The sequence below is a fragment of the Rhinoraja longicauda genome, chromosome 43, assembly GCF_053455715.1.
Source record: "Rhinoraja longicauda isolate Sanriku21f chromosome 43, sRhiLon1.1, whole genome shotgun sequence".
NCBI lineage: Eukaryota > Metazoa > Chordata > Chondrichthyes > Rajiformes > Arhynchobatidae > Rhinoraja > Rhinoraja longicauda.
In genome coordinates, this window is record NC_135995.1 from 706,874 (window position 1) to 778,962 (window position 72,089).

General features: G+C 47.1%; 1 long non-coding RNA gene across 1 annotated transcript; it reads right to left on the reverse strand.

The window, feature by feature from the left end:
* Positions 1 to 21,083: 21,083 nt before the first annotated feature.
* Positions 21,084 to 34,701, reverse strand: LOC144612249 (uncharacterized). Its single transcript, XR_013549645.1, has 3 exons — positions 34,567 to 34,701; positions 31,353 to 31,441; positions 21,084 to 21,195 (listed from the first exon to the last, which is right to left on the reverse strand). It is a non-coding gene; the product is annotated as an uncharacterized LOC144612249 (long non-coding RNA).
* Positions 34,702 to 72,089: the final 37,388 nt, after the last annotated feature.

Consider the following 72,089-nt stretch of genomic DNA (forward strand, 5'->3'; position numbering starts at 1 on the left):
CATTACATTATGGGGCAGGTTTGAGGAGACAGGTGGCCTACTCTCACTTCTACCCTTTTACACCACAATAACAAAAGGGACAGAGTGCTTTGGGAGGTGATTCTAGGGAAGAGGGTCTAATCTGCCATGTCTGGATGATCTAAATTCAAAGAGATAAAGGAAGAGGTGAGATCTTAATGACGAGTAGGCAAGACAAAACACACACCCATCTTCCAGTCCCAGCTCCCTCTTACCTCAGCCTTCCGTGTGTCTGTTGCTGTAATGTTCCCTGTGGCCTTTCACCAGACCTTGCCTCTGTCTCTGACATGTAGAGCCCATTGTTCTCGCTCTATCCGCTTCCTGAAACAGACACGACATCAGTCAGGGACGCGACAAATCTGGTTGCTGGAACTTTAATGAATGTTGGAATACAAAGAGGCGTGCAGCACCACAAGTCGCCTTTAATTTTTCCACTCTCACATTAAACCTACAGACCCTAGTTTCAGAACTTCACCCAATCTGTGCTCAAGTGATTTTATAAACCTGCAGAAGATCATCCCGTTAGTTTCTTCGCTCCATGGAGTGAGTAGAGTAATGATTAAATTTTGAAGTGGGTCTTTTTGACCGGAGGGCTGGACTCAGCCTATCCAGCCTCTCCTTCTCACTCAAACCCTCCAATCCAGATAATCAACCAATCTATGTTGCATCTTTTGCGGTTTACTAACACCCTTCCTGTAGCAGGGTGATCAGAACTGTACATATCACAGCAGGTGTGGTCTCCCCATGTCTTGTACATTGAGACAGGATGCTGCAGAGCGGACTAGAGACAGATGACCTCTGGTGCTGTCTGCACCCCCTTTACCTCCCTGGCCAGGCTCAGTCTCCCAGCTACAACCCCCTCCATGTCTCCCTCCTAATCTCCCCCTCCCCAGTTCCAATCCCAATGCCCCTCTGTGTCTGCCTCACGTGTCCTAAACCCTCACCATCCCCTCTGCCCCCCCCCCCCCCTCGATCCTGTGCCCATCCCCCTGCCCCCTCCCCACCCGCTCCACTCCCATAACCCTTGCTATCTCCTCTCCATCCTCCTTGTTACCCCTGCGCAACCATCCTCCCCTCCAGCCCCATGCCCTCCCTCCCTCCCACCCTGCCTACACCCCTCACTGCCCGTCCTTCTCCCACCCCACTCTCCCCCCACCGCTACGCCCTTCTCTCCTTCTCAGACCCCACCCTGCGCCACTCGGCCCCACCTGTCGTCTCTCCCCGCTCCATCCTCCGTCCCCTCGGGCGCTCCCTCGCTCTCCGACCGTTAAACCGCCATCCTCGCGGAGTTCGCGGTCGCCATGACGGCTTGACGTGGGGCGGGGCTTGCGATCCACCTGACGGCGTGACGTAGAGCGGGGCGGGGCTCGCGATCCACCTGACGGCGTGACGTCGTTTAGACACACGGTCTCCCTAACGACGTGACGTAAACAGAGGTCGCGGTCCACCTGACCCTGGTTGATTCTGATTCTGGTTGATTACTGCGCAAACACCTCATAAGTGGTGATCTCGCGCAGGTGCGAGTGAGTAGAGTAATGATTAAATTTTGAAGTGGGTCTTTTTGACCGGAGGGCTGGACTCACGGTCTCACTGACGACGTGACCTAAACAGTCGTCGCGGTCCACCTGACGGCGTGACGTGGGGCGGGGCTCACGGTCTCACTGACGACGTGACGTAAACAGGGGTCGCGGTCCACCTGACGGCGTGACGTGGGGCTGGACTCAGGACCACCTGAGGGCGAGACGTCTTGGGAATCTTATAGAAACGTACAAAATTCTTAAGGGGTTGGACAGGCTAGATGCAGGAAGATTGTTCCCCATGTTGGGGAAGTCCAGAACAAGGGGGATAAGGATAAGGGGGAAGTCTTTTAGGACCGAGAGGAGAAAGTTTTTTTTCACACAGAGAGTGGTGAATCTGTGGAATTCTCTGCCACAGAGGTAGTTGAGGCCAGTTCATTGGCTATATTTAAGAGGGAGTTAGATGTGGCCCTTGTGGCTAAAGCGATCAGGGGGTATGAAGAGAAGGCAGGTACGGGATACTGAGTTGGATGATCAGCCATGATCATATTGAATGGCGGTGCAGGCTCGAAGGGCCGAATGGCCTGCTCCTGCACCTATGTTCTATGTTTCTATGAATCCCTCGGGCTACCTGACGCGTGACATAGAGGGGAAATCCAATGGCTACCTGACACGTGACGTAGAGGGAATCCCGCCAGGAGCCTGGCCTCCGCCCCTTAGAGAGATCGGGGGAGTGAGGAGCGGTGGGGGGGGGGCAGCTCCACCAGCCGAGTGTCCACATGGTCCTCATGTGCAACAGTGTGTGACCGCCAGCTGTGTGTCCACTGGATCCCAGTGTCCCCAGTCATGGATATGTACTGCCAAAGTGCCATCACCTGTGTGTCCACAGGGTCCTCATGTTCACCTACTCTTTACAACGGTGAACTGAAGACCGTTGGGCGGGTGGCTGCTGGGTGCAAGTCCGACCCTGTGTCTGGATCTATGAACACAGGAGCTTTGTAGATGCTACAGGATTCCACAACCTCGCCTGTGAGTGGACGGTGGTCTTACTGTGTCAGTGGGTGCCCGGACATAGAAGCTGAGTTTTGTTCGCCCGCCCGTCTCCCTGAAATCTCAGCCGCTCACCAGCCGCACGTTCCTGCGGAAGTCTGAAGAAGGGTCTCGATCCGAAACATCACCTATTCCATCTCCCCGGAGATGCGGCCTGTCCCGTTGAGTTACTCCAACAGTAGTGGTTCCGAAAGGGGACAACATAGTGAGATTGTGTGGAGACTACAATGTGGCCATCAACCAGGCAGTAGATGATGAACAGTATCCAATACCAACCTCACAAGATTTATACGCTGAACTTGCTGGTTCCAAGGTATTCTCTAAGCTAGATCTGTCACATGCATATGCTCAGCTAAATGTTGATCGTAAGAGCCAGCTGTACCTCAAGATAAACACACACGTGGGGCTGTATTCCCACACAAAACCACCCTTTGGTGTGAAGTCAGCACCAAAAATCTTCCAAGCTACAATGGACAAAATTCCGCAAGGGACATGACATTGTTTGAGCAATCAAGATGACTTGCTGATTGCAACTGTTACTGAGGAGGAGAATCTGGAGATACTCAGTGAAGTGTTGAAAAAGCTTGGTGATCACAATATAAAGTTGAAAAGAAGCAAATGTGCATTCTTACAGACCGAAGTAGTGTATCTTGGTTTGAAAGCGGATCAACATGGACTACAACCAGTGAAGGAAAAGATTGAAGCTGCAGCAAATGCACCAACACCACAGAATATATCTCAACTCCGCTCCTTCCTGGGTATAGTACAGTATTACTCATGCTTCTTACCCGAGTGAGCAACAAAGCTAGCTCCTCTTCACAAGTTGTTGAACAAGGATAAAAAATGGCAATGGTCCAAAGAGCAACAAAATGCTTATGATGCATGTAAGAAGAACTTGACCAGTGATGCATTACCTCTTTACTCCGAAACAAATCGTGAGTTAAAGTTAGCTTGTGATGCACCTAGTTGTGGGGTAGGAGCTGTAATTTCCCATGAAATAGAACAGGGACAAGAAAATCCAAGAGCATTTGCAGCACGCACACTTATTCTTGGTCCTCGGTCAGCAATACCTGCAATGGCAGCCTCGAGGATGCAGCGATGGGCAGTTCTCCTGTCACAGTATGACTACAGCTCAAAAGAAAATGCTATCGCTGATGCATTGTCGCGTTTGCCTCATGAGGAATCAGATGTGGGCACTGAAGGTGCTATCCACATCACAGAAGCTGTGGACTATGACTTTCCAGTCACAGCAGCTGAAATTGCTGCTGAAACTCAAAAGGACACAGTGCTAAAACAAGTCTATGAACAAACTTTATGTTAACTTTTATGTAGATGTGTGTCTTGTTGCTTTTAGTTTAATACAGCTGTATGGTAATTCGAATTTCACTGTACCTTGACTGGTACATGTGACAATAAACTGACCTTGAACCTTGAACTTTGTGTGGGTGGTCAGAAAAAAATCCATGTACTAATGAACTAAAACCTGATCACAATAGACGACATGAACTGTCATGTGAGCAAGGGTGTATTAAATCAGGTCACAGAGTAGTAGTACCTAATTCTTTAAGACAAAGATTACTTATAGAACTCCATAGTGAACACACACGTATTGTGGGAATGAAGTCCTCAGCCAGAGGTTGCATGTATTGGCCAGGATTGGACAATGACATAGAAGCAATGGCAAGCAAATGTAGTACCCATCAGTTGTGTAGAAGTAGGCCTGCCCAAATCCATTTGTAAATATGATCTTGGCCTACTAGACTCTTTCAGAGGGTTCATGTGGATTTCTGTGAACACGGGAATAATAATTTTCTTGTTTTGGTAGATTGCCACTCAAAGTGGATTGAGGTGGTACATATGGGTACAAACGCAACAACAGAAAGAACAATGGATGCATTGCAGTCTATCTTTGTGTGTCATGGATTACCTGAAGAGCTTGTCTCTGACCATGGCCCCCAATTTCATGCTGCACTGTTCCAAACTTTCATGGAGCTAAATGTTATCAACTTATCATCCGGCATCTAACGGCGCAGCCGTCAGGATAGAAACATCAAAGGAGCTCTCAAGAAACATGTTCTTGAAGTGGATTCAAAATTCAGTATGTCACAGCGGCTAGCTAGTTTCTTACTGAAATATCGTAGCACGCCACAATCTACCACAGGGTATATGCCAGCTGAACTTATGAAAAGAAGGCTCAGAACTAGACTGTTCAGTTCTACCTTGGACTCAAATAATCTGATCAGAAACGTCATTATGGTGGAAGTAAAAAAAATGTAGGCTCAATACCCTTGATCAGGTTTGTGTTCTCAGCCCCCCTTACAAAGCAAACAAATGGGAGGTGGGAACAGTAGTTGAAGTGTGTGGTACTCGGAGGGACTTGGTAAAATTTGGAGGACGTGTTAGAAGTGTGCACATAAACCACACGATCCCAACAAGGGATGAACCGGTACAAGAGCAAAGCATCGACGAAGTAGATCTGTCAGACTTTGATATTATTCCGTTCAGAAGTAAAATCAGCATCTCCAAAGAAAATAGAGACAAAGATAAACGATCCTGAACTTGACTCTCTTTTAGAACCACAACCTTACACTCCCCCTAAACTACTCAGGCGATCAGAAAGAGTGTGTCAAGTCGTCAGATCAAATTTCTAAAATTATTCTTCTTTGTCTAATTTACAAGTTAGTTTACTTTCTAAAGGGAGAGCAGTGCAGTGCATATAATGGTAACTGTAACTTTAAGAACTGAATACTAGAATGGTATGGTTGAGCAGATAAGGAAGCATGTTTTTCTTTCAGCTGCACTGATTTTTTTAAATGCTCTAAAGCTTCCACTGCCAGTCAAATCCTGCATTTTTAAATGAATCAGTTTCCAGTTCAGCAAAACCGTAGAAAAGTTTGCTTTAAGAAGAATTGGATGTTTTGACACACTAGAGGAAATAACATGTGTACAAATTCTCAATAGTTGGGGGTTTTGATTTACAGAAAATATATATATTTTATTGCTTATGCATTGTCAAACTACCGTTATGAAGAACATATCAAACAAAATAGATTTACTAGGTCTTGGAAAAAATAGACACTAATTGCTGGAGTAAGTGAGTCAGCAAATCTGGGAACATTGGGAGGTGACGTTTCTGGTTGGGACCCTTCTTCAGACTGATTTTAGTGCGTGGTGGAAGCTGGAAAAGAGCTGACATCGGTACTAAGATGATCCCTCACCCCCGACAGCACGCCTGGCTCGCCCGCTGCAGAACCGGTTGAGGGAAACCGCGGAGCCCGGCCCCTGCTTGGCCCCAACCACGGCGGTGGGCGTGAACCCTGAACAAAGGGTCATGAAGAAAGAACCAGTGGTGTGGAAGAACTTAATTTAAAGGGAAATTAAAGGAAAATGAAAAGCAACAGACTTCGCAGGTTTGCTTCAAGAGACTTTATTGCATAATATCATGGAGAGATGGTGGCAGTAAACTGCTCACCAGTTCTCTGACTTCACAGCAGAATTAGCCGACAGTTATACTGAGCAGTAAGCAACTTTTGTTTTTTGTTAGATACAACTTTACGAAAATATACTATCTACTACATGGGTACCAATTATTTCATTCGTCATAACATACTTTATGTTTATGTTAATCTTATTCAACAACAGATGGTTAATACAAGTCAAACACAATAAAAGGGCATCTTGGCATTATTCTTTAGGCGGACCGCGCCACCCTCCCCTATCCGAGCCAATCATAAGCCCCCTATTTACAGTAACATTTCTATGCTACTAGCGGTGGGGGGCGCGGGTAATCTACTGTAACACACTGCTGAGAGAAACAAGCTTCCTTATCTCCGTCTACTATTTCATGTTTACATTTACCATCCACCATTCAACATATTCTTAGACACGTCTAATTTTACTTTGCCGAAACCCACGAACCTCATCTGCACCTGGTCAACGAGAGTTGCCAATTGTCACATCCAAGCACCCTTTCGTTTCTTTGTTCAATTCCAATCAAAATTAAGTAAGAAAGGATATTAATATTTTCTTCCACAGTTCCTTCCTTGTTGATCTTTATGATCAACACTTATATTATTATAAGAAAGGATTTTAATATTTTCTCTCATTAATCAGTTGCAAAAATGGAGGCATACGTGTCCGAATATAATTTTGGTTGGAACCCGTCCTTGAGCTTGCAAAAGGATTCCTTCTTCTGCAGGCGAAGGGATATGGGCGCAAACCCAACATTCTAATCAGATAAGGAAGCCTGTTTTCTTTCAGCTGCGAGTTCACTGTGTTCTGTGTAAAAGTTGTTAGTTGAATTTCATACTCCAACTTCTACCTTCATCCTGTTTCTCATAACTAGATGCCTCTCTTCGCTCTCATGTCCTCTACGACCCCATATAATGTTACTATATTCATAAGTATTTAATACTCTAAAGACAGTTAATAAAGAATATGTCTACATTTCGACATTTTTTTTTATCACTGCAAAATTTTACGGTTCTTGCGTTTCCTTCTCCTGGAGGGTTCTGTCTGAGTGATGCAGTTTACATCTGGTGGCATGTATCCAATCAGGTTTTTCTTTTACTTTTACTGCTGTTCATGTTGTTAGCAGCACCACATATTGTCCTTTCCATCTAGGAGAGAAAGAATCTTTGTTTATTGCTCGTACATAAATCTGATCTCCGGATTTAAACGGCTGCTTTTCTCTTAGATTTTATCAATCGTATCACACATGGCTTGAGCATTTCTTATCGAAATTAGTGCTACCTGCTCAGGAGTCATCGGTGGTCGTGTTTCTGTTGTCATAGGTCGCCCCATCAAAATCTCGTGAGGTGTTAGGCCCGTGTTTCCATTTTTCTGATTTCTCAGGACGCACATCACAATGGGCCATGGCGTCTGGCCACAACAATCTATTTTAGACAATAGACAATAGGTGCAGGAGTAGGCCATTCGGCCCGTCGAGCCAGCACCGCCATTCAATGTGATCATGGCTAATCATTCTCAATCAGTACCCCGTCCCTGCCTTCTCCCCATACCCCCCCCCCCCCCACTCCGCTATCCTTAAGAGCTCTATCCAGCTCGCTCTTGAATGCATTCAGAGAATTGGCCTCCACAGCCTTCTGAGGCAGAGAATTTCACAGATTTACAACTCTCTGACTGAAAAAGTGTTTCCTCATCTCCGTTCTAAATGGCCTACACCTTATTCTTAAACTGTGGCCCCTGGTTCTGGACTCCCCCGACATTGGGAATGTGTTTCCTGCCTCTAAAGTGTCCAACCCCTTAATAATCTTATATGTTTCGATAAGATCCCCTCTCATCCTTCTAAATTCCAGTGTATGCAAGCCCAGTCTTTCAACATATGACAGTCCCGCCATTCCGGGAATTAACCCAGTAAACCTACGCTGCACCCCCTCAATAGCAAGAATATCCTTTCTCAAATTTTGCTGGCATACTTTGCTAAAGTAACTTTTATCTCTCAATTTACTCTTTCTACCATCCATGAGGACTGTGGTTGATATGGTATGTGCAATTTCTATTGGAACCCAAGAGCCTTCGACAAGTTCTGAACTAATTTACTTGTGAAATTAGTTCCTCTGTCACTGTTTATACTCATGGGTATCCCGGATCTTGGTATTATTTATTTCATTAAAATATTGACTACCGATTTGCATCATCCCTCCATGTGGGGGGTGCTTCCATCCATCTGGAGAACATATCAACTATGACCAGAATGTACTTAAAACCCTTTGCTGCAGGTGTATGTACAAAATCAATTTACAAATTCTCAAAAGGCATTTCAGGTTGTGGTAGGTGTTATAATTTTGCAGGCGTCTTCCCTCTATTATTTTGTTGACACACCAGGCATGTTCTTGCAACTTTATCAATTATGACTGTTATCCAAGGTACATACCATTGTTGGGACAATGCGTATGCCATCCCCCCTTTTTCCATGTGAGCCCGTCCATGGGCTAGGCGAGACAGGGGGAAAAATATGCTCCTGGGGCAAACTACATGACCATCAGAGTGGACCCAGACAATGGGGTCTTGATAACACCCTGCTTTGCTCCAGGAATTCTTTTCCTGGAATGATACTAGGCTCTGGGCATCCTGTAACTGGGTTACATCAATGCTAACCGGAAGCATCCTTTGTGTTGCAGACGTGTGTTGCAGACCAACTGGGATATTTTTGAGGATCAGGACTTGGAGGAGTACACATCAACTGTACTTTGCTACATCAAAAACTGCGTTGACAATGTCACCGTCGACAAACGCATCCGGTTGTACCCCAATCAAAAACCCTGGATGACAAAGGATGTCAGGTCTCTCCTCAAGGACCGTAACACCGCCTTCAGGTCTAGTGACAGAGCTCTATACAGTGCTGCTAGAACCAACCTGAAGAGAGGCATCAAGGATGCCAAAGCGTCCTACAAGAGGAAGATTGAGGACCACTTTTCCAACAATGACCCACGGCGGGTATGGCAAGGCATCCAGCACATCACCAATTACAAGACCAGCAACCGCACGACTGCCGACGGCGACGCCTCGTTGGCTGAGGAACTTAACTGTTTCTTTGCTCGTTTCGAGGTGAAAGCTACAGTGGCAGACATTACACCCTCTCCAGCACCTGAGAGCAACACCTTCACTGTGCAGGAGTATGACGTTAAGCGAGTGCTCAGAGCAGTGAATCCCAGGAAAGCTGCAGGCCCCGATGGTGTGACGGGCAGAGTGCTGAGGGAATGTGCAGACCAATTATCTGAGGTCTTCACAAAAATCTTCAACCTGTCCCTTTTAAAATCCACCATCCCTCCCTGCCTGAAGTCCGCCATAATCTTCCCACTGCCGAAAAAGCCTGTCATCAGCGGTCTTAACGACTACCGTCCGGTAGCACTCACACCGGTCATCACAAAGTGCTTCGAGAGACTGGTCCTGCAGCACATCAAAGCCAGCCTCCCACCCACCTTCGACCCATACCAGTTTGCCTACAGAGCAAATAGGTCTACAGGGGATGCCATCGACACTGCTCTTCACACTGCACTGACCCACCTTGAACACCAGGGGAGCTATGTGAGGATGCTCTTTCTCGACTCCAGCTCTGCCTTTAACACGGTCATCCCGAGCAGACTGGTCACCAAACTTTCCGACCTTGGATTTTCCCTAACCATCTGCAAATGGATCAAGGACTTCCTGACCAACCGCCCCCAGACAGTCAAAATAGGCCCTCACCTCTCCTCCACCATTACACTGAGCACCGGCTCACCACAGGGCTGTGTGTTGAGCCCCATCCTTTACTCCCTCTACACTCACGACTGCGCCCCCACCCATCCCACCAACACCATCATCAAGTTCGCGGATGACACGACTGTGGTTGGACTTATCTCAGAAGGAGATGAGACAGCCTATAGGGATGAAATCCAAAGGCTGGCAGCATGGTGTTCAGTGAACAATCTGGTCCTGAACTCCTCCAAAACAAAGGAACTTATAATTGACTTTAGAAAAACCAGTGGAGATTACGACCCACTCTACATCAATGGGGTCTGCGTGGAAAGGGTACCAGCTTTCAGGTTCCTGGGTACGCACATCGCAGAGGATCTCACCTGGTCTACCAACACCATCACCACAGTAAAGAAGGCACAGCAGAGACTCCACTTCCTGAGGATCCTCAGGAAAACCAACCTGCAGGAGAAGCTCATGTTGTCCTTCTATCGCTGCTCCATCGAGAGTGTGCTGGCATACTGTATAACCACATGGTATGCCAGCTGCTCAGAAAAGGACAGGAAGGCCCTTCAGAGGGTCATCACGACGGCCCAGAAAATCATCGGCTGCTCACTGCCCTCCCTGGAGCACCTGTTCAGCCTGCGCTGCCTCAGTAGAGCAGGCAAAATAATAAAAGATCCATCCCACCCCGGCCACCGTCTGTTTGTTCATCTGCCCTCTGGTCGACGTTTCAGGTCAATCAAATCCCGAACAAACAGACTTAAGAACAGTTTTTACCCCAGGGCCATTCGAGAACTGAACACTACCTGTGCACTAGGCAACACCGTTAAAAAATCTTGTACTTAATTTAATTGTATTTATGTATTTATTTGTTTTGGCATTTATTGCATATATGTTTGTACGCACCGTCAGGATTGGCTGTTTTTTAATTTCGTTGTACTCGTTGCAATGACAATAAATGAATATTATTATTATTATTATTATTAATTTTAGCCGCTTATAATTGCGGGGTTTGCCTGAGGGCAATCTGGCTACATAATCAGCTGACCTGTTTCCCTTTGATGCATCATCATCCGATTATGTATGAGCCTCGCATTTAATAAATGCAATCTGCCATGGCAATTGAATAGAATCCCATAAATTTAAGACCAGTTTATCATGCTTAATAGTCTTTCTTGTTAATGTAATGAATCCTCTATTTTTCCATAACTGCCCAAAGTTTTGTACAACCCCAAACGCATAGCGAGAATCGGTGTAGATATCAGCACTTTTATCTTTTGCCAATATGCAGGCACGAGTCAGGGCATACAGCTCAGGTGCCTGAGCAGACGTTCCGGATGGTAAAGCATATGCCTCCAACACTTGGTGTGGTGTGACCACCGCATATCCGGCTAATAATCTGTCATCGCTAGGTTGGTGTGAAGAGCCATCAGTAAATAGGACCAGGTCAGGATTATCAATTGGACGACTCTGTAAGTCCAGCCGGTGAGTGGCAGTGGCTTCTGCAAGCAATAGATAATCACGCTCACATCCTTCTTCTGTCAGTGGTACAAAGGTAGCTGGGTTTATAGCAGGTGATCGCTGATAAGTACAGTTCAGATGTGGATAACTTCATATCCAGTTCTTCCAGAGGCTGTGAAATGCTGTTTGGCTGCGGAGTTCAATAATAATATCATGGTATGAGGAACAGTCACTACACACGGGTGACCAGGAACGATGGGGATTAAGTTTTCTATCATAGCCGTTGCCACTACAGCTCTCGAGCAGGCTGGCATGACATTTACTACAGCTCTTAAAGCCACGGAATAATACGCTAACGGTCTTTTTCCCCCTCCATGTTCTTGAATCAGAACCCCAGTGGCAAACCAATTTGACTCATTTACATAAAGTTGAAAGGGCTTTTTATAATTTGGCAATCCCAGGCCCGGAGCAGTAACCATAGCGTTCTTTAGATTTCTAGACACCTGGTCTCTTTCTGCAGTCCATATTACTCTGGAGAGCTCAGTCTGCAAGGTGGCTGAACATAATGCTGCATCTAGTTCCCTGTAGTCCTGGATCCATTGTCTGCAGTAACCCACCATGCCAAAGAAGGGGAGAATGTCCTTCTTTGTCTTTGGGACCGGGACGTTCTCTATTGCCTTTATTCTTTCTTTTCCAAATCTCCTTCTGCCTTCCTGCAGCTGGAATCCCAGATACTGTACTCTAGGCTGGCAGAACTGTAATTTTTCCAGGGATAATTTATGCCCTCTTTCTGCTAAATGTTGCAGCAATTTAATCTTTACAATCAGGACCTGTCACAGAGGCTACCAAAAGGTAATTGACATACTGGATCAAAGTAGACCTTTCTGATAATTGACATTCCTCAAGATCATTTTTCACTGCCTCTGCATATACGGCCGGGGTTTCAGTATACCCCTGGGGTAGCCTAGTCCAGGTGTATTGTTGATCTTTGTAGGTAAAAGCAAACAGGAACTGGATGTCTTTATGCAGGAGTATGGCGAAAAAGGCCAAACATAGGTCAATTGCTGTAAAGGTGTCGGTTTCCGCCGGTATAGATGACAGAATAATATTGGTCAGGTACTAAAGGAGCAATAGGATTCACCATTCTGTTAATAGCTCTCAGATCTTGGTTGGCAGAATGGATGTATTACACAGACTTTGCTTTCTCACTAATACTCCTTGTTGTAATAAAGATATGATGACGATAGATGCAGGAAAAATGTTCCCAATGTTAGGCAAGTCCAGAACCAGGGGCCGCAGTCTTAGAATAAAGGGGAGGCCATTTAAAACTGAGGTGAGAAAACACTTTTTCGACCAGAGAGTTGTGAATTTGTGGAATTCTCTGCCACAGCAGGCAATGGAAGCCAAATCACTGGATGGATTTAAGAGAGAGTGAGATAGAGCTCTAGGGGCTAGTGGAATCAAGGGATATGGGGAGAAGGCAGGCACGGGTTAGTGATTGTGGACGATCAGCCATGATCACAATGCATGGCGGTGCTGGCTCAAAGGGCCGAATGTCCTCCTGTTGCACCTATTTTCTATGTTTCTATGATAGCGATCCCTTCAGCCTCCGGGGTCAGTCGATACTGTTTTAAACATGGCAAGGCAGCACCCTTTTTTAAAGTCACTTTATGTTCAGGGGCTGAACGTTCTCGCCCCACATGATTCTTATGCTTTGCCCATAGTTCAGAGGGTACTTGGACCAGAGCCATTGGGAACCTTGACGGATCCTCAGTAGGCGACTGTTGCTTTTCAAAAATAATGTCCCATTCCTTTCTGACCCGTGTGATCTTTCCTTCTGTGTCATTAAAGAAGTGAATCTGGACCTCTCCTTTTGCCATTGGTAACTTTAAAACATGAATTGACTGTCCTTCAGCCTTTTTAACATTGCTCCCATTTCCTTCGCTGTTGCTGGAGGTCTAGTAGCTATGGTCAAGTGTGACTCAGAGGTGTCTCTCATCTTAAATCGATCCCTTTGGTTTTGAGAGAGGGGGACCATTATTCCTAATCCCGGGATCCCAAAAAAACAAATAAGGGGTCACTGTTAATTGTTCGAATTTATTCAGCCAGGGTGAGACTTTTTCCTGGTATCCGAGATTAGGGAGGCACGTATATAATGCCATGCAATGTGGTCGCTTATGCTCTTGGCTGGTTTCAACAAGATTCTGTAAATACTGGCCTTTTGAATCCTGCACGCTTTGCAGAGCACAATGGATTTGATTAACCAATTGACTGTATGATTGCTACTCAATTGCCAACAATATAGGATGGGCATCTTTTACCCTTGTTCTTCCTCCTTAATTAAATTTAGCAATTGATGTGTCTGCATTTAGGTAGATCTGCTGGTGTGGGATGAAATCCAGTCCTTTGCGAGGGAAGACATTGGGACTGATGAGGCAGAATCACTGTGAATTGAGTTGAGGAACTGCAAAGGCAAGAAGACACTAATTAGTGTTATTTACAGACCCCCAAATAGTAGCCCGGATGTAGGATGTAAGTTGCAGCAGGAGTTAAAACTGGCATGTAGGAAAGGTAATGCCACTGTGGTGATGGGGGATTTCAATATGCAGATAGACTGGGAAAATCAGGTTGGTTCTGGACCCCAAGAAAGAGAGTTTGTAGAGTGCCTCCGAGATGGATTCTTAGAGCAGCTTGTAATGGAGCCTACCAGAGAAAAGGCAATTCTGGATTTAGTGTTGTCCAATGAACCAGATTTGATAAGAGAACTCGAGGTAAAGGAATCGGTTGGAAGTAGTGATCATAATATGATTAGTTTTAATCTGCAATTTGAGAAGGAGAAGTTTAAATCGGAAGTGTCAGTGTTGCAGAGTAGCAAGGGGACTATGAAGGCATGAGAGAAGAGCTGGCCAAGGTGGACTGGAAAGGGATCCATGCAGGAATGATGGTGAAACAGCAATGGCAGGAATTTCTAGGCATAATCCGGAAGACGCAGGATCATTTCATTCCAAAAAGGAAGAAAGATTCTAAGGGGAGTAGGAGGCAACTGTGGCTGTCAAGGGAAGTTTGGGATGGAATAAAACTAAAAGAAAAGATGTATAACATGGCAAAGAGTAGCCCGAAGCCAGAGGATTGGGAAACTTTCATCGGACAATAGAAGGTAACAAAACGGGCAATATGGGCTGAAAAGATGAAGTACGAAGGGAAGCTGGCCAATAATATAAAGGACAGTAAATGCTTTGTTAGATATGTTAAGAGAAAAAGAGTAGCAAAGTCAAATATGGGTCCCTTGAAGGCAGACACGGGTGAAATTATTATGGATAACAAGGAAATGGCAGAAGAGTTGAACAGGTACTTCGGATCTGTCTTCACTAAGGAGGACACAAACAATCTCCCAGATGTACTGGAGGACAGAGGATCTAGTGGGGTAGAGGAACTGAAATAAATTTTCATTATGCGAGAAATAGTATTGGGTAGACTAATGGGACTAAAGGATGATAAATCCCCTGGGCCTGATGGTCTGCATCCCAGGGTCCTCATGGAGGTGGCTCTAGTAATAGTGGACGCATTGGTGATCATTTTCCAATGTTCAATAGATTCAGGATCAATTCCTGTGGATTGGAGGATAGCTAATGTTATCCCACTTTTCAAGAAAGGAGCGAGAGAGAAAACGGAGAATTACAGACCAGTTAGCCTGACTTCGGTGGTGGGAAAGATGCTGGAGTCAATTATTAAAGAGGTATTAACGGTGCATTTGGATAGCAGTAAAAGGTTAAGTCCAAGTCAGCATGGATTTATGAAAGGGAAATCATGCTTGAATAATCGTCTGGAATTTTTTGAGGACGTGACAAGTAAAATGGATGAAGGGGAGCCAGTGGATGTAGTGTATCTTGTCTTTCAGAAAACCTTTGATAAGGTCCCGCACGGGAGATCGGTGACTATAATTAGAGCACATGGTATTGGGGGTAGGGTGTTGACATGGATTGAAAATTGGTTGGCAGACAGGAAGCAAAGGGTAGGAGTAAACGGGTCCTTTTCAGAATGGTAGGCAGTGGCCAGTGGATTACCGCAAGGCTCGGTGTTGGGGCCGCAATATATTTAATAACACTACCACTGCAAATATGAATTGTGCTCCCATCTCGCCAAACCATTTCTTTTTTAGAAATGAGTAGGACAGAGACTGCTTATAACTTCCACCGCCTCCCGGGGGCCGCCGACGCCGACCTCCACCGCCTCCCCGGGGCCGCTGCCGCCGACGCCGACCTCCACCGCCTCCCCGGGGCCGCTGATTGCCGAGGCTCACCTGAGGCTGCCGCCGCCGACCTCCACCGCCTCCCCGGGGCCGTTGCCGCCGACGAGCGAGGCCTCTGCACCGCCGCTGCCGCCCACGACCTTCCCGACCCCCTCACCGCCGCCCACGCCCTCCCCGGCCATCCGCTGACCGAGCCGACCGTCACTCACCCGGACTCCAGATCCCCGCGGGCCTCCCCCAGCGACCGTGCTGACCCGCGCCGCTCCACCGCCCAGCAGCAGGTCACAGCCGTCGCTGTACCCGGCCCCCGGGACCAACAACAGGCTGCAGCTCCACCTGGCCCACACACACCGCGCTGGGCCCACAGCCCCCACCAGGCAGAGCCCCTCAGCACTGCTGGGTCCTACTGCCCACCCCCTACTACAGGTAACTGCAGCAGGGGTTCCACTGGGTCTCCCCCTTCCCCCTCCAGCCAGGCGACCCCCAGTACTCCCCACATCGGTCCTCATGCCCCCCTCTGCCCAGCTAACCCACCACCCCCCCACCATACATCCCCTCCACCTGCCCCCCTGCCTCCATCCGACCCCAACCCCCACCATTGCCGGGTGTTCACCATCCCCCCTGACCTCCCCCTTTCAGACACCGAACGGTCTGTCCTCAGCAGAGGCCTTACCTTTGTTCCCCTCCGCCCCCACATCAACGAGTTCCGCGTCCGCCATGACGTGGAGCTCTTCTTCCGCCGCCTCCGCCTCCGAGCCTTTTACCATGGTAAGGAGTCCCGACCCCGCACTGATGACCCCTTCTCCCGTCTCCAACGGACCCCCTCCACTTTTACCCCCCAGTATGGCCTACTACCCCCACTAGAACTTTTCATTTCAAACTGCCGGCGTGACATCGGCCGCCTCAAATTTTCCACCCCCCTGACTAACTCTAACCTCTCCCCTCCTGAACGTGCAGCCCTCAACTCACTCCGCAACAACCCGGACTTAATAATTAAACCCGCTGACAAGGGAGGGGCTGTGGTAGTCTGGCGTGCTGACCTCTACCGCACCGAGGCCAGACGACAACTATCAGACACCTCTTCCTACCTATCCCTGGACCATGACCCCACCGATGAACACCAGACCTTCATCAGCAGCACCATCACCGACCTCACCAACTCCGGCGAACTACCCCTCAGTGCCTCCAATCTCATAGTTCCCCAGCCCCGCACGGCCCGATTCTACCTCCTACCCAAAATCCACAAACACAATTGTCCCGGCAGACCCATTGTCTCTGCCTGCTCATGCCCCACCGAACTTATCTCTACCTACCTCGACTCCATCCTATCCCCCCTGGTCAAATCCCTCCCCACCTACGTCCAAGACACCTCACACGCTCTCCATCTCCTGGATAACTTCCGGTTCCCAGGCCCCCACTCCCTCATTTTCACCATGGATGTCCAGTCACTCTACACTTCCATCCCCCACAAGGATGGTCTCGAAGCCCTCCGTTTCTTCCTCGACCGTAGAACCAGCCAATCCCCATCGACCAACACTCTCCTCCGCCTAGCAGAGCTGGTTCTTACCCTCAACAACTTCTCCTTTGACTCCTCCCACTTCCTCCAAACCAGAGGCGTAGCTATGGGCACTCGCATGGGCCCTAGCTACGCCTGCCTCTTTGTCGGGTACGTCGAACAATCCCTGTTCCAGACGTACACTGGCCCCATCCCCGAACTCTACCTCCGCTACATCGACGACTGCATTGGTGCTACCTCTTGCACCCATGCAGAACTCACTGACTTTATACACTTCACCTCCAATTTCCATCCTGCCCTTAAATATACCTGGACTATCTCTGACATCTCCCTCCCGTTTCTGGACCTCACCATCTCCATCACAGGAGAAAAATTAGTGACGGACATTTATTACAAGCCCACCGACTCGCACAGCTATCTGGACTACACTTCTTCCCACCCGGTCCCCTGCAAAAAGTCTATCCCCTACTCCCAATTCCTCCGTCTACGCCGCATCTGTGCCCGGGATGAGGTGTTTCAGACTAGGGCTTCCGAGATGTCCTCGTTTTTCAGAAAACGGGGCTTCCCCTCCTCCATTATAGATGAGGCTCTCACTAGGGTCTCTTCTACATCCCGCAGCTCCGCTCTTGCTCCCCATCCCCCCACTCGCAACAAGGACAGGATCCCCCTCGTTCTCACCTTCCACCCCACCAGCCAGCGGATCCAACATATCATCCACCAACATTTCCGTCACCTACAACAGGACCCCACCACTGGCCATATCTTCCCATCCCCTCCCCTCTCTGCATTCCGCAGAGACCGTTCCCTCCGCAACTCCCTGGTCCACTCGTCCCTTCCTACCCAAACCACCCTAACCCCGGGCACTTTCCCTTGCAACCGCACGAGATGCAACACCTGTCCCTTTACCTCCCCCCTCAACTCCATCAAAGGACCCAAACATTCTTTCCAGGTGAGACAGAGGTTCACCTGCACCTCCTCCAACCTCATCTATTGCATCCGCTGCTCTAGATGTCAACTCATCTATATCGGCGAAACCAAGCGCAGGCTCGGCGATCGCTTCGCTGAACACCTGCGCTCGGTCCGCATTAACGCCACTGATCTCCCGGTGGCCCAGCACTTCAACTCCCCCTCCCATTCCCAGTCTGACCTCTCTGTCATGGGCCTCCTCCAGTGCCATAGTGAGGCCCGCCGGAAATTGGAGGAGCAGCACCTCATATTTCGCCTGGGCAGTTTGCGGCCCGGTGGTATGAACGTTGACTTCTCCAACTTCAGATAGCTCCTCTGTCCCTCCCTTCCCCTCCTCCTTCCCAGATCTCCCTCTATCTTCCTGTCTCCACCCATATCCTTCCTTTGTCCCACCCCCGACATCAGTCTGAAGAAGGGTCTCGACCCGAAACGTCACCCATTCCTTCTCTCCCGAGATGCTGCCTGACCTGCTGAGTTACTCCAGCATTTTGTGAATAAATCGATTTGTACCAGCATCTGCAGTTATTTTCTTATATAACTTCCCCCATCCGGCCAATATCCATTTGATCGATCAGCTAGATTACCACACGGATTTACCGGACATTGGTCATCTCCGTTGTTTTTTATGACCACATCTGCTGGCGATCCCGGTGGAACAATGGAATCTGCTACCTTTTCCCGGTGTTTTATGGTCCTTTTTATCACCTTGGGAATGTTCTCTCTTATCTGCATCTTTTCCTCAGGCCTCCCTTTATCAGTAGGATCAGATTTCTCCGATCGACAACTGTTTCCTCCCATATTCTTTACACAAGTCTATAAAACAAAAGTTAGGTTTCCGTGGACAATTCCTTATAATATACTATTCACAGTTTGCGCGCACCGGTTTTACTCAGTCCGCAAACCTCCAAGTCACTTTTCAATTTTTATAGCACGCTTTACGGCACTTGCTTCAATTTATCTTCTACGCCCAGCGTGAGTAAATGAATCTTCTCCGCTTTGTTCCGCCTCACCCCACAGGCCTCTTGGCTCAGCGTGAGTCACCGGCCAGACAAGCTAGGTTGCCCGGGGGCTCTCCCTCCTCTCTGGGAACCCCCTCCCCCGTCCCCCTTTCGGTTAGGACTATTTTATCATTCCCTTTAATTTCCCACTTGTATTCGTTCGAATCCCTTTACATTTGGGATCATGCCGACGACGTCAAATTCTGTGGAATAAATAAATTTTGAGGGAATTAAAGGAAAAGGAAAATCGGAGACTTTGCAGGTTTGCTTCGAGACTTTATTGTACGATCTCATGGAGAGATGGCGGCAGTAAACTGCCCACCAGTTCTCTGACTTCACATCAAATTTAGCCGACAGTTATAGTGTGCACTAAACAACTTTTGTTTTTTGTAAGATACAACTTTCCGAAAATATGCTATCTACTAAATGGGAACCAATTATTTCATTAGTCATAACATTAATTTTGTTCGTGTCAACTTTATTCAACAACAGACGGATAATACAAGTCAAACACACTACAAGGGCATCTTGACATTATTCTATCTCACATTTTAGGCGGACGCGTCACCATCCCCTCGGGGTGGGGGTGGGGGGTGGGGGGGGGGGGGGGGGTGTTTGCTCAATGCTTCCGGGGCATTGTCGCCAGTCACGGGGCCAGTTTGTTCACCGGTATCGAAGGGGGTAAACTTGAAACGGTCATTTCACAACTCACAGATTCTCCACACAGATCAATCTCAACGTCGCCGAACGTTGCGGAATGAGGAATCGTTGTTTCCCACACCCGAGGGAGAGCCGATCACCACTGCGTCCTCCCCTGAGAGAAGGGTGACCTCAGCAGCGATGAGGTTGTGTCAGCCGTGTCCTTACCAATTCTCATTATTAGCATCCATATATATTCTAATTATTCTTATATTTGTAGACGCTCCAGGGGACACCAACATTTTATATCCCCTTTGAGAACCCGGTCCCCAGCACCATTCCACCCACCCATCGGACACCCAGCGACAAGGACACAGTTATCAGAAGTGATCAGAATAGTTTATTCCCGGTCACTATGAACAACCTGTTTCCTGTGTGATTCACGTACAAGGTGATGTGACTGAGCGCTGTTATCCCGTGACTTACAATAAACAGTATTGCTACACTTGGACATGATTGAGATGATATTGTGTAGAAAGGAGTTGCAGATGCTGATTTGTTGGTTGTAAATGGCTGCTACTGAGTTACATAATTCGCACACCCGGATACCTCCTGAAAACGTCGGTTTAAGATGCGTACATCTGTTCAACGTTCTGCTATATTTATAACTAGACTGAAAATACTAATGTTTCAATGATATGATTAATTTCACAATGAAATTCACGGGGTATTTAACCACGTTCTTCAGCTCCTCTCGGAACTTTCTCTGGGCCAGGACATAAATACACGTGTTGGTGCAGGTACTCAGAACCTGGAGCATCAACGAAATTGTCGGAAGATCACTGTCTGCGAAGTACACAGCGCCCAAAGCGCGCTCAGACACAACATAAACAACCACTGTGCTCCACAACGCAATGGAACTGCCTGATATGCTGAAGAGTAAAACGATGGACTTCCTGCGGTTCTCCATCTCCGGGTCTTTGCCATTCTCTCCACTGTTGCGGCCCCGGAGCAATCTGCGGACTCTACCAGAGACTAGAATGTACCTGGCGGTCAGTGAATTGACCAACAAAAGAAAAACGAACGGGAGACAAGGAGTTACATTCAGGTAGAAGAACTCAAACGAAGTCCATGAAGGTGAAGTTAAGAAAGACTTTGTCCAGACACACCCTCGGGGTTTATTGTCGCTGATATATGCTGATTCGAATGTAAAATACCACGGTACGTTTATTAAACAGCTCAAAGCGATTACGGTTCCGATAACAACACTCGCGGTTCGCTCGGTGCAATATTTTGTTTTCAGCTTCTGACAACAAATGGCCACAAACCGATCAAACGTGAAACCCACGGTGAACCAGACAGAGATTGTTGTGGCTGCGCAAGTCAGGGTCCAGTTGATGGAGCACACGGGGGGGATGGTGAAGAACGACAGCGGGAAATACATCACAACAATGGACCTTATTATGACATCAATGATGAGGACCATGAGGTCGGCCGCTGCCATTGCCACCAGGTAGCGAGTGATGCATTTGGAGAGACCGCACTTTCCACGGGACAGGATCACAATCGCCACCAAGTTAACTGCGAAAGAACGAACGAAGGATGTTATCTGGCGTTCACGAACAATACTCTGAGCTGATAGGATTTCCGAGTGACATTTACTACTGAGTTGCCAGAATAAATTAAATTACACGACATATCAGCAGGTAGATAATGAAAAGATACGTGGCCCGCACAGCTCTCGGGATGCGGGTTGGATCCTCTCCTCTGACCCTGGCTTTCCGTCGGTTCCCGCGCGAACGAATGCTTTCCCTCGGAGCACCAGTTACCTAATCCAATCGAGAGATCATTCCGTATCTTAGCTGGGTGCTCTAATTGACTTCGCAATGCAGATGACAAAGTGTGCCAGTGGCGGTGCGTGGATCAGTGTGGGAGAATAATCTGCAGGCTCAAAGTAAATCAGAAGATAGCCGAGAGGCTGACAGTATTCCTCTTTGGGAATGGCAAATCTAGATAGACCGTTTGTCCTCCTTACCGAAAGATAAATGTCGTTATTGGAGCACAATGCACAGATAGAGGTAGAGTCCTTCCGCGTGTAAACAGGCTCTTCGGCCCAGCGTGCCCATGCCTCATCTACTCTTGTTCCACCTGCGCATGTTTGGTCTAGATCCTTCTAAACCCTTCCTATCCATGTACCTATCAAAAGGTTCAAATATTGGGTCGAAAAACACAATCGCCACAATTTGTGAAGGCAGAGTCTGTAACTGGGGCAATAACAGTTCAATTTGAAATCGTCCAACAGTTTCCAGTCCTGCTAAGTTTCGACTAACCTCAAAGCAAATTTCGAAGGCTTCTCTACCCCGTTCTTGAGTTCTGGTCGCCACATTACAGACAGGATGTGATGGCTTGGAGAGGGTGCAAGGATTTACGAGAATTATGCCTGGATCAGAGGGTATTGGCTACAGAGAGAGAGGTTGGACAGAATTGGATTCTTTGTTTCTGGAATGCTGGAGGATGCAGGGCGACCTAACAGAAGTATAGAAAATAGCAACCTTATTTCCAGGATAGGAAAACCAAATATTAGAGGGAAGAGATCTAAAGTGTGAAGGGCAAAGCTGAAGGAAGGTGTTAGCGCCATTTTCTTAATACACAAAGGCTCAGTGCCCGGACGCTGCCAGGGTGGGGCGTGGGTTGGTGTTTGGGCCAAGTCGAATAGTGGTGTTTCAGAGACATTTGGATACGTAAATAGATTTGCAGAAAATAGAGGGATATGTGTTAGCTCAGGCAAATAGGAGTTGGCCTTGGCATCATGTTCGACACAGACATTGTGGACCGAATGGCCTGGTTTGTGATGGACAGTTCTATGATTTATATTTTGTTTAAAATCATTTCCTGTCACCACCCGACTCCTACCATTGGAACAACTTTGTATCTAATTCTTCGCAACTGGATCCTATTTGCGGTAACCTTCCATGTCAGTCGACCATGCAGGACCCTGTGAAAGCCATGGCTAAAGTACACGTCAGCCATCATGCCCAAGTTAATTCCCTTGGTTATTTATTTGAAAAGTTCAATCATATTCTTGAGACACAGTTTCTCAGGAACAAACTCACGCTCCCTATTTATAATCAGTGTTTACCTTTCCAAATTCTGATGAGTCGTGTAGCACTGAATTCCCTCAGGCAAATTTGCCACCACCGATATCAGAATGACCCGCCTGCAGATCCGTGCATACATTCCACACAAAAGAAAGGCATCACTTCAAGGTCAATACCCAACATTGTGATTGGGCAGGGTCAACCGGCAGTGGGGACTGGGCAGGGTGAAGGTACAGTGGGGACCGGGCAGGGTGAGTTTATAGTGGGGAATGGGCAGGGTGAAGTTACTGTGTGGAATGGGCAGGATGTGGTGAAAGTGGAGAATTGGCTGGGTGACTGGCCAGTGGGGATGGGGCAGGGTGAAGGGGCAGTGGGAGCTGGGCAGAGTGAAGGGGCAGTGGGAGCTGGGCAGGATGATGGTGTAGTGGTCACTGGGCAGGTTGATGGTGTAGTGGTCACTGGGCATGGTCAGCGGGCAGTGGGGACTGGGCAGAATTACGGTGCGGTGGGGACTGGGCAGGATGAAAGCGCAGTGGAGACTCGGCAGCGTCAAGGTGCAGTTGCGTTTGGGCAGTGGGTACCGGGCAGGGTGAAGGGGCAGTGGGTACCGGGCAGGGTGAAGGGGCAGTGGGGACGGGGCAGGGTGAGGTTAATGTGGGGAATGGGCAGGGTGAAAGTATGGTTGTGATTGGGCAGGGTCAAGTGCCAGTGGGGACTGGGCAGGGTGACGGTGCAGTTGGGACTGGGCCGGGCCAAGCCGCGGGCGGGATGAAGGTGCAGGGGGAAGGTGCAGTGCGGACTGTTTAAAGTAGGGTGTACAGCGGAGGGATAGACTGCACGTCAGGATAGATAACAGTGGGGAGTGAGCAACCCCGGGTGGCTTATCGTGCGAATTTCCATTGTAATGTTTTATGTCATGCTGATCAGGGAATTTGAGGGGTGACTATGGGTGATCTGACCTGGAAGCAAATGCTACAGTCAAAAGTGTTCTGTCGAATTACAGCAGATGTCCCGAAACTACAAACCACGCTGATTGTTCCATGTACAACGCATTCAGTGTATGCCCACGCTGCAGTCCACACCCCGACCCACGCTCTCCACTCTGTCTCCACCGTTCTCGCACACTCCACCTCCCTATTCCCATTTCCCGACAATACACTTTGTAGCGCTTCCATCCACCACATTCTCCAGTTCCTTCCCCAGAGGGAGAGCTTCCCACAGCTCGGAAGCATGCCATTACACCCACCACAGCCAAACCGACATGGATGTACCCACAGAACCCGTAGTCTCCATGCCTTGGAGTTTCAAGTGTTCCTCTTGATGTCTTTGGTGTCCCTGCCTCCGTCAAACTCTTTAGTAGCGCGTCCTAGATTCCGAGTCTGAATGAGAAGATACCACATCAGATTATTTCAAACATTTAATCTAAGGGGGCGTGTCCAATGCTTGGCTGAGTAGACATAACTTTTCAGCACTCCCGAAAACAAAGCCCTAAACTGCTAAAAAAAAAAGACGAACTAAAGGAATCAAGTACTTTAAATTAAATCAGAAAGTATACAGAACGTACGGATGCCTTCCAAGAAAGTAAAAGGAGGAGTACAACTGCCACAGAAGCAAGCAAAGGAATCAAGAAAAAAAATCGAAGGTAGGCCCACAGCTCTGATGGAGCAGGGGACTAGATTTGGTGACCCCTCGGCAGGCGGTGAGTCTGGGGAGGGCTCCGGTACGAAGCTGGAGTCTACTACTCCCAGCAAGCGCTCTTTGACTCGGGTCAAAATACGAGGGAGTCGCCGTAAGTTACCAAAAAGGCCCACTGTTTGCCGAGAGGCTGCTGATGTTGTGTCTGGAGTTTCGGACACGAGTGACGATGAGGTAACGGGAGACTCCACTAGCAGTGGAAGTGGAAATGAGGAAGAAGAAGAAAAGCAAGAAGATACAGAGACTAATATGAAAACGATGCTTCAAGAAATTATTAACAGGCTTAAGAAAATTGAAGGAGATAACAAATTAATGAGGAGAGATAACAAGAAATTTCATAAGACTTTGAATAAAATGGAGGAGAAATTTCAAACAGTGACAAATAAAGTGGATAATATACAAATGGAAAATGAAATGTTAAAATCTAGAGTGGAAAAAAATGAAGACAGTTTTACTGCTGCAGCAATTGAAAGCAAAAAGACGGCGGAGAAGTTGGATGCCTTGGAAAACTATAGCAGGAGAAATAATGTTAAAATTGTTGGTTTGCCAGAGGGAGTGGAGGGGGAAGACCCAATTAGGGGATTGGACACATTAGAGGCAGGAAACATTTATTCACAAAATGCTGGAGTAACAGCAGGTCAGGCAGCATCTCGGGAGAGAAGGAATGGGTGACGTTTCGGGTCGAGACCCTTCTTCAGACTGATGTCGGGGGTGGGACAAAGGAAGGATATAGGTGGAGACAGGAAGATAGAGGGAGATCTGGGAAGGAGGAGGGGAAGGGAGGGACAGAGGAGCTATCTGAAGTTGGAGAAGTCGACGTTCATACCACCGGGCCGCAAACTGCCCAGGCGAAATATGAGGTGCTGCTCCTCCAATTTCCGGCGGGCCTCACTATGGCACTGGAGGAGGCCCATGACAGAGAGGTCAGACTGGGAATGGGAGGGGGAGTTAAAGTGCTGGGCCACCGGGAGATCAGTTGCGTTAATGCGGACCGAGCGCAGGTGTTCAGCGAAGCAATCGCCGAGCCTGCGCTTGGTTTCGCCGATATAAATAAGTTGACATCTGGAGCAGCGGATGCAATAGATGAGGTTGGAGGAGGTGCAGGTGAACCTCTGTCTCACCTGGAAAGACTGTTTGGGTCCTTTGATGGAGTTGAGGGGGGAGGTAAAGGGACAAGTGTTGCATCTCATGCGGTTGCAAGGGAAAGTGCCCGGGGTTAGGGTGGTTTGGGTAGGAAGGGACGAGTGGACCAAGGAGTTGCGGAGGGAACGGTCTCTGCGGAACGCAGAGAGGGGAGGGGATGGGAAGATATGGCCAGTGGTGGGGTCCTGTTGTAGGTGACGGAAATGTTGGTGGATGATATGTTGGATCCGCTGGCTGGTGGGGTGGAAGGTGAGAACGAGGGGATCCTGTCCTTGTTGCGAGTGGGGGGAGGGGGAGCAAGAGCGGAGCTGCGGGATGTAGAAGAGACCCTAGTGAGAGCCTCATCTATAATGGAGGACGGGAAGCCCCGTTTTCTGAAAAACGAGGACATCTCAGAAGCTCTAGTCTGAAACACCTCTAGTCTGAAACACCGGGCGCAGATGCGGCGTAGACGGAGGAATTGGGAGTAGGGGATAGACTTTTTGCAGGGGACCGGGTGGGAAGAAGTGTAGTCCAGATAGCTGTGCGAGTCGGTGGGCTTGTAGTAAATGTCCGTCACTAGTTTTTCTCCTGTGATGGAGATGGTGAGGTCCAGAAACGGGAGGGAGATGTCAGAGATGGTCCAGGTATATTTAAGGGCAGGATGGAAATTGGAGGTGAAGTGTATGAAGTCAGTGAGTTCTGCATGGGTGCAAGAGGTAGCACCAATGCAGTCGTCGATGTAGCGGAGGTAGAGTTCGGGGATGGGGCCAGTGTACGTCTGGAACAGGGATTGTTCGACGTACCCGACAAAGAGGCAGGCGTAGCTAGGGCCCATGCGAGTGCCCATAGCTACGCCTCTGGTTTGGAGGAAGTGGGAGGAGTCAAAGGAGAAGTTGTTGAGGGTAAGAACCAGCTCTGCTAGGCGGAGGAGAGTGTTGGTCGATGGGGATTGGCTGGTTCTACGGTCGAGGAAGAAATGGAGGGCTTCGAGACCATCCTTGTGGGGGATGGAAGTGTAGAGTGGCTGGACATCCATGGTGAAAATGAAGGAGTGGGGGCCTGGGAACCGGAAGTTACTGGACATCCATGGTGAAAATGAGGGAGTGGGGGCCTGGGAACCGGAAGTTACTGGACACCCATGGTGAAAATGAGGGAGTGGGGGCCTGGGAACCGGAAGTTACTGGACATCCATCGTGAAAATGAGGGAGTGGGGGCCTGGGAACCGGAAGTTACTGGACATCCATGGTGAAAATGAGGGAGTGGGGGCCTGGGAACCATGTTCCCAATGTTAGGGGAGTCCAGAACAAGGGGCCGCAGTTTAAGAATAAGGGGTAGGCCATTTAGAACGGAGATGAGGAAGAACTTTTTCAGTCAGAGAGTGGTGAAGGTGTGGAATTCTCTGCCTCAGAAGGCAGTGGAGGCCAGTTCGTTGGATGCTTTCAAGAGAGAGCTGGATAGAGCTCTTAAGGATAGTGGAGTGAGGGGGTATGGGGAGAAGGCAGGAACGGGGTACTGATTGAGAGTGATCAGCCATGATCGCATTGAATGGTGGTGCTGGCTCGAAGGGCTGAATGGCCGACTGAATGGCACCTATTGTCTATTGTCTATTGTCTATTGTCTAATTAACTTTTTTCAAGATTGGATAGTGACCACTCTGGGAATAGATAAACAAGGTCGGATGGAAATAGAAAGAGCACATAGGGCTCTAAGACCGAAACCCTTGGCTAATCAAAAGCCAAGATCTGTGTTGATTAAATTTTTAAGATACCAAGATCGAGAATTGGTTTTCAAAACAGTCGGGAATAATATAAGAGAGGGAAGACCAATAGAACATGAAGGCACTAAAATACTGTTTTACCCAGACATCAGTAATGCCTTGTTGAGCAGAAAAAAAGAATTTAATAAGGCAAAAAATATTCTATGGAAGAAAGGCTATAAGTTTATTTTACTGCATCCAGCTACTTTGAAGATTATGATCAACACTGGAGAAAATAAATTTTTTAAAGACTTTGTCAAAGCAGAAGAGTATGCGGAAGAATTGCCATCGAGATATCCTTAAGAAGATTCATGAATGAATGATTATTAATAAGATCTGTATACTATAGAGGGGATTAACTGTATTAAGGATTGTTAATTTTTAGAAGTACTTGATATATCGGGGGGGGGGGGGGGGTTGGAGAATGTGGATGATCCACCATAATCATGGGCACAAGTGTGGTGCAGACCACACCTCGTATAATAGAGGGGGGTAATGTTGCTAATCTATTTATTAACAACATTAGAGGGAGGGTCTATTTCTCTATCTTTCTTATTTCTTTTCTGTTTTTATACCTGGACTATGGAGGGGAGCACACTGAAATACGGCACAATGTAAATACCGGAAGAGGTATCAAGGTAAGGAAAAAGGAAGAAGAAAAAAAAAGGAAAAAAAAAAAAGGAATGAATGGATAACACATTAAATTTTTTAAGCTATAATGTGAATGGGTTAAATGGACCGATAAAAAGGAAGAGAATTTTAACACAGATGAAAAAATTGGAAGTAGATATAGCTTTCTTGCAAGAAACACATCTAACGGAAAAAGAGCATCAAACGTTTAAGAGAGATTGGGTAGGAAGTATGGTCGCATCTTCTTTTAACTCAAAAGCAAGAGGGGTTGCTATCCTATTTAAGAAAATGCTACCAATTAAGATACAAAATATTGTAAGTGACCCAGTAGGTAGATTTGTAATGGTACATTGTCAAATTTTCTCTGAATTGTGGACCTTAATGAATATATATGCACCAAATATAGATGATGAGAAGTTTGTGTAGGGTACCTTTTTAAATCTGGCGGAAGCACATGAAAATATATTGATAGGGGGAGATTTCAATTTTTCTTTAGATCCAGTAATGGATAGATCATCAAGGACAATGACAAGGACAAGAGCAGCGAAGACAACCTTGAATTTAATGGAAAATTTAAATTTAATAGATGTTTGGAGGAAAAGCCATCCCAGGGAAAGAGACTACTCCTTTTATTCCAATAGACATGATACATATTCTAGAATAGATCTATTTTTGATTTCAGCTCAATTAAGGGGTAGAATAATACAAATAGATTACAAGGCTAACTTGTTATCGGATCACTCACCATTATTAATGAAAATTACCATGCCAGATAAAGAACAGTCAGTGTATAGATGGAGACTCAACTCTTTATTATTGAAAAGGCAAGACTTTTGTGATTTTATTCGAGGAAAAATTGAATTATTTTTGGAAACAAATTTAAATTCAGTTGATGATAAATTTATTGTATGGGATGCAATGAAGGCTTATTTGAGAGGCCAAATTATAAGCTACTCATCTAAGATAAAGAAAGACTATAGGAAGGAATCTGAAAGATTAGAAAAAGAAATCACCGTATTAGAAAAAGACTTACAGAAAACTTCTTCAGATACGAAAAAAATACAACTGCAAATAAAAAATTTCAATACAATACTTTACCTACTTACAGAACAGAAAAACTAATATTACGAACTAACCAAAGATATTATGAATTAGGAGAAAGAGCGCACAAGGTATTGGCATGGCAACTGAAAGAAGAACAAATATCAAGAACAATAAATTCAATTAGAACAGATCAAAACATTATTACTTATAAACCTAGAGAAATCAATGAGGTATTTAAGCAATTCTACACTAATCTGTACCATTCTGAATCTGAAAAGGATGAAATTAATATAATTTTTTTTTTATCCAAGATACAATTACCAACAATCTCTAATGAGGAGCAGATGGGACTAAATGCCTCCTTTACTTTGAGAGAAGTGGAGGAAGTATTATATTCTTTACCAAGTAATAAATCTCCAGGGGAAGATGGTTTCCCGCCTGAGTTCTATAAAAAATTTAAAGATTTGTTGTTACCAGTATTTATGGAAGTGATACATCAAGTGGAAAAAACGTCTACATTACCAGAATCCTTCTCACTGGCAATTATAACCGTAATTCAAAAAAAAGGGAAAGACCCTTTAAATGCATCTTCTTATAGACCAATATCATTGTTGAATGCAGATTATAAAATAGTTGCTAAACTCTTGGCAAAGAGATTGGCAGAAGATTGGCTGAATATTTACCGAAGCTGGTTAAAGAGGACCAAACTGGATTTGTCAAAAAAAGGAAAATATCTGATAATGTAGCAAGATTTATAAGTATTTTACATTTAGCACAGAAAAGAAAGGAATTGAGCGTAGCAGTTGCTTTAGATGCTGAAAAGGTGTTTGACAGGTTAGAATGGGATTTTTTATTTAAAGTATTAGAGATGTACGGATAGGGAAATGGTTTCATTAACTGGGTAAAAGCTCTTTATAAACAACCTAAAGCCAAAGTGGTGACAAATGGCCAATCTTCTCAATCATTTAATTTGGAAAGATCTAGTAGACAGGGATGTCCCTTGTCACCGGCTTTATTTGTATTGGCCATTGAACCTCTGGCAGAGCTAATAAGATCAGATTTAGACATTGAAGGATTTAAAGTTAATCAGGAAAATCACAAAATTACTTTATTTGCAGATGATGTTTTAATTTGTCTTACTAGACCATTGGAATCCTTAAGAAAATTATATTTCAGACTGGAAGAATATGGGAAAGTATCAGGATACAAAATTAATAAAGATAAAACTGAAATAATGCCTCTTTCTGAAGGTAATTATGATCAATGTAAAAGAGAAAGTCAGTTTAAATGGCAAAAAGAAGGCATGAAGTACCTAGGGGTTAAAGTAGATAATAAGTTAAATAATCTGTATAAACTAAATTATAAACCACTAATGAAAAAAATTGAGGAGGACTTGAAGAAATGGATGAATCTTCCGATTACATTGCTAGGGAGAGTGAACTGTACTAAGATGAATATTTTTCCGAGGTTACAGTATTTATTCCAAACACTGCCTATACCTTTACCAAATAATTTTTTTCAAGAATTGAATAAAATTGTGAGAAATTTTCTTTGGAAAGGTAAAATGCCAAGAGTGTCTATGGAAAAATTAACATGGAAATTTGAATTAGGTGGACTGCAATTACCAAATTTTAAAAATTACTATCTGGCAGCACAAATGAGTTTTATTTCATCCTTTTATCAAGAGGGAGGAAAAACAGCATGGGTTAAAATTGAAATGGATAAAATAAAAGAACTATGCCCAGAAGAATTTATCTATGAATGGGAAGCGAAGCTATTAGTTAAGGATCAAGAGTCACCTTTGCTAAAACATTTAATTAATACATTGTTGAAAACAGTTAAAGCTAATGATAAAAGATTTTTTCTAACAGCTAAAACTCCATTAGTAAAAAATAGATTACTGCCGTTTGCTTGGAATAATCAAATATTACAAGTCTGGGAACAGAAGGGTATTAAACATATAGGAGATTGCTACGAAGGAAATAATCTTTTGACATTTTCTCAATTGAGAAACAAATATCAAATTCCAGGGAATAGTATTTTTTTCTATTATCAATTACAATCTTTTTTAAGGGAAAAGTTAGGTAATTCAATGTTTTTATTTCAAATTAAAGGAATTAAATCCCTGATTCAGGGCAAGAGAACTAAAAAATGTATATCTTCAATGTATAAATTGTTACAAAAATCTAGTCCAAAGACAGGAATTCAAAAATCAAGACAAAGATGGGAAACAGATCTGAATATTAGCATTGATGAACCAAGTTGGGAAAGATTATGTTTAGAAAGTATGAAAAATACTATTAATGCGAGATATAGTTTAGTACAATACAATTTTTTACATCAACTATATTTAACTCCGAAAAAATTAAACAATTTAAATCCAAATTTACCTGAAATTTGTTTTAGATGCAACCAGGATGTGGGTACTTTTTTACACTCCACATGGGCATGTCCGAAGGTAACTCCTTTTTGGAAAGACCTAAAAAACGTTTTGGAACAATTGATGAATAAGACCATACCATTGGATTCAAGGTTGTTTTTATTGGGAGATACTAAAGGAATATTACCAAGATTAATTTTAGATAAATATCAGGAAAGATTTCTCAAAATAGCAATAGCAATAGCAAAAACATGTGTGGCGGTCACTTGGAAAGATCACAATGAAATAAGAATTGCAAGATGGTATGCAGAAATGCGTAGTTGTATCCCATTAGAAAAAGCTACTTATAATCTGAGAAATAAATATGATTTATTTTTGAAACTTTGGAACCCACTCACTTTAAAACTAGGATTAAGAATTGGAAATATTTAATTCAGGATTGTTTTGATACCCCTAAAAAGAATTTAATAAGAAATTAGCCGGAAGTGTTTCCTTCTTGTCTCCAGGTTTCCTTCTTTCTTCTTTCTTTCTTTCCTTTTTTTCTTTCTCTTTTTTTAAATCTATCTACTTCTCCTTTTTCCTATTTTTTCTAACTGGGGGGTGGGGGGGAGGGGGGTTGTGGGTGGGGAGATAATACAGAACAATACAAGTATAATCGAATTTTAAATGTATAATCGAATTTATAATGTAGGTACCATCGCGTACTATGAGTTCATACATGTATTTGTTTTGTTAAAATTTAAATAAAATTAATTTTAAAAAACAACATCTGGATATAGCTCTGTCTTGTTTGGGACATGTTTCATAGCACGTATCCTGTCCATGCCCCTTAATTTGTCCAATTGTTGGATCTTCACTGTGTCTTTTTCGTGAAAATAAAATAACCTCAGTCTATTCGTAGAAAACTTCCTACGTGTATGCGGGCCATTTGGCTCATTGTTTCTGTGCCGAATAATCGGGCTTTGCAACGTGGGTGTATAATCGTTTAGATCAGTGCTTGCAAATACACATTCTAGGGTTTACATGTAAGTTAAGTCTTTCATCTTCCAGACTTTTTGCGGACAGTTCTGGACCGTTCGCGATGTCTGAATCAATTTATTATCACCATCCATCTCCTCGCATCGTACTGGAAATGCCTGCTCTCTGCCAAATAAACGGTTTCCCATTCAAGTTGTTCCGCTCTATCCAACCATTCCTAATTGCCCGCTCATCTCAGCAGCGCCAAGCACCATAGGTGCAGTGTGCTGACAGAACCTACATGCAATCTTCAAACTGGAACCTGACTGGTGATTTACGCCAGTCAAACAGAATATCGCAGCTCTGGGAAAAGATACGAAAAAAAATTATTTTTAAATGCCTGATTGGCCTAACTTGTTAACCCTGGTTTCCTTTGGACACACAAGCTGGTTGGCAGAATAATTTACCTGGATGCGACATGGAGCTAGAAGCTTATAAAATACATGTCCTTCGGCTCACAGAATCAGGTGTCAAAAGTCGACCAATCATTTCCACGAATCATGCTGTTTTAATTCAACGACATTAACAACAATTTACCTCAAATACTACTATTCTTCTGCTGGCATACAGGTAACTTACAGCAGCGAATTACCTAACAAGATGCACATGTTGGGTCGAGGAAGGAAACCGGAGCAAATGGAGGAAACAAATGCGTTCACGAATAGAATGCGTCGACATCATAAAAAGCAGTGCAAGATCGGAGCTTGTTCGCTTGATCTGTGAGGCCACAGAGCTACCAGCTACATTACTGTACCGACTGTGGAAAAGGAAAATTCAGAACCAGACACAGAAGTCAGTCATGACTTGTTAGAAACAAGTGGGGGCTGCACACGCCTGTACAAGGACCAAAATCAACACATCTCAGACCAGCTGCAACACCGCACATTCTCAGCAAAACGAAGGTTAAATTACGAAATTGTAACATGCCAGTAAGTAAGTCGGGAAATCTGAGACGTGCAGAACAATTAGCAACAATTCACAGCTACCAATGAGTGACCGCGGGGACCTGTTACAACGCAACATCCCATCAAATTGCCGTTCCTGCAGCTCACTGCAGTCGTCAACCCCAGCCCCAGTGTCCTGCAGCTCAAAGACTATTTTCAAATGGACCCAGAAACGACCGAACTCAAGCAACGTTGCCAGGGAGAAGCTAAAGCGGCCCCGTTCCAGAAAGCGGAGCATCACAACCACGGGCCAGCGGGAAAGTCAAGAATAAATTGTGAATGTTGCAAATCTGAGATAAATCAGAAAATATTGCCAACAACTGGAAATGCTGGAATATCCTGGGCAGGTCCCACTCGACCAGACTGTATAAATTCACCCGAATTCACACCGTCACCAACAGTAAAACCGCACACGAAATGCATAACGCCAAGGTTAGGAACACGTTACACAGATAATGTCGTTCAATTATCTATTCAGCAAAAACCTATCCCTGCTCCAGACATTCGCTACACTCCATCTATTGTCCTTTCCAACATCACTGCCGTTCAGATTAACGTGTTTCTTCCCTTCTTTTGTTCCTGAGAAGGAAACTTTGATTTTAAACATTAACTCTTTCTCTTTCCACAAATGCTCCCAGACATGCGGTTTCAATCATTTTCGCATTTCATTCCAGACTTGCGGGAATTATTTGCAACATATGGAAATATTCCACGCCGCCTGTGAATAAAGAAAGTGGGCGGAGTGAAACCGGAGCGTTTCCCTGGCAACAGAGCAGCAACCCTGGTCTCATACTCGGGCGGGAACATCAACGGCTGATTTTTATTCCCGGAAAAAGCAAGAATGTAATTGGTAGCATGACAGATTCACTGAGTGCTGTAACAACCGGAAGATCCTGGATTATCCGAACACTTATCCTAAACACTTATCCTGGATTATTTCAAGATGCATCAGCAGTGCGTTATTCCAATTAGTCCACAGACCAGAATGTGCTGTGCATTCACACCGACACTGCTGACGTTACACAGGCGGCAGGTTCACAGATCAACTGCTAGACGTTTTGGAGTCAACATTAAACAGGTCAATCTTACCCGAGTACCGTTTGAATGAAGATACCTGGTTAGTTTAAAATGAACCTCACATTTGGGCAAATACCATATGTAGAATCATAAAACTGCGAAGCAAGCGGCACACAGCAATTATCAAAATCTCAGATACTGTTTAACAAAGATAAACACGGTGAGGAACTATGAGTAACCACTCACCGGGAACACCAACAGCGGCCAGAATCGGGTAGTAAATCGACATTATTTGATCAAGTCGTGAGACTCCCATGTTCTCGATGATGTGACGACTCCGCTGTCGGTACAGCACACAGGACTACTGCCAGCCTTCATCCTCGTTTCATCCCTTATTACAGCAGGGAGAAATCCCCAGCGGCACCAGTCTCCTCGCAATCGACGTTAGTTACACTCACTGAACAAACAAGTCACGCCAGCTGCTCCCAGTTTAGCACTGCTTTGGGAATTACAGACTTAAAGTGACGCGTCAAACATCAGAAAGCAGTCTGTGGTTACCATGGCAGTGAACACTGGGTAAAGTGTACAGAGTCTATGCAGAAATCGGCCAGGACGCACTGACCAACCCGTTGCTTCACTGAGAGGAGCAGACACGTTTCTGTCCGGGTGCTAGTCCTGCCACACCAGGGGTTGTGGCTTATAATGGTTGACAAGGAATTGACTCATTCTGGTTCAGCAACTGTGAACACGTGATAATGAGGGGATTGAGTTGCAACAATACATGGCGTCGAATGTGTATTGTTAAATGACACATCACATATTCTAACAGCTTCTGATTGCGTGGGAGGGATATAGGCCAACTATACTAGGCCTGGCCCATATGTGACTTATTGAAAGACACTTTATTGTCACATGTACCGAGGGTACCTAGGAACAGTAAACTGCTTTGCTTTTCATACAAACTAGGCGGTACACGGGTGTCGCACCAAGTCCCACCAAGGTGATTGTCCCTGCAGTGCCCTTGTGAAACTGGCCGGGAACGGAATAAATCTGATGCGACCACTCCGAGACCAGAACAGCGCCACACAGCAACACACACAGTCATGTTACACTGTGATGTAACATTATGATGTATGTTTCTATGTGATCCTCCCAACCATTCTCGCGGCTCAGTGCAACTGGACAAACATTTGTCACGCAGATAAGACCAGGATGTGCTGCGTGGACGGCCTTGTAGATTCCTCCATGTCGCCCAGTCTCCAAGGACGCCGTGTGCGTGGCATACCCCACAACATGAAACGTCAAGTAACCTAGCAAAGAGTTACGAGTAACTTTGCTGGAAGTAGTCGATCCTAAATCAAATTTCCAAGAGCTATCACTGATTCCCGACAATATTGGCCTTATGGCCGCCAGGGCAGTGAAATGAAAGCGGATGTAACGAAGGGCTGGACGGTGCAAGGACACGGGGATGCTCTGTCTCCCACCACAGTGGTCGGCAGTCCCACTGGTAAACGAGCGGGTCCAGCTCTAATGGGCAGATCTGCGAGTCCGGGATACTGTACCTGATATAGCGGCCAACACGAGGACGTCACTGACAGAACCGAGCTGTTCTCTGACCAATGCACCGGTCACAGTTTCAGGAGTCATTGGCGACGCAGGCTGCACCAATCAGCACTGAGACCGCTGTCCGTCCTGTCACTGAGTAACAGACACATCAGATAGAGTAATGATGGGGCAACAGCTCGGAACCGGGCCTCCATGACGCTCCCTGTATTAAATCCGCAGTACTTTATTCCACTACGATCGGCACCCTCGACGATGACCGAATCACGTGGATCACATCACATTTTCGAAGGTCGCCGCACCCATCAAGTGGATAATGATAAAACACCTCTGGATAAAAAAATGTCTGAATGTCCGGTGATTTTCTACATTTTTAAGAAAGGAGGGAGAGAGAAAACGGGAAATTATAGACCAGTTCGTCTGACATCAGTGGTGGGGAAGATGACGGAGTCCTTTTTAAAAGACGAAATTGCGGAGCATTTGGATAGCAGTAACAGGATCGTTCCGAGTCAGCATGGATTTAAGAAATGGAAATCATGCTTGACTAATCTTCTGGAATTTTCTGAGGATCTAACTAGGAAAATTGCCGGTGGATGTAGTGAACCTCGACTTTCAGAAAGCCTTTGACAAGGTCTCACATAGGAGATTAGTTGGCAAAATTAGAGCACATGGTATTGGGGGTAGGGTACTGACATGGATAGAAAACTGGTTGACAGACAGAAAGCAAAGAGTGGGGATAAATGGGCCCCTTTCAGAATGGCAGGCAGTGACTAGGGGGGTACCGCAAGGCTCGGTGCTGGGACCGCAGCTATTTACAATATACATTCATGACTTGGATGAAGGGATTAAAAGTACCATTAGCAAATTTGCAGATGATACAAAGCTGGGTGGTAGTGTGAACTGTGAGGAAGATGCTATGAGGTTGCAGGGTGACTTGGACATGTTGTGTGAGTGGGCGGATGCATGGCAGATGCAGTTTAATGTGGATAAGTGTGAGCTTATCCACTTTGGGGGTAAGAATAGGAAGGCAGATTATTATCTGAATGGTGTCAAGTTAGGAAAAGGGGACGTACCACAAGATCTGTGTGTGTTAGTGCATCAGTCACTGAAAGGAAGCATGCAGGTACAGCAGGCAGTGAAGAAAGCAAATGAAATGTTGGCCTTCATAACAAGAAGAGTTGAATATATGAGCAAAGCAGTCCTTCTGCAGTTGTACAGGGCCCTAGTGAGACCACACCTGGAGAACTGTGTGCAGTTTTGATCTCCAAATTTGAGAAGGATATTCTTGCTATTGAGGGCGTACAGCATAGGTTTACTAGGTTAATTCCTGGAATGGCAAGACTGTCGTATGTTGAAAGACTGGAGCGACTAGGCCTGTAGACACTGGAATTTAGAAGGATGAGAGGGGATCTTATTGAAACATATAAGATTATTAAGGGGTTGGACACGTTTGAGGCAGGAAACATGTTCCCAATGTTGGGGGAGTCCAGAACCAGGAGCCACAGTTTAAGAATAAGATTTAGGCCATTTAGAATGGAGATGAGGAAAAGCTTTTTCAGTCAGAGAGTTGTGAATCTGTGGAATTCTCTGCCTCAGAAGGCAGTGGAGGCCAATTCTCTAAATGCATTCAAGAGAGAGCGAGATAGAGCTCTTAAGGATAGCGGAGTCAGGGGGTACGGGGAGAAGGCAGGAACGGGGTACTGATTGAGAATGATCAGCCATGATCACATTGAATGGCAGTGCTGGCTCGAAGGGCCGAATGGCCTACTCCTACTCCGCCTACCTATTGTCTATTGTCTATTGTCTACATCATCTCCATTACCAATATTGGCTGAGCGAAACACGCCAGCCCTCCAGACAGAGAATGAATGACTGCTGCCATTCCTAGCCACAAAGTTTTTTCTGTTTCCTTCCCGAGGTCCTTCTACCACTCACGTCAGGTCATCCATTTAGATTCACACCGAACTGTGGGGAATTGGCTGTGGATACTGGTCAGAGTAGTGCACTGCGGATCCGAGATGTGGTGACTCAGTCAACCGCGAACCAGATTAGGCTCTTCCTGAGAACCCACGTGATTTACACTTGAACACTCTGCATTGTCACGAATTTCTTGTCCATCAAGAGCGGGGTAATCAGAACTTCGATCTTACCGGACTACATCATGTTCTCTGGCAATGGCAGTGAACGAAGCTGAACCAGCCGGCAGCACTGATTCACAACTGGTGGAGCCGGAGCTCAATGGGCCGCATTTCATTTCGCCCCCGTACGTTCGCGATCCCGACTAGAAACCGTCCGGTTACGGATCGGACAAAGAACATCACGAGGCCTTCCTTATCGCGGGATACGCTGAGAAACAGCTGAACCACTCCCTCACAGGCCTGTAAAACACACGCAGTGCACTGTCTATACGAGCTCCCATGTTACCCATACCGAGCAGTGACGATGCTGACCAAAATAAAATTATAAAAAGCTCAACGTTGCACGTGACGGAAAACGAACTTGTCCCCACCGTCCTTATACAAGGATTGAGATGCATCGAAATCCACACTTTATTTTATGTCTCATACCTTTGTTATGATAAGGAAGTGAGAGGCCGGCACGGTGTCTAATTGCAGTGGGCAGCCTTTGGCAGAAACAGATTTACAATGTGAATTGTGTGTTGACGATGCAAACTACAATACCTGGGCCTGAGCTATGGAGAGATGGGCCTTCTGAAAACCGCAGCAGAGCACCGGAGTACAGACATGTAGGTGCCGGCAACACGACCAAACGATACTTGAAAGTCACTAACTGCTTTACACTGGCAATGGTTGGCTCGGACCACGCCAAACTAACGCAACCACTCCGTCTAAATCCATTGCAGTACACAACAACGTGATACTTAAAGGAAACGGCATAGAGTATAAGCGTTCTGCCATTTCACAGACACTACATCGTCACGTAGCACAGCAAGTATCCTGGTCTTTGAAACAGGTGCCCTGTCCTGTAATCTCAAGCATTCTGAATACCAATGTGGTTCAGTAAGACTAATCTCGGAAACGCTGAGCAGACATTGTGCGGTCAGGTGCAATCTCAGATCTGTGCGGTAATGTCAAAAAGAACAGTGCAAGAACGAAGATCATGATCATGTCCAGAGGACATATGACAATATCTAATAACCTCTGGTACAAATAAGGGTTTCACTAATTCTGGTACTTCACAGTTCTTAGATAAATCGTCAGTTCACCACAACGATAGTCCACAAAACAGGTGGTCACATGTACATCCGTCCACTTCGATCTTTGTGAGATCACAGCCCTACTAGTACACAGTCCAGAGATAGTACTGCACTCAAGGAACTTATTTCACTGACATCAGTGGTGGGGAAGATGCTGGAGTCAATTATAAAAGAAGAAATTGCGGAACATTTGGATAGCAGTAACAGGATTGTTCCGAGAAGGCATGGATTTACCAGCATGGATTAGTCATGCTTGACTAATCTTCTGGAATTTTTTGAGGATGTAACTCGGAAAATGGACAAGGGAGAACCAGTGGATGTAGTGCACCTGGACTTTCTGAAAGCCTTTGATAAGGTCCCACATAGGAGATTAGTCCAGTACAAGTTCCGCCTTTCGACTCGAACATCTAAATACTAAAACTCTCGTTTGTTATCTTGTTTGTGACTGAACTTCAGCCAAAACGGTACACGATAGCGCGACAATTTTAGGCCCACCTTACTCACCATTGTCACTTTAATGATAATGCAAGTAGTTTTATTGAAATCGGTGTGATATTTTTAAAGTTATACGCATTTCAAAGTTTAAAAGGAGGGGAGGGGGAGGAGGGAGGGGGCAAGGGGGGAGTGGGAGAGAAGGGAGAGGGGAGGGGGGTTGAGGAGAGAGGGGAGGGGGGAGGACAGGGTGCTGAGAGGTTTGGACTAGTGAGAAATAAATGCCAGCCGCAGCAGCAAGAACTGTCTTGCCCTGCTTCCAAGCATTGACATATCAAATTATAGCGGACATGACATATTGGGGGGTTATATTAATCGTCAATGTACTCATAGGGCTCTAACTTGTACATTACCGAGCAACAAAATCTATGGATGCATAAAAATGTTCCCCGTGCTCTGCAATGTGTGCTCACTGAATTGTGTAACACACAATACTGTGCTGTGTTGAAAAACAGCAGCACAACCTCTGGTCAAGTTTGCAGAAGAATGAAATAGACAATAGACAATAGGTGCAGGAGTAGGCCTTCGAGCCAGCACTGCCATTTAATGTGATCATGGCTGATCATTTACAATCGGTACCCGGTCCCTGCCTTCTCCCCATACCCCCTGACTCCGCTATCATTAAGAGCTCTATCTATCTATCTATCTATCTATCTATCTATCTAGAACAAGGATAGGAGACGTCGGGACCCTTCTTCAGACTGATTCTGTCTGCTGAGTTACTCCAGCACATTGTTTCGTTTCACCTTAAAACCAGGCGCCGATGTGGCTGATCTACACCAGTGAACCTTTCTTCACCAGTTCATGTGGCTGTTGTTGCAGTTCATGCTGTAGCCCCTGGGGCCAATGCTTTCTTCAGGCCGCGGCCATCGACAAGATACGCTTGGTCAGCCTGCTGCGCCATCCCCTTTCACCTTCTGCCGCTTCCAAGTTGGAGTATGTTGGCGAGTGCGGGGAAGAAGGTGTAGGCGGTGGTGATGGAGGGAATGACGGGGGGGAGGGGGGGGTTGAGAGGCCATGCGGACAGAGCGGCCGCAGAAGGAGCAGGTGACAGTGGTCACGCGGATTAAGCGAAGGAAGAAGCGGGAGTTGGTGGAAGGGGAGGGAGTACCACATTGAGTGTGTGATGTATGGTGGTCCTCCCGTGTAGCAGTTAGTGATGCACAGGACAAAGGGAGATGTTTTGTACACAGTTATCTTGGCTGTACACAGTGTGTGAGTGTGATCATGGGGTTGCAGCCATTTTAAGATGTCTCGCTGCCAGCATTGAATTCATGTAATAAAGACTTCTGTTGTACCTTGAAGACTCTAAAGTTTATACAGACATTGAACAAGAACACGAAAGGGATGACAGGAGTGGGACACTTCGGATTATGTCCAAAGACCCAGATAAGAGCCGCTTTTTCGATAAAAAAAACCAAACATGTCTCGGCAATTTGATCGTTTCAATCCTGAGCGAGAAAAGTGGTTGTTGTATTTAATGCGTCCTTAGTTTTATTTTGAAAGTATGGCAAATACGACTGACCTGAGGAAGAAGGCTCTCTTGTGTTCATCAATGTCTCCAGAAACTTTTGCACCACTTCAAAATCTACTTACAAAAGAAGTAACTGAAGTTTCCTGTGCTGAAATCACAATGGCTTTGCAGCTGCATTACGGAAAAAGTCGAAATTTCCTCGCAGCTCGCCTCCATTTCTACCGGACTGTGCAACAGGAAGGGCAATCTATCACCGAATTTCTTGCCGAACTTCGCACCAAGGCAAAGGCATATGATTTTAAAGCCCAATGCTGCGAAAAGTGCCAAGACAATGCGTTGCAGGATAGACTGGTAATGGGGTGCAGGCACACATTCATGCAGCAGGCGATTTTCAAGAAATCGAATGCCTCATTCAAGAATGTGCTGCAGTGTGCTAAGATGGCCGAGCTGCTAAGTAAAGAACTGCACAAAATATACAGCGTCGAAGCTCCCTCGAGGTGCATACAGTTCGTCAGACTCGTCCACAATGCCAGAAACCATTTGATCGACCCAGAGCAAATCCGGAGAAGGACGGACAGTTTCAGAAGAGCCGTTCTGCTGTGGGGGAGGATCGAAACCCTGCTACCGGTGCGGCTCGACTGCTCATCATCACCGTGAGTGCCCGTATATCGAGTAAGATGAGCAGTTTTAAATACCTGGGAGTCCACATCAAAGAGGATCTGACATGGACAACACACATTGCCGCACTGGTGGGTAAGGCAAAGCAGCGCCTTTACCACCTTAGACAGCTGAGGAAATTCAGAGTGTCTCTGAGGATCCTTCAATGCTTCTACTCTGGGGCTGTAGAGAGCATCCTGTCCTGCAGCATCACAGTCTGGTTTGGGAACAGCTCTGCCCAGGACAGGAAGGCCCTGCAGAGAGTAGTGCGTTCGGCAGAACGCACCATAGGAACTACACTCGCCCCCCTGCAGGACCTATACATCAGGAGGTGTAGATCGAGAGCAAGCAAGATTATGAGGGTCCTCTGCCACCCCAGCAACGGACTGTTCCAGCTGCTACGGTCAGGCAAGTGCTTCCGCTGTAACACTGTGAAAACGGAGAGGATGAGACGGAGTTTCTTCCCACAGGCCATCAGGACTGTTAACTATTATAACTCCAGGGACTAAATTTTGTCTTTTCTGTATTAACTTTAATTTATTTGCTGTAACTGTAATTCTTTTTTTGCACAATCCGCAGGCATTGACACTTTCATTTCACTGCACATCGTGTATGTGTATGTGACAAATAAACTTGACTTAACTTGAGTCCGTTTGTTATGCCTGTAACCGAAAAGGTCATCTCCAGGCAGTGTGTCAATCGTAGGAAAGCGGAGAAAGGGCACGAAAGTGCAAAATACAGTCGACCAAATCGCGGAGACCATTTCTATTGAAGTGCTCGATGTGTCCAGGATCACCGACAAGCCGAGGATTTCGTTGCGGGTCTCGAACGTCGATCTACAGTTCCAGGTGGACACTGGTGCGGCTGTGTCGCAAGTGGGTCAGGACATCTGGGAGAGGATCGTATCGCCAAAACTGAAACCGGCCAATATCCGCCTTCTCAGATACGGACAACAGGCCATTCCCACAAAAGGCAAATGCACTGCCGCCGTTTCCTGTAATGGTATGACACAGATGTTGCCGCTGATCGTCGTTGGCAAAGAAGGTACATCCTTGTGCGCCATCGACTGGATCCGTGCTTTCAAGCTTGACATGAACGCCTTGATCTACGATGGATCAACTGTGGCATTGTCATCTACCACGGACTGCAACATGGTCAGCAGGTGCGAGAAGAACTAGCAGACGATTCTTGACCAGTTTCTGGCCGTTGTTGCACCTGGACTCGGGCATTGCACAAAGATGAAGGCATGGCACATACTCAGACAAAGCCCTTCCGAAGCTCTTCAAACCAAGACCAGTTCCGTTCAGTCGGATGGACGCCATCGACAAGTAACTCTGCCGTCAGTCTGCAAAGGAGCATTCGGGTAATACGGCCGCCGAAACAACAGCAGTAACACGAGCAAGCAAGCAGCGACTGCCTCTGGAAGCGGGTATAGCTTCAGGAGATCTATATGAGGTGGAGAAGATAGTCGACAAAAGGAAAAATAAAAAGGGGAAGTGGAAGTACCTTAAACGATGGAAAGGCTATGGAAGTAATGAAGACACTTGGGAACCAGAGCATCACCTTCCTCACTGTAAAGAATTTATCGATGAGTTCAATGGACTCAACGCTTCCAAAGAAAACAAACTAAATCAGGGAAACGGGGAAATAGCCCAAGGCAAGTCTTGAGAGCCACTCAAGGAACAGCTCCATTGAGAGCATATGAATCAACCAAGGGCAAAGGGGGTGGATTACGAAAGAAACGGACTAATAGAAGCAAAAGCGGGGTTCAATGGCGAGAGATGGAAAGCATGCTCTGGGGGATAACAAGAAAATTGTAGCTACAAAAACAGTGCATTACAGAACCACTGCGAGCGGAGTACAGATTATGTCATACAGAAAGACTGATAACTGGTTTCAGAATGGCGATGCGAGACACAGCAAAAATGCATTACAGTTTGATAATACCACAAGGCGACTCATTCAGGAATAGAGACGTTCAAACTGCAAAGGGGAAGTGTGATGTTTGGTGGACCATGGGATGGGAGGGGAGGACCCTTTGGGATGGGAGGACCCATGGGAGGACCCATTGCTCCTCCCGTGCAGCAGGTGGCGCTGCACAGGACAAAGGGAGATGTTTTGTCCACAGTTATCTTGGCTATACACAGTGTGTGAGTGTGCAGCCAGATCGTGGGGTTGCAGCCATTTTAAGTAGTCTTGCTGCCAGCATTGAGTTAATGTAATAAAGACTTCTGTTGTACCTTGAAGACTCTAAAGTTTATACACACATAGAACAAGACCACGAAAGACTGAAAGCATCCTGTCGGTATCGGCGGCCTGAAGAAAGCATTGCCCCCAGGGTCCACAACGTGAGCTGGAACAACAGGCGCTTCATCTGGACAGCAGGATGGTGAAAAGGGGCTCACCGGTGCACTTTGCAAATTGGGCAGGGAACTCGAAAGCCTGCGCTCTAAGAGACCGAAGGTGGTGCTGATAATTCAAGTTCTTTACCTTCAGTCTGAATAACACACGTATACTGGAATACTGGATGAGCACATCAGATTTATTCCACAGTGGGGTTCTTCCCGTGAGGATCTCCAGACACAATACTAGTGTCTGAAAAGATCTCAACTGAGGAGAGGGGAAGAACAACTTTTCTACGATTGTTTACTTTTTTATACAGAAAGGAAAAAGGGGTGTGACAGAAAAGGAATCGATGACCAATTACAATTCTAATACAATTCCCATGGTTACAGAGAAAACAAAATCATTAATACAGGTCACATGCTCAGAAACCAAACCATTAATATAGGTCACATGCTTTCGGGGAAACGCATCAATTTACCTAGAGTAGGATTCAAAACTTTTCCTACTTTCACACGCACCCATATAAGGAGTTGTTATTGAGAAAGAAACTTATCTCTATACATGAGCAATCTCGCAGCTGCACGACCTTGCTCTAACTGTCTTAATACACAAGCTAACACTATCAGACAAGGGAGTAATTTAAGAACAAAGAACCCCTCCCTATACGCCTCTGTCTACTCCCTATCACTCCCAGAGGGACAAACAGATTCCATTTCCAATGATAACATTTCTGCCACAAGCATCCATCTTACTGCTTTCTACTGAAAATAAGCATTCATTTTATATTAGCTAAAACAACAACAAAAGAAACCATCTTCAACCATCTACCACAAAATATCAATATCTCTAATTAACTATATCAGCTAATAGCATAGATTCTCATTCCCTCCTTTTATCATTCTATGTTAACTATCAAAGCTTAAAACAATAAATCACCTTAAACACCTCAAGAGTAAAACAATAGACAATAGATGCAGGAGGAGGCCATTCGGCCCTTCGACCCAGCACCACCATTCAATTTCATCATGGCTGATCATTCTCAATCAGTATCCCGTTCCTGCCTTCTCCCCATACCCCCTGACTCCGCTATCCTTTACAGCTATATCTAGTTCTCTCTTGAATGCATTCAGAGAATTGGCCTCCACTGCCTTCTGAGACAGTGAATTCCACAGATTTACAACTCTCTGACTGAATAAGTTTTTCCTCGTCTCTGTTCTAAATGGCCCACTCCTTATTCTTAAACTGTGGCCCCTGTACCTTCATTTTCCCTCATGTGGATAGAGAATAACTAAGTACAAACCAAACTTCTAAGTACAATCAAATCTAAACCTTGTTTATTTCTACAAAAAGAAAACTATATCAATACTAGACCATCATTAACACTTCTAAACAAAGACCCCTGACACCTGAAAAACTACTCCCTGCTACAATATCTCTTACATGAACTGCTTCTAGCCTGCATCGCCTTAACCCTTTCAGTTCCAAAACTCCACACATGCATCATTCTTCTGGTATTGCCCTCCAAAGGCCACATATCCTATTACACCTATTCTATTACGTTGGTCATCCTCAAAACCACTTCATCTTCCCCTTCATCTTTACCTAACCTAATAACCATCCTGACAGGTCCTGTTATCACAAAATGACATCAAGCATGTGATGTTGCTCGGGTTATCAACATATACGCATCCCTCCTTTTCCTGGTGGAAACAATTCTCATATGAATTTGCACGGTTTGGCGATATCCGCGACCAAACATACGTCCTGTGAATGTGAATTATTCTTTGGTAACGGGAGACAAAAAGCAGGCGGGGCAGTAAAGGGTTCATAAATGAGGTGGATAGGTTTAGGCGCCTTTATTTTTGCTTTCTCCCTCCAATTATCACATGTAAGGTACTTTAGAGGGTCCCATTCTGGTTTTATGCTGAATAGTGCCTGTACTGAGGTTATGGGTGGGTAACAAACAACTGACTGTGGGGAGTCCGTAGCTGAGTGAGCTCGGAGAAATAAGTTACCTCTTGGGACTTCTCCGAGAAACTTGAGATCACGTTTATGTCTCTGTAGTGGAGAGACCAGACATAGTTCCATGGGAAATCTACCTTCCTCACTTTGGCATACATAATCAAATTTACACTTAGTCCGATAAAAAGGTAACATTTTATGATGACGGTCCTTCAACAGTAATGAAAAGTGAAGATGCCTTAAAAGTCCAATGCAACCTTTCAGTCGGCTGACGTTCCATTGTCCAAATCCCTTTGGGTTATCATCATCACATTGGAGTACATCTCCTTGAAACAGGTGGTGCACGTGGTTAGGCTGGTTCGGCCTGCACATTCTTTCATTCATGATTCCCGGAATCAGTAAGGCTTTAAAACAGATGATCACCAGGTGCACTTTCACTGTAAGATGATCCATCTATTCTGAAGAGATATTTCTTAGAAAAAAGGTTAGTAATTTAGGTTTCAGGTTCAATATTGACAATTTTACAGTGGTGAAAATGGATCCATGCATTTCTCCCTTCCACCTTACCTGCGGTTGGGGTTGTGAGAAGAACCTGGTAGGGTCCTTCCCATCGAACATCCAACTCCTTCCTCGTCCAATTCTTGATCATCACATTAACACCTGGTTCAATTTTAGACCGAGTGATTAAAGGTGGGAGTTCAACGTACGCCGCTCGTACCCTGGAATGTAAGTCTCTTAATATCCTGGTTAATGATAAAATATAGTTTAATATAGTTAATATCTGTAAAATATAGTTAGTCATTTCCGTTGTCATGTGGTGAAAGTGAACAGTCTTTGGAACATTCTGGTCCCATGGGGTTCTGAGATGTCTGCCGTAAATAATTTCAGCAGGACTCAGTCGTGCTTCCCCAGCCGGGGTAGTACGTATCTGAAACAGGGCCACGGGAAGTAATTTGAGCCATGTAGTTCCCGTTTCAGTCTGCAGTTTAGTCAATTTATTTTTCAAGGTTTGATTAACCCTTTCAACCAATCCAGCAGCCTGAGGTCTGTAGGCACAATGTAACTGCTGCTGGATACCCATCTGGGTACAGAATTCCTTATTTATTTGACCCACCAAATGAGGGCTTAACTTAAGCGATTTGGAATTCCGGTAGCTGGGAATAATTTCTCTCATTAACACTTCCACCACAGTAGAGGCTTTGTTATCCATTGTCGGGTAAGCCTCAATCCATTTACTAAAGACATCTACAATCACTAATACATATTTATAACGCTGACATCTTTCCAGCTCAATGTAGTCCATTTGGAGGGTCTCAAAGGGACCCGTGGGCAATGGTGTTTTACCCATCTCACAAGGTATACCCTTTCCAGGATTATGTCGCAGACAAATCAGGCAACGATTGTTAATACCTTGAGCCAGGGATTGCAACCGTGGATGCCAGCATGTGGCTGGGAGCGTATCACTGGTTGCTTTAGCACCACAATGAGTTGCAAAGTGTACACATTCAATAACCCACATTGCTAAATCATCTGGCATACAAGCCTGTCCAGCAGGGGTGATCCACAGTTTAGATTCACAATCAACTGTACAGCCCAGCTGTTTCCACAGTACCTTATCCCGGTCAGGTATTTATTCACAAAAGGCAAGAGTAACTCAGCAGGTCAGGCAGCATCTCAGGAGAGAAGGAATTGGTGACATTTCGGGTCGAGACCCTTCTTCAGTCTGACTCCAGTGTTTTGTACCAGCATCTGCAGTTATTTTCTTATATTATCCCGGTCAGGAGCATCCTCCTGTAATTTAATGACGTCTTGGATGGTTGGCATTGGCCTTTCCGAGGGAGACTTGCTTTTATTGAGCCTTTAGTCTGGCTCATCATTTTAGGCACAACCACTCGCTGTCCCCGGGTCGCATCTCTAGCTTCCTGGTCTGCGCATCGGTTCCCTACATCTACATTCTCGAAATCTGTTTTGGTAACATAAGGGCTCATAACAAATCCGATATTAGTTTTTGGTTAGATATATGTTTTCCTGCAGAAGTCAGGAATCCTCTGTTTTTCCACAATTGTCCAAACTCATGGATCACTCCGAAAGCATATCGTGAGTCTGTATAAACATTGATTTTTGAGTCCTTCCCCAAAATGCAAGCTCGTATTAAAGCAAACAGTTCAGCTTACTCTACTCCCTCTTCACACACGACTGTGTTCCTGCATTCGACACCAACACCATTGTCAAGTTTGCAGACGTCACAACGGTGATCGGGCTGATCACCAACGGGGATGAAACAAACTATAGAGCGGAGGTGCAGAACCTGGCGGACTGGTGCTCGGATGACAACCTGTCCCTAAATACCACCAAGACCAAGGAGCTGATCATCAACTTCCGTAGGTCACATAACGGGGAATATGCCCCGATCTCTATCAATGGGGACAGTGTGGAGAGAGTGTCTAGCTTCAAGTTTCTGGGCACTCACATTTCGGAGGACCTAACATGGTCCAATAACACTGCTGCGCTGGTCAAGAAGGCACAACAAAGACTGTTCTACCTAAGAACACTGAAAAAGTCTGGTCTACCCCAACAGCTGCTGACGACCTTCTACCGCTGCACCATAGAGAGCATCCTAACGCATGGCATCCCTGTGTGGTACCTCAGCTGCACGGAGGCAGAAAGGAAAGCTCTACAGCGGGTAGTCCATAGAGCTCAGAGGGCCATCGGAACACAGCTACCAGACTTGGAGGGCATCTACAACACACGATGCCTCAGAAAAGCCACCAGCATCCACAAAGACTCTTCACACCCCTGCAACAGTCTGTTCGAACTCCTTCCATCGGGCAGACGATACAATGCGTTCTACGCCCGCACCTCCAGACTCAGGAACAGCTTCATCCCCAGGGCCATAGCTGCTATGAACCGGTCCTGCTGAGCCGGATGGTCACAACGCATAGATCAACTTGCACTTTACCCTATCTAAAACTGTTACAATTGTTTCGTTGGGTTGCTGTTGTCTAAATTACTTAAATTATTGCATCGCATGGGAGGCGCATTCCCAATCTCATTGTACCCCTGGGTACAATGACAATAAAGATATATTGTATTGTATTGTATTGTACTGGGCAGAATATGGAGACTCAAAAGCTGCTGACTCCAGTGTCTTGCCATCCTGATCCATGATTGCGTATCCAGAAAGTTTCTTCCCAAGCGGACTGACAGATGCACTACCATCTACATACATTGTTATATCAGGATCCAACATTGCAACATCTGATAAATCTTCCCTAACCGAAGTATTTTCTTTAATTACAAATAGGCAGTCATGTCCAGGGTCCATCTGTTCCCGGGGTGGTTCAGTAAGAAAGCATGCTGGGTTGATGGTAATACAATGCTTAAACTGCAATCGGGGATTGTTCAGTAAGAATATCTCATACTTATTTTGTCTGGCCATGGCAAGATGCTGGGTTTGCTGCTACTGAATGTGAACTGTAGACGGTAATATCCTGTTGTAGAGTCAGATTAGCAGCCGATTGTAAGCTGTTATAAATAGCCGTCAGAATTTGAGTGCATACAGGGTGTCCCAGTGCCACTGGGTCTAATTTAGAGGGGTAATAAGCCACTGGCCGATGCTTATCCCCATGTATTTGAGTGAGAACGGCAGTTGAGCAGTCAGTGAGGATTGTACAGTACAACTGGAAAGGTCTGTCACAAAGAGGCCTCCCCAAGGCTGGTGCTTGTGACAAGGCTGCCTTTAGATTTTCAAACGCCTTCTGGGCATCTGGATCGAGCTGAAACTCCCTCTCCATACTGCTATCGGGTGTCAGTCGTTTAGTTTCCATGGTGATTTGAGGTATCCACTGCCTGCAGCAATTCACCATTCCCAACCATTGTCTCATTTGTTTTGCATTTCAAGGTATTGGGAACTGGCAGATCGGTTCAATGCTGCTTTCCTCCAGATTCCTTTCGGTTGCTGAAAGCATTACACCAAGAAACTTAACTTTCTTCTGAGCCACCAACACCTTAGATTGGGATACTACGTATCCTAGTGAGACCAAATAATTGAGCAACTACGGGCTAGCTACTAGTAGATCATCCACATACTGAACTAGAGTGGAGCCGTGTCTGAAAGTCAAACCCTGCAACTGCTCCTGCAGACACCTAGAGGACAGTGTTGAGGAATTAACGAACCCTTGGGGCAGTCGGGTCCACATATACTGTTGCCCATTATAAGTAAAAGCGAAGAGGTATTGGCTTGCTGAGTGTAGGGGCAAAGAAAAGAAAGCGTGCTGGAGATCAACAACTGCAAAGATTTTTGCTTGTGCCGGGATCTGGGCTAGAATGTGAGCTGGATTTGGTACCAATTCGTGTAGTGATTGTACAATAGCATTGATGGATCATAAATCCTGCACTGGCCTGTACTGGTCCCGCTTCCCTGGTTTCAGAACTGCCAGTATCGGCGTGTTACATGGAGAGTGACACTTAACAAGGATTCCCTGCTTCAGTAATCCTTTCATTGATTTAGCAATGCGCAGTATTGGTTGCTGCTTTATGGATACTCTTGGATAGATGGTAGCACGGCGTCCTTTTGTAAGGTAACTTTGATGGGAGTGATTTGAACATATCCCACCTGCGTGGGATCTTCCACCCACACCTGCGGATCCACATATTATTGTACCTCTCTCCCAACATGATGATGCAAATGTGATACGACTACTTTTGGAGATTGATCAAATAGAATAGTACAGTCATCTGGCAAGGACTGCTTCTGCCAGTGATTTGGATCAGCCTGTTCAACCACTCGCTTTACCATGGGTCCCAAATCCTTCGCATGGTACGGGAAGTTCACTTTCCTTGTGATGTGTGGGGCTACCATAGGAGATTGCTTCCATAGTTCCAAAGGGACCTCTACATATTCCACCTCTCCATGTGGTCCCATAACAAGGGCTCTGATCACAACTTTCTACTCGCTCCCCTCATGTCTCTTGTAGAAAGTTTCTAATTCCATGTTCCCTCCGCTTTGGACATAAGCTAGGGGAAACAGGGCCGTTTTTACAGCATTATGGGCACCCGGGCAAAGCAGTGTACTGGGCCCCTACCGTTACTCCCCCCCACCCCCCTTTCCCTACCAGCCCCCCCCCCCTGTCGTGCCGGCGAAAAGTACTTACCGAAAAGCACTTCGCGATGGACTTAGGGTGCTACATTGTTGCGAAAAGCACTTACAGATCCTGTGAGAAGCACTTAGTGACCGAAAATGTTGTGAAAAAAGCACTTATTGAACCTACATTTTAAAAGTAGTATTTATTTATTGCAAGCCACTTAACATACACAGATCAGCATGGGCCCCTATGCGCGTGGGGCCCCGGGCAAGTGCCCATCAGGCCCATGCGTTAAGACGGCCCTGAGGGGAACATGAGAAGGGGATTGATCCTTCAAATCCAGAGTCCACCATTGGGGAGTAGTAGAGGCATAACATTGTCTCCTAGGGGCCCATGGTTTTACAGTGATTCCTTCATCTCCACACTCAAGGCTTAATTGAAAGGCACATAGCTGGTCTCTGGCCATAAGATTGCAATCTAGTCCGGTGGTAATCACAAATTGATGTTTCACAGATTTGTTTTGAAATGTTACGTCAACTGGTTCAGATATCGGATACTGTCGTGCTTGCCCCTCGAATCCAGACAAGCTTTGTGTCCTTCCTGATTTAGGGAGGTTGAGTTCTGACTGGACAGAGGACATGAATGCCCCAGTGTCCACTAAAAAAGTATGCCAGCTTCCTTTAATCATCAATGAGAGTGTAAGGGGTTAACATTAGGAATGCAGCTATGTGGGTTTTACTGCAGGAGTGTAAAAGCTCCAGCTCATTATACTGCTGGGGAGTCTTGTCAGTATTGAAGCGTGGTTTGTGGCTAAGTGCATTCTTTGATATCAGCAACTGGCTTTAAGGCTTTAATGTGTTAAGAGGAACATTTGGCCATATGGACTGCTCTTTGTTCCCAAGAAAGAAGAGGTCATGATGGACACGCTGGACACAGAGGTCCCGAAGGACACATAAGGATTTATAGGCCATTGTAAACTTGCAGTATAAGGCAGGAATGGAAATGTACCGGCACATGTATTTAGGGTATAAAAGGTGTGTAAATGTAAGCTTTCGGAGAGAGAGACTACACTAGCAGCCTGAGTGTTTCTGAACGCTACGGTGCCTAGGCTCTATCCCACCTGGGTGAGTAGAATAAAGAGGTTAAAACGAATTCGGTTGTCTGATTGTTCTGTTAATATGTCACGAACTACAACAGAACGGGCTCTTTGTCTGATTGAGACCCGTTCACCACAAGATTGGCTAGTCAGTACTGGGGAAAGAGGTTATCCTTGGAAAAGTTCGCATATCCTCCTTGTCCCCTATTTCTCTGCCAACCTCCCCGGTATCCTTGCACGGGTCCCTCTCCTCCTTGTCTGAGAGAGGGGCACTTCTTTTTCCAATGGCCCTGCAGTTAAAGCAGACGCCTGGTCCTCCTTGTCTGCCTCCCCTCCCCTTGCTGAAACTTTGTCTCCGGGGAGTGTAGGGCGGGCCTTGAGTGGGAGTGGGTGGGCCTTGGTAATTGACATATTCAAACTCTGGTCCATTCCCCCATCCGGGGACACAGGATCGGGGCTCCCTCCGATACCCCGCCCTACCTGTGACAATACAATACAATACAATATATCTTTATTGTCATTGTACAGGGGTACAACGAGATTGGGAATGCGCCTGCCATACGATGCAATAATTTAGTTAATTTAAACAACAGCAACCCAACTAAACAAATTGTAACAGTTTTCAGACAGAATAAAGTGCAAGTAGATCTGTGCCGGATCACTGTGCGATGTGACCATCCGGCTCAGCAGGACCTGTTCATAGCAGCTATGGCCCTGGGGATGAAGCTGTTCCTGAGTCTGGAGGTACCTTGAAATGCAAAACAAATGAGACAATGGTTGGGAATGGTGAATTGCTGCAGGCAGTGGATACCTCATATCACCATGGAAACTAAACGACTGACACCCGATAGCAGTATGGAGGGGGAGTTTCAGCTCGATCCAGATGCCCAGATGGCGTTTGAAAATCTAAAGGCAGCCTTGTCACAAGCACCAGCCTTGGGGAGGCCTCTTTATGACAGACCTTTCCAGTTGTACTGTACAATCCTCACTGACTGCTCAACTGCCGTTCTCACTCAAATACATGGGGATAAGCATCGGCCAGGGGCTTATTACCCCTCTAAATTAGACCCAGTGGCACTGGGACATCCTGTATGCACTCAAATTCTGACGGCTATTTATAACAGCTTACAATCGGCTGCTAATCTGACTCTACAACAGGATATTACCGTCTACAGTTCACATTCAGTAGCAGCAAACCCAGCATCTTGCCATGGCCAGACAAAATAAGTATGAGATATTCTTACTGAACAATCCCCGATTGCAGTTTAAGCATTGTACTACCATCAACCCAGCATGCTTTCTTACTGAACCACCTCGGGAACAGATGGACCCTGGACATGACTGCCTATTTGTAATTAAAGAAAATACTTTGGTTAGGGAACATTTATCAGATGTTGCAATGTTGGATCCTGATATAACAATGTATGTAGATGGTAGTGCATCTGTCAGTCCGCTTGGGAAGAAACTTTCTGGATACGCAATCATGGATCAGGATGGCAAGACACTGGAGTCAGCAGCTTTTGAGTCTCCATATTCTGCCCAGTACAATACAATACAATACAATACAATATATCTTTATTGTCATTGTACCCAGGGGTACAACGAGATTGGGAATGCGCCTCCCATACGATGCAATAATTTAAGTAATTTAGACAACAGCAACCCAACAAAACAATTGTAACAGTTTTAGACAGGGTAAAGTGCAAGTTGATCTATGCGTTGTGACCATCCGGCTCAGCAGGACCGGTTCATAGCAGCTATGGCCCTGGGGATGAAGCTGTTCCTGAGTCTGGAGGTGCGGGTGTAGAAGACCTTGTATCGTCTGCCCGATGGAAGGAGTTCGAACAGACTGTTGCAGGGGTGTGAAGAGTTTTTGTGGATGCTGGTGGCTTTTCTGAGGCATCGTGTGTTGTAGATGCCCTCCAAGTCTGGTAGCTGTGTTCCGATGGCCCTCTGAGCTCTATGGACTACCCGCTGTAGAGCTTTCCTTTCTGCCTCCGTGCAGCTGAGGTACCACACAGGGATGCCATGTGTTAGGATGCTCTCTATGGTGCAGTGGTAGAAGGTCGTCAGCAGCTGTTGGGGTAGACCAGACTTTTTCAGTGTTCTTAGGTAGAACAGTCTTTGTTGTGCCTTCTTGACCAGCGCAGCGGTGTTATTGGACCCATGTTAGGTCCTCCGAAATGTGAGTGCCCAGAAACTTGAAGCTGGACACTCTCTCCACACTGTCCCCGTTGATAGAGATCGGAGCATATTCCCCGTTATGTGACCTACGGAAGTTGATGATCAGCTCCTTGGTCTTGGTGGTATTTAGGGACAGGTTGTTATCAGAGCACCTGTCCACCAGGCTCTGCACCTCCGCTCTGTATTTTGGCTTGGGTTTGTTCTTCCTCATCACATACTCAGTCTTTACTTTGACCGAGGTCAGATTGGCTTTCTGAGTCTTGCTGTCTCTCCAATAATATTTCACTGCTCTTTCCATCTGGCCAGGGTTACTTTCTGCCCAATCCATATAGTTAGTCTTTATCGCCTCAGCAACTGAAGTCGGAAGGCAGCTTATCAGGAAAGCACAGTATTGTGCTGAGTATATCCCATTCTGGTAATTAATGTCTCCTGACTGACTTCGGTACACCTCCGTGAATCTTTCCATAAACTCCTCTGCTCCTTAATTTTTCCGTGCTTTCGTATCAGTACTTTGGAAATGTTAACTGGCTTTCGGAAGGTGACCATCAGGGCCTCATATATGACATTTTCACGGGCGTCATTTTGAACATGCTGAACTGCCAGAGCATCATGGCTTGCAAAATTCAAATTAGCCGGAAATCTTACATGTTCAGCTGGGGTTAAGATCTGTTTTACTAAGGCCCATAAATCCCTAGATTCTGCATTGTAGACTTGTATAGTGGTCCGAAGAAAGTCCACAAATGAGGAGGGTGACTCCTTTCTTTCCGGCATTCTTGCCAAAATTGCCATTATATCGCTAGGTTTCCAAAGAAAGAAAATTCCCACAGTCTGGGTTTTCAAGATCAGAATCAGACTTCAAGGATAATGGTTCATCCTCAGAATCCTCACTACTATTATCACTATGACTCTGAAACATCTGCCTCTGATTTCCTTGTCGTCTTCTAGATCTAGACATACTAGGTGGTGTAGTGAGATCGGTACCCGATTATTTTTAGTCTCATTTCTGGTACGGGAAGCTGCAGGAGATGTATGCTGTGAACCCAGCTGCTGGCTCGTTCCCTGACCTCCCGAGGCATTATTCACCTGGGCTGTGACTGCTAGCGGCTGGGAATCAGGACTGCCAGGTATTTGGGATATCGGCGCAGGGGTAGGAGATATATATGGGGAGGGGGAAGTGGTGGTAGGCTTCTGGGACACCCTGCTAGTTCTAATATTCCACTCATCCAAGTCATCATCGTCTCCTCCTGCCAGGGCAAGGTCAGCCATCGGATTACATAACCCACTTACATCAATATCCCCAGACCCCATCAGGGTCTTACCAAACTTCTGTCTCGAATGTTTCTCATGAGCACATTCCTTCTTTAACACTCCGGCTGATTTAGCCACTCCCCCTTCAGTAATTCTTATTCCCAATTTCAAGGCATTATCCTGCCAACTTGCCAACACTGAAGCTTCCTTTAATTCTTGACAATACTGTTTCCACAGGGCAATAAGTTCCTTTGCCAGAGTACTCCTATTACTCTTCCAAATTATCTCCTGAACCTTTTTAACATCATCCAGAGCCTTTGTTCCTCCAAATGGCCAAAAGTCATCCCCTAATTTCTTGTTTAACTCCCCTAACAATTGTCTGAATTGCTCCGATTTGTCAGGATACTGTTCACATAAGATTTGCAAAGCACTGTTTGATTCAGTTGTAGTATCCAAATGATTACCCATCTTGCTGACTGATAATTCAACACAGTGCGTTGCAAATGACACAATTTACACAGTCGCGTTCCAAACGTCACAAATCTTATCACCTCCCACAACTTCACACAGGCACACACAACAACCTCACAACACTTTCACACACGCAACCGGACCCAATTTCACAGCGACTGTAGCCACGCTCTCAGGACTGAAACCTGACCAGTGTCCACGCTCTCAGGACTGAAACCTGACCAGCGCCCCACTCTCAGGACTGAAACCTGACCAGTGGTATTGATATCGATATCATACAATGTTAGTCAACTCCCAGTGATATCAATTACTGACCAAAATATCTGCCTCTTCCAGTATTCGCCAGACTGACCTGATTTCGTTAAGACATCACACAGGAGTTAGCGAATGGCGAATTCATCATCAGATGACAGATCAGAGGAAACCAATGCAGTAAAACAAACCACTTACATCGGGGGCCCAATTCCTCTCTCTGCCTCCGAGACTTCTCAGCTCCTTGTCCGCGAACTCATGGTAATTGTCTTTTGAAATCCCACCGCTGCCACCAAAAAGATAATTCAACTTCTTTACCTTCAGTCTGAATAACACACGTATACTGGAATACTGGATGAGCACATCAGATTTATTCCACAGTGGGGTTCTTCCCGTGAGGATCTCCAGGCACAATACTAGTGTCTGAAAAGATCTCAACTGAGGAGAGGGGAAGAACAACTTTTCTACGATTGTTTACTTTTTTATACAGCAAGGAAAAAGGGGTGTGACAGAAAAGGAATCGATGACCAATTACAATTATAATACAATTCCCATGGTTACAGAGAAAACAAAATCATTAATACAGGTCACATGCTCAGAAACTTCTGGAATTCTTTGAGGATGTAACTAGGAAAATTGGCAGGGGAGAGCCGGTGGATGTGGTGTACCTTGGCTTTCAGAAAGCCTTTGACAAGGTTCCACATAGGAGATTAGTCGGCAAAATTAGAGCACATGGTATTGGAGGTAGGGTACTGACATCGATAGAAAATTGGTTGACAGACAGAAAGCAAATAGTGGGGATAAATGGGTCCCTTTCAGAATGGCAGTCTGTAACTAGTGGGGTACCACAAGGCTCGGTGCTGGGACTGCAGCTATTTACAATATACATTAATGACTTGGATGAAGGGATTAAAAGTACCATTAGCAAATTTGTAGATGATACAAAGCTGGGTGGTAGTGTGAACTGTGAGGAAGATGCTATGAGGTTGCAGGGTGACTTGGACAGGACATGTGAGTGGGCAAATGCATGGCAGATGCAGTTTAATGTGGATAAGTGTGAGGTGATCCACTTTGGTGGTAAGAATAGGAAGGCAGAGTATTATCTGAATGGTGTGAAGTTAGGAAAAGGGGACGTACAACGAGATCTGGGTGTCCCAGTACATCAGTCACTGAAAGGAAGCATGCAGGTACAGCAGGCAGTGAAGAAAGCCAATGGAATGTTGGCCTTCATAACAAGAGGAGTTGAGTATAGGAGCAAAGAGGTCCTTCTGCAGTTGTACAGGGCCCTAGTGAGACCGCACCTGGAGTACTGTGTGCAGTTTTGGTCTCCAAATTTGAGGAAGGATATTCTTGCTATTGAGGGCGTGCAGCGTAGGTTTACTAGGTCAATTCCCGGAATGGCGGGACTGTCATATGTTGAAAGACTGGAGCGACTCGGCTTGTATACACTGGAATTTAGAAGGATGGGAGGAGATCTTATCGAAACGTATAAGATTATTAAGGGGTTGGACACGTTAGAGGCAGGAAACATGTTCCCAATGTTGGGGGAGTTCAGAACAAGGGGCCACAGTTTAAGAATAAGGGGTAGGCCATTTAGAACTGAGATGAGGAAAAACTTTTTCAGTCAGAGAGTTGTGAATCTGTGGAATTCTCTGCCTCAGAAAGCAGTGGAGGTCAATTCTCTGAATGCATTCAAGAGAGAGCTAGATAGAGCTCTTAAGGATAATGGAGTCAGGGGGTGTGGGGAGAAGGCAGGAACGGGGTACTGATTGAGAATGATCAGCCATGATCACATTGAATGGCGGTGCTGGCTCGAAGGGCCGAATGGCCTCCTCCTGCACCTATTGTCTATTGTTTAAACCAAACCATTAATATAGGTCACATGCTTTCGGGGAAACGCATCAATTTATCTAGAGTGGATTCAAAACTTTTCCTACTTTCACACGCACCCATATAAGGAGTTGTTATTGAGAAAGAAACTTATCTCTATACACTAGCAATCTCGCAGCTGCACGACCTTGCTCTAACTGTCTTAATACACAAGCTAACACTATCAGACAAGGGAATAATTTAAGAACAAAGAACCCCTATACGCCCCTGTCTACTCCCTATCACTCCCAGAGGGACAAACACATCCCATTCCCAATGATAACATTTCTGCCACAAGAATCCATCTTACTGCTTTCTACTGAAAATAAGCGTTCATTTTATATTAGCTAAGACAACAACAAAAGAAACCATCTTCAACCATCTACAACAAAATATCAATATCTCTAATTAACTATATCAGCTAATAGCATAGATTCTCAGTGCGAGTCAGGGATCCGTCCGCTAGTTCAGTTATAATCTGTTATAAAGACCCGTTAAAGTGAAGGTTCACTGTATTTAAATATATCATGTCATGTGTCAGCCTGTTCGCATCCATGGGAAATAAGCCAGGTGTATTTCACCCGTGTTCATCACTTACGCACTCATGTCCAGTCAACAGCCTTATGAAATAAATCTGCGCCGTGACCGGCCAAATAATATCCGTCTTCAAGTATGCCGACACAAGATTTACGAGGATGTTGCCAGGACTCGAGGGCCTGAGTTATCGGGAGGGGTTCAGTAGGCTTGGTCCCTATTCCATGGAGGTTCAGGGGTGATCTGAAAGAGTACAAGATCATGAGAGGAATAGATTAGGTAGATGCCGATATGGAAAATCTAAGAAATACCCCAGAATTAACGGGACAGAAAGATCATGAAGCGATAGGAGGGTATGGCCAAGTTATATAGGAATCGACGTGAAAGGTGAGGTGAATAATGGGCGAAGAGTATGAATGCGCGAAGTATAAGAAGTAAAGTGGATGAGCTTGAGGCTCAGTTAGAGATTGGTAGGTATGACATTGTGGGGATTACAGAGACATGGCTGCAGGAGGCTCGGGACTGGGAATTGAATATTGAAGGCTATGCGTCCTTTCGAAAGGACAGGCAGGTGGGCTGAGGAGTGGGGTAGCTCTTTTGGTGAGGGATGAAATTCAGTCCCTTCCAAGGGGTCACATAGGGACTGACGATGTAGAGGCGCTGTGGATAGAGTTGAAGAATTGTAAAGGTAAGAAGAAACTAATGGGAGTTACCTACAGGCCCCCAAACAGTAGCCGTAGGTATAGGATGTAAGTTGTAGCAGGAGTTGTAACAAAGGTAATGCTGTGGTTATGGGAGATTTCAATATGCAGGGAGACTGGGAAAATCAGGTTGGTTCTGGACCCCAAGAAATGGAGTGTAAGATCATGAGAGGAATAGATCGGTAGATGCACAGATCTCCTTTGCAGGGGAATCGAGGACCAGAGGACATAGAGTAGGGGAATCGACGACCAGAGGAAATGGGTTCAAGGTGAAGGGTAAAAGATTTAATAGGAATCCGAGGGGCAGCATTTTCATACAAAGAGTGGTGGGTGTATGGAACAAGCTGCCAGAGGAGAAAGTTGAGGCTGGGACTATCCCATTGTTTATGAACCAGTTAGACAGGTATATGGAAAGGACACATTTGGAGGGATATGGACCAAGCACATGCAAGTGGGACTAGTGTAGCTGGGACATTGTTGGCCGTTGCGGGCGAGATGGTCCAAAGGGCCTGTTGCCACATTGTATCACTCTATGACATGGGATACTGTCACTGCTGCAAAATACGTTGAGACATCAACAGATTGAGGAGCACGTGTGTAGTCAACTAGTGGCCAAACCTTCTGTTTCAGACCTTGCACGACGTAGATGATGAATGTAGAGAAAGATATCCACGATATAGAGTTGCGATGAATGGGTGAAATGAAGGGTGGTATCTGAAAGATGGAACCAGGTGATTGGAAGGGGGGGGTGGGGAGGAAAGAGGCAATGGGCAGGTAAAACTAGATGAGAGAGTGCAACGCGTCTTGCGAATGAGTGGTGCTGGTGGGATAGAAAAATGAAACAGTAAGGGAGACTGGATGCACTTTTTCTTCTGACAATAGAATGGCATGGATAAATGACATACTGAAATTATAAGAAAATTAATCTGTTGTAATATTTTTAACTGAAGTGTTTAGAAGCAAGGGAAGCTTATGTGAAAAGAGGCCGAGATAGTGAACATAACTTAAAAGTAATGTAACAAGCTCAATAAATAGATTTAGGTGATATTTTGTTCCACGAACAGCTAACTGGAGTAAACACAAACAGGTTTTAAGCCAATCTGCAGCTCCATCCAGGACCACAAGAAATTACAGAGAGTTGTGGACTCAGCCCAGGCCATCACGGAAACCAACCTCCCTTCTGTTGACTTCATTTATACCTCAGGTTGCCTCGCCAATACCAGCAGAATAATCAAGGACGAGTTGCAGCCTGGCCACTCCCTCTTTTCCCTTCTCCCATGGCAGCTCTGACGTGAATTCATTTTGTTTCCTGTCCACTAATGCGCAATTGTTTCTCAGTCCGTTAAATACCTCAGCTCAATTCAGCACTTCCCTCCAATTTCTGTCCTTACCCAGAATGATGGCAAGTCTTAGATTCCCTCCCTTCCCCCAGATGTTCCTCCCTTCCCCCCAGCTCCTTTCCCATCCCTTCTATCATTGCTCAGACCATCCTCACACCTTGATGTGCAATCGCTGCAGTCGGGGTGGGGCACTTATGAGTGGTTTGCCGCAGATAGTGACAAGAGGCTTGTGATCTGTCAGCACTTTAAAATCTCGCCCAAATAGGTACGTATGAAACCTTGTGATTCCAAAAACCAAGACAAGGGTCTCGCGTTCAATATTGTAGTAGTTGGACTGGCATGAAGACAGAGTTTTCGAAGCGTACGCAACAGGCCGTCCTTCCTGCGAAAGGCATGCTCCCACTCCTTTCATTGGCGCATCTACCTCAAGGGTGACAGAGCATCAGGGCGATAGTACTGGAGTACAGATTCCTCCTGTGTGCTGCTCTTCAGGTTACAGAACCCCATCTGGTGGTCTTCTTGCCACAAGAATGGGACCTCTTTCTTCAGTAAATCCCTCAAGATGGCGACCAGGTCAGCATAGTTTGGGATGTAGGGTGATAAAAAATTCATCATCCCCAGGAACCGTTGTAAATCTTCTTTATCGTGTGGTGTTGGCATCATATGAATGTCCTTCACCTTACCAAGATCTGCTCTGATGCCTGTGTCTGAATAGATTGTCCCGAAGAAGTTGATGGACTTAGCCTTCACTACGCACTTAGCACTGTTGAAAGCTAGTCCTTCCCGGGACGCTGTCTCCAACAGCTTCTTCAGATTACAATCATGTTCTTGTTCCGTGGATCCCACTATGCCAATATCATCTGCAATGCAGATGCATCCAGGAACCTGTTCTATGATTGTGTCCATACGCTGCTGGAATATATCCTGACTCACCGACAAACCGAAAGGTAACCTTCTGTAGCAATACCTGCCAAAAGGTGTGCGGAATGTGGTAAGTTCCTGGCTTGCCTCCTCAAGTCGGACAGACCATTAGCCCGCTTTTGCATCCAGTTTGGAGAACAATTTCCCATTGGCAAAAGCTGGATTGATTTCCTCAAGTGTTTGGATCTTGTGTGGGCAGCGTTTGAGACTTGCATTCAAGCGTTTTGGGTCTAGGCATACCCTGATTGATCCATCTTTCTTAACGGAGGTTGTGATTGAACTGCACCAGTCCGTATGGTGAGTTACTTTTCTGATGACTCCATCATCCTCCATTTTGTCCAACTCAGCCCGCAATTTGTCTTTGAGATGGATACTACATTTCCTTGGCGCATCAATGTGTGGTGTGGCCTTCTCCTTGAGATGAAGGGTGGCTGGCTCCTTGAAGTTGCCAATCCTATAAAGCTGATTAGGCCATCTCTTCATGAGGTCTCCCACCGAGTTGAAACTGCCTTGCTCCTTCCGAGCGTCTGATAGATGCTCTTCTGTTCCCATAGCATGTATTGTGACAACCTGAAGTTGCTTAATACCTGGGAGGCCTATGACAGCGGATCCTGCCACGTCTACCACGAAAAATTCTTGAGGACACCACTTCGATCCCTTGTACCGGTATGAAATGGATATAGTTCCAATACACATGATTTCTGTCCCGTTATATGCCATCAGTCGGACTTTGCATGGTCGTAGGTGCTGCTTATATTTGTCATTTGGATACATATCTCGTATGACCTGAAGGGGAAGGGTATTTCCTCCAGCTCCGGTGTCTATCTTCACCTTGTCGATGTTGCCCCTTCATTGACGGGCATATGATGTTCAACACCGCAAATGCCTCATCGCCTATTGGTGGCAGCCTGTCCATACTTGAAATGGCGATGGTATTGAAATACATATTCGATCCTTCCTCTTGACTGTAACAGTATGATGCAACACCTCCATGGGGCTGTTGCTGTACCTTATCAACTCCTTTGTATTTGCCACTTGACAATTTAGATGGGCGTATATGATCCATCTTAGACCTACAACATTTTGCCCAATGCCCTTTCTTGCCGCAATTCTTGCATGAGTCATGATACGACGGGCATTGCCTGGGCTTATGAAACAAAGCACATTGGCCACAAGGGCTTTGTCTCTCATCTTGCGGTTTTTGCCTCGTTGACCCTCTTGTCTTGACAGCATCAATATGGCTAGACCTGGGCTCTAAATTTGCAATGCACTGTCTGCCTGCTGCAATGGCCTCATACTGCCTGCCTAACGTAAGCACCTCTGGAATGGTGTGTCCTGCAGACTTCTGTAGAAGCTCTCGCTGTAGACCTTCATAGGGCGTTGAAGCAATTATCAACTCCATGACACTTTCATTGAGCTCAGTATCAGTGAAGTTACACTGGAGACTCTTTTCTCGACACCGGGTCACAAATTGATCGAGCAATTCTTCCGGTTTCTGGCGATACCGCATCAACTCCAACCTGTGGACTCTGAAATTTACCTTCGGCCTCAGCTGGCCCTCAATAAATGTCCATATGTCCTCTGGCTTGTTCTGATCCTCTTCACTCAGACCTGACACATTCAAACGACGAAGTCCCTCTACTCCTAAAGCGAGTTTTATCTTTGTTGCCTGCTTAGACTCCGATGCGATTTCTAAGTCTTGCAGGCACAGTTGCATCCTCTGCTTGAACAGGGAAAACTCATTGGCAATGTCCAGCACTTGCCAGTTCATTTCAGGTAACCGAGACATGTTACTTGCTCTATACGCCGTAAACACAGTAACTTGAAAAAATTAAATATAGAACCAAAACAACCGTATCACTGGATTATACACCCCTTGCTATCAGTATTACTGTATAAACTATATGCAATCCACATATATATACATATATATATCCGAGCTTCCAATGCAAAACATTAAGCTTTTAGTAATACACACAGAATATTACACAGATAATTACACAAATTATTCATTTTTAGTCCATATCTTCCCTTCAAGAAGCAGACTTGCTGTGTAGATCAGCGTAGTATAGACTCTACATAAGTGAAGTTTGTTGCTCCACCGCGATGATTTGCCTCGCAACGCTGGGCTCGCACTGCTGGGCTCGCACTGCTGGGCTCGCACTATGCAGCTCCCAGCTGCTGTAACCGCGGTGCGATCGGGCCTCGGCTGCGGTGCGCGCTGGCCCTGCCCACTGGTGCTCCCGGCCGCTACCGCTCACTGTCGGTTCGCGCTGCCGCTGCCTCGGGCCCGGTGCCGTCCCGACTCTCCGGTCTCCGCGCCTGGGTGAGTACTCAGTCTCTCGGCCTTACCGCCCGTCACCGCCGTGGGTGGTCGATCTCTCCGGTCGCTGAAATCCTCCGTGGGTGTCGGTCCCTCCGGTCGCCGGACTCCCCGCGGTGTCGGTCCCTCCGGTCGCCGGACTCCTCCGTGGGTGGTCGGACTCTCCGGTCGCCGCGCCTCAGCGGGTGTCGGGCTCACCGAGAAGCAGTCTCAGGTTTCTGAACTTGGGCCTGCACGGATGCTGGGACGCGATGTGGGCCTTCACACACCTCCCTCAGCAGCTTGCAGCGTCCCGTCGGCAACTCGGCGCTGACTTCTCATCAGGTAATTATACATACATATATTGGCCCTGTCGAGAAGCAATCCTAGCATCCCTTACCGAGCTGGAAAGCATTCACCTTCTTTTTCTTCTGCAGGGCTCTAATGTTGTATTTTTTTACTTGTTAACCTTTTTTGCTTGGGTTCACCTTTCTAGGCTAATCACCAAACCGGTCACCATGTTGTACTTCGTGGTCCGGTATCTGTTATACCTTTGTTATGACTCTGGACGGACCACAAGTACACGTGTTTAAAAGGTTATAATCTTGGAGCTTAAATCCAGGCTGTTTATTCCACGGCCACCTGGAACCAGAGTGCCCACCTAATCATCTCATTCTCTTATATACACGTTACTACACAGGCAAACAAAGTAGTCCTTGTGATACAACAAAGTAGTCCTTGCAATATCACAACACCTCCCTCTCTCCCCCTCAGGCTGTAGACCCTCCTCTCTCCCCATCAAAGCCTCATTCCTTCCCCAGCCCTCCTCCTTTCCTCTCCATTTACTCTCCTCAATTCCCCTCAGACCTCAACTCAGACCTCTTCCTCTAAATCCCTCACAACTCAGACCCTCCTCCCCTCGGTCCCTCACAACTCAGTCGCTGCCTCCCTCCTCTCTCCTCCACCCTCCTCTCTCCTCCACCCTCCTCTCTCCTCCACCCTCCTCTCTCCTCCACCCTCCTCTCTCCTCCACCCTCCTCTCTCCTCCACCCTCCTCTCTCCTCCACCCTCCTCCCGGCGATCGGACGCCGCCAACCGCCCGCGCACGCGCTCTCTCTCCCGCGTGCGGAGCCGGGAGCGTCCCCCTCGCGCGGTGACGGTTGGAAGCCGCGCGGCCGCGGTGCGCAGGCGCACTGTCTCCAGACGGCCGCGGGGCCGCTCTGCGCGTGCGCTTCTTTTCCAACCGTCGCCGCGCGAGGGCGACGCTCCCGGCTCCGCGCGCGGGAGAAAGAGCGCGTGCGCGGCCGGTTGGCGGCGTCCGATCGCCGGGCGGAGGTTGAAGGGGAGAGGGGGGAGGCAGCGACTGAGCTGTGAGGGACCGAGGGGAGGAGGGGCGGAGCTGTGATGACCGAGGGGAGGAGGGTGTGAGTTGTGAGGGACCGAGGGGAGGAGGGTCTGAGTTGTGAGGGACCGAGGGGAGGAGGGTCTGAGTTGTGAGGGACCGAGGGGAAGAGGATGGTCTGAGTTGTGAGGGACCGAGGGGAGGAGGGGCGGAGCTGTGAGGGACCGAGGGGAGGAGGATATCGGTCAGGAGGCTCTGAAGGGAAGTGAGGAGAGTGAATGGAGAGGAATGGAGGAGGGACTGAGGGGCAGGATGGGACCTGAGAGGGGAAGGAGGCTTTGAGGGGGATGTGGAGGATCTGAGTGCAAGAAATGTCCGAGGGGAGGGACATGGAAGAAGCCGAGGGAAAGGAAGGAGCATCTGCGGCGGTGGGAATCTATGACTTTCCATCATCATTAAAAGCACAAAGATAAAATAGGAGGAAAGGAGCAGAATTTTGCCTGGGCTGAGAAACGAGTGTGTAGAAATGGGCAGGAAACTGACCAGAAAGTGAATCCACATCAGAACAATGGTGGACCGTCAAGGAGAAAGTTCATTGAGTTTAGTTTGAACATGTTCCAAAACAAAGCAGGAGGCATTCAATGGGAAGCACGATGTATAGTGGGTGAGGGAACACAGTGAGGGAGGTTTCTGTCAGACACTGAGATTCCAAAATTGCACAAAGCTTGATTGAATGTACAACATTTTAGAGTGAAATTTGGGGGAAGTTTGGAAAGCACGGCGTTAAAATATATTGGCCGCAACATTAACAGAAAAGCAAAGATGTTTCACACGTACATTAAGAAGATGCCAACTATCGGAAAGAGTTAGGTTCGATGGAATAAAAAATTGTCCATTCCGCAGTGGCAGAGAATTTGGGTAAGGTTCCACATGAATAATTTGCCACTACCTTTACAAAATAAGAGTGAAGGGTTGATGCGAATAAGTGAGAAATATTGGAAAGAATGAACATAGTAAGACGGGGGTATTAATGTGTTTAGAACCTCTGGACCCAGTTGAACTCCACATTCAAATAAAATTCATCCCGACCTGTTAGAAGAATCAAGGGAAAGAATTATGAGGACTTTGCAATCCCCCCTGGCTGCAGGTTGTTCCCAAACGTAAATAGGAAGCTCTTAATGGAAGACACGTGTTTGGACGAAGAAATAACGCAGAGGAAAGTGTCTATATCAGGCAATGGCAACTCTACATTGCTGAAAGTCTGAAGGAAGGTGGAGAGTACCAGGATGAAATTAGAGGGAAGTTACGAAAGCACAAAGGAACCATAGAGTTAGGAAAGCACAAAGAAATTATAGAGGCAGTAACATTGAAAAAGAAGCTAAGATGTTTTAATAATTACTTTACTGAAAGGCTTGAATGGTGAAGGGCTTGGATGGAGTGGATGTGGCGAGGATGTTGCCATTAGTGGGAGAGTCGAAAACTAGAGGTTATCGCCTCAGAATTAAAGGACGTTCTTTAAGAAAGGAGATGAGGAGCAATTTCTGGTCAGAGAGTGGTAAATCTGTGGAATTTTCTGCCATGAAAGATTGTCGAGACCTGGTCAGTGGATATTGTTAAGGAAGAGATGGATGGATTTGTAGTGGGTCTGGACGCAGCAGGAATCAGGCAAGACGCCAGGTAAGGATTAACAGAAACTTTAATGTAGCATCAGAACATCCATTCTCTTCAGTCTCTCGCACAAGAGTAAACTCTAGCCCCTTCAGGCAAACCCCGTAGCTCCAGACCCCTCCCCAGCCCTGTCCACTCAGTGCCGAGGGGGATGACCCAGGGAGTGGCCTAATCCCCCGGCACCGCCACAGGACCCCCCCCCCCCCCAGAACCGGAGGCACGAAACGGACAGGGGGATGTATGAGACGACCAACCCGTGTGCGCACCATGACGGGTGGAGGAACCGGAACGACTCCGCCAGGGGAAGACAACCGCGGGGACGCTGGGGGTAAGGGCCGGGATGCAGGACAACCCAGAGGGCGAGGCCGCGCCAGTAGGACCGGCTGGCTAATGTCCACGTGCGCCGGCTTCAGCCGTGCGATGGAGACTGTCTCAGGACGATCCCCCTTGTCCAAAATGAAGGTGGCAGAGCCACGCTCAAGCACCTTGAATGGCCCTTCATACGGATGTTGAAGGGGTGTCCGGTGTGCATCCTGGCGCAGAAATACCATCGGACAGTCCTGCAGAGCGGAAGGGACATGCGACTGAACCGCACCATGGCGTGACGTCGGCACTGGTGCCAGCTTGCCCACCGTCTCCCGAAGGCATTGCAGGGCGGCTGATGGTTGCTCCGCCTGACCCTGGGCTGATGGAATAAACTCACTGGGCACTGTCAGCTGGGGCCCGTGCACCAATTCAGCCGAGGAGGCGGCCAAGTCCTCTTTGGGCGCAGTGCGGACACCCAGCAACACCCACGGCAATGCGTCGACCAAGTCCGGGCCAACAAGCCGGGCCTTCAGTGCAGCCTTGAGCTGGCGGTGGAAGCGCTCCACCAGGCCGTTCGCCTGCGGATGGTACACAGTGGTGCGGTGCAGGTTAACCCCCAGTAGTTGAGCCATGGCTGACCACAGTTCGGAGGTGAATTGCGGCCCTCGGTCGGATGTGATGTCGAGCGGCACCCCAAATCTGGCAATCCAGTGAGCCACCAACGCACTGGCACAAGTAGAGGCAGAAGTGTCCGGCAGTGGAACTACTTCTGGCCACCGCATGAAACGGTCGACCACAGTCAGGAGGTGGGTGAAGCCCCGAGAAGGCGGCAGTGGATGTGGTCGAACAGCTGTCGAGGGACGATGAACTCCTGGAGCGGCGCTATACCTTGGCAGTTTGGCATGGGATGCAGGTGCGCGTCCAATGCCCAACCTGTTTACGCAACCCGTGCCACACGAAACGGGAAACCACGAGGGTCGTCGTCATCCGAATGGATTGGTGGGCCAGCCCGTGGAGCACCTCGAACACCTTACGCCGCCAGGCAACGGGAACGATGGGGCGCGGCTGCCCAGTGGATACATCGCACAGCAGCGTTGCACCCCCAGCGCCACAGGGAACGTCCTCCAACCGCAGGCTCAAAACGGCGGTACGATAGGCAGACATCTCATCGTCTGTCAACTGGGCTGCCGCCAGGGCTGAGTAGTCGATGACATCGGCCACGTGCAGGACGCGTGGACTTCAGGCCGAGACATGGCGTAGGCCAATCTGTTGTCTTTGCCCCCGATGAAACGGATGGAGGTAGTGTACTCCAAGACGAAAGCCAACTGCCGCTGCTGGCGAGCTGACCACGGGTCGGACACCTTGGCGAACGCAAAGGTGAGGGGCTTGTGGTCAGTGTACGCGGTGAAAGTTCGCCCCTCGAGGAAGTAGCGGAAATTGGGAACTGCAAGGTAAAGGGCAAGGAGCTCGCGGTCAAAGGCACTGTAGTTCCGCTGTGCGCCGCTGAGGTGCCTGCTGAATAAAAGCGAGAGGCTTCCAACACCCATCAATTCGCTGTTCGAGCACCGCCCCAACCGCCACATCTGAAGCATCGACCGTCAGGCTAGTTGGTTCATCCGCCCGTGGGTGCATGAGCATCATGGCCGTAGCCAAAGCGTCCTTGGCATGTTGCAACGCCGCCACCGCATCGTCAGTCCACTCGACCTCCTTGCGCTTGACCGCCATGAGGTGGAACAGCAGGCGCATGATCCGGGCTGCAGACGGCACAAATCGGTGGTAAAAGGCCACCATCCCGACGAACTCCTGGAGGCCCCTCACGGTGGTCGGGCGTGGAAACTGGCGCACTGCCTCCACCTTGTCCGGGAGCGGCAGTGCCCCTGCAGAGTCACGTGATGGCTCAGGAAATTGATGGATGACACCCCGAAACGACATTTGGCGATGTTGATGGCCAGACCATGATCGCTAAGGCGCTGGCATAGCTGGCGGAGATGGGCAGCATGCTCCTGTCTCGAGCGGCTTGCCACCAAAATGTCATCGAGGTACACGAACACAAAGTCTAGGCCACGGCACACACAGTCCATAAGCCGCTGTAAAGCTTGCGCAGCGTTCTTAAGTCCAAACGGCATACGGAGGAATTCGAAAAGGCCAAATGGTGTCACGATGGCCGTCTTGGGGACATCGTCTGGGTGGACAGGGATCTGATTGTAGCCATGCACCAGATCGACCTTGGAAAATACCATGGCCCCAGCCAGGTGTGTGTTAAAGTCTTGAATGTGGGGGACCGGATACCTGTCAGCGATGGTAGCATCGTTAAGCCAACGGTAGTCCCCGCAAGGGCGCCAGCCACCATCTGCCTTGGGGACCATATGGAGCGGGGATGCCCACGGGCTGTCTGAATGGCGCACAATACCCAGGGACTCCATAAGGCGGAACTCCTCCCGAGTGAGACGGAGCTTTTCCGGTGGAAGACGCCGTGCCCGGGCGGGCCAGTGGTGGGAATGTGATGCTCCACCCCGTGCTTCGGGGCGGTGGAATGGAACTGGGGGTCCAGGATTTCGGGGAACTCAGCCAGAATTCGTGAGAACGTAATGTCCACGGACGACAGGGGCCCATCAGGCAGCACGGCCGGGTCGCCCACGCGGACGGAAACAGGCTGCAAGGTGACGGAGTGCACCAAACGCTGCCGCTTGACGTCCATGAGCAGGGAATGTGCCCGTAGAAAGTCCGCACCCAGCAACGGCTGGGACACATCCGAAATGAAGAATGGCCATGAGAAGCGGCACTCTCTGAAGTTGAGGGAGAGCGTGCGCTCCCCATACGAGCGGATTGGAGTCCCGTTTGCTGCAGCGAGGAGGGGGCCGCGTTTACCACTGCGGAAGTCAGCATTGGAAGGGGGAAGGACGCTCACCTCAGCCCCTGTGTCCACAGGGAAACGAGCCCCGGTGCGGCAATCCCACGCAAACACGCGATGAATCTGGCCGGCCGCCGAAGCAATTACTGACGGACGGCCCCTGTGTTTCCCGGGAACGAGCAGGGCTGCCAGCATTGACGGGCAGAAAGGCCCCGGCGCCGGCGAAAGTAGCACCAGCCCCCTCTGCTGGCGTCTGTGGAAACGGGCGGCTGTGCGGTCCGATCCGACCACCAGCGACCTCCGGTGGCGTGCGGAGGAACTGTCGGCAGGCTGCGCGGGAAAGACGTGCTGCCAGCCGGGTGTGCTGTGGCAGCCGGGTCCCGTCGCGAAGGACGTCGAGGAGCGGTGGAGATGCGGGCGATCGAGGCCCCTACCTGCGGATCGTCGTCCGTCGTCGTCGGGACTTCCAGCGCGTCGAGGGCCAGCTGATGGGCCATCCAGAGATCGTCGGCACGGTCGCCCACCGCCTGCATGTCGGTGAACGGGTCGTGGGTGAGCTGTTGGCGGAGATCAGACGGCAGCTGCGGCACGTAGGAATGTTTAAATAAAAATCAGGGCTCATGGTCGCCCAGCAGCGCTAACATGTCGCCCAGTAGTACCGACTGGCAGCGGTCACCCAAGCCCGGCATCTGGAGGAGCTGGGTCGCCAGCCCGGCCTCGCTGAGGCTGAACTGCCGCAGAAGAAAGGCCTTGAGGCCCTCATACTTATCGCCCGCCGGAATGGCGCGGAGGAAGGGTCAGACCCAACGCGCGGTGGCCTGGTCGAGGGCGCCGATAACATAAAAGTACTTGGTGGCGTCGACTGTCACACCCCGCAGTGCGAACTGCGCCTCGGCCTGGTCAAACCAGAAGTCAGGGTCATCGGTCCACAGGGGAGGCAGCTTCAATGCCACGGCGTGGAGAGCGGTGCGGTCGGTAGGGTCCACGGGGTGGGGTCCGGCAGGGTCCATGGGGTGGGGTCCGGCAGGGTCCACGGGGCAGGGTCCAGAGTCGGCTGACCGGCAGGGCCGGGTAGCGTGGGTTGAGGAGCGGTCGGGTCCATCGCGACTTGCGACGAAAAGTCGAGGGTCACCAGTGTAGTGGGTCTGGACACAGCAGGAATCAGGCAAGACGCCAGGTAAGGATTAACAGAAACTTTAATGTAGCATCAGAACATCCACTCACTTCAGTCTCTCACACGAGAGTAAACTCTAGCCCCTTCAGGCAAACCCCGTAGCTCCAGACCCCTCCCCAGCCCAGTCCACTCAGTGCTGAGGGGGATGACCCAGGGAGTGGCCTAATCGCTGGGCACCGCCACAGATTCTTGATTAGTACAGGTGTCAGAGGTTGGGGGGAGGTGCGTTTTTTCCTCTCGAGGGTGGAAGGGAACCTACAATTTCCCAGTTGAAGGGGTTGCAGAGGCAGAAACTCCCAGCCAATTCATAAAACCCCTGAACGCGTTTGTCTAGATCCATGACCTGCTGGAGTATTGTCAAGGGCAAGAATATGGCATTAGACTGGGTCGTGTTTTCCCTACTGGCAAGGATATGGTTGGCAGAATAACCTTGCCCTAGCCATAAATGTTCAGTGATTTTCAACATGCGGGGTGAAGATTTCGTGTGTGATAGACTGCATGGCACTGTTGGTGTTTCCTTCTTTCGTTGGATCCAAAAAAGGAAGTCCTTAGTTTGATTTATGAGGAATTGGACAAAACATTTGTCAACATGGAAACCTCACGTTTATATTGTGACGTTTCTCTCTTCCAGCTCCGTCTCAACAAAATCAAGCAGCTTTTCACTGGCTCAGGGCACAGAGCAAACACACAATGAACCACAGCCCCACAGGTGAGC